Source organism: Amphiprion ocellaris, chromosome 18 (genome assembly GCF_022539595.1).
Source record: "Amphiprion ocellaris isolate individual 3 ecotype Okinawa chromosome 18, ASM2253959v1, whole genome shotgun sequence".
NCBI lineage: Eukaryota > Metazoa > Chordata > Actinopteri > Pomacentridae > Amphiprion > Amphiprion ocellaris.
The window spans coordinates 33,281,925-33,354,013 of NC_072783.1; the positions used below are offsets into that span (position 1 = coordinate 33,281,925).

At 38.7% G+C, this 72,089-nt stretch overlaps 3 protein-coding genes across 8 annotated transcripts in view; 1 reads left to right on the forward strand and 2 right to left on the reverse strand.

Moving 5' to 3' along the window:
• The window catches only part of LOC111582347 (suppressor of cytokine signaling 3-like), a 6,745-nt gene extending 1,064 nt beyond the window's left edge, over positions 1-5,681 (reverse strand). Inside the window, exons 1-3 of one of the 2 annotated variants that reach the window (XM_055004842.1) lie at positions 5,540-5,681; positions 1,745-2,090; positions 1-1,648 (exon numbers count right to left, since the gene is read on the reverse strand). The exon at positions 1-1,648 is cut by the window's left edge and continues 1,064 nt beyond it. In XM_055004842.1, coding sequence (XP_054860817.1) covers positions 1,091-1,648; positions 1,745-1,873 — 687 coding nt within the window. In that variant the 5' untranslated portion in view covers positions 1,874-2,090; positions 5,540-5,681 and the 3' untranslated portion in view covers positions 1-1,090. Of the gene's footprint in view, positions 1,649-1,744; positions 2,091-2,774; positions 3,038-5,539 lie in introns of those variants that run through there. The other variant, XM_023290978.3, reaches the window with a different exon arrangement.
• A 1,762-nt stretch (positions 5,682-7,443) lies between these two features.
• On the forward strand, positions 7,444-45,065 carry LOC111583265 (CDP-diacylglycerol--glycerol-3-phosphate 3-phosphatidyltransferase, mitochondrial). 3 transcript variants are annotated; one of them, XM_023292259.3, is made up of 11 exons: positions 7,444-7,590; positions 15,768-15,978; positions 19,147-19,224; positions 22,285-22,384; positions 22,477-22,666; positions 25,175-25,353; positions 28,150-28,349; positions 30,046-30,337; positions 35,119-35,267; positions 35,365-35,495; positions 44,603-44,741. In XM_023292259.3, the coding sequence occupies exons 1-10, from the start codon at positions 7,484-7,486 to the stop codon at positions 35,482-35,484; spliced, it is 1,626 nt and encodes a 541-aa protein (XP_023148027.1). In that variant the 5' UTR covers positions 7,444-7,483; the 3' UTR covers positions 35,485-35,495; positions 44,603-44,741. The 3 variants fall into 3 exon arrangements, with proteins under 3 accessions (XP_023148027.1, XP_023148028.1, XP_035814049.1); XM_023292260.3 differs by having other exon boundaries at positions 35,365-35,485; XM_035958156.2 differs by lacking the exons at positions 35,119-35,267; positions 35,365-35,495 and having other exon boundaries at positions 44,603-45,065.
• Positions 45,066-58,245: 13,180 nt separating this feature from the next.
• Positions 58,246-72,089, reverse strand: part of cyth1b (cytohesin 1b) — a 36,958-nt gene continuing 23,114 nt past the window's right edge. For 2 of the 3 annotated variants that reach the window (XM_023292263.3, XM_023292262.3), the window contains exons 3-12: positions 69,716-69,780; positions 67,901-67,967; positions 67,426-67,544; positions 65,166-65,359; positions 64,418-64,566; positions 63,161-63,272; positions 62,548-62,624; positions 62,374-62,445; positions 60,166-60,320; positions 58,246-60,081 (exon numbers count right to left, since the gene is read on the reverse strand). In XM_023292263.3, the coding sequence (XP_023148031.1) occupies positions 60,003-60,081; positions 60,166-60,320; positions 62,374-62,445; positions 62,548-62,624; positions 63,161-63,272; positions 64,418-64,566; positions 65,166-65,359; positions 67,426-67,544; positions 67,901-67,967; positions 69,716-69,780 (1,089 nt within the window). In that variant the 3' untranslated portion in view covers positions 58,246-60,002. Of the gene's footprint in view, positions 60,082-60,165; positions 60,321-62,373; positions 62,446-62,547; positions 62,627-63,159; positions 63,273-64,417; positions 64,567-65,165; positions 65,360-67,425; positions 67,545-67,900; positions 67,968-69,715; positions 69,781-72,089 lie in introns of all 3 variants that reach the window. The other variant, XM_035958158.2, reaches the window with a different exon arrangement.

Sequence of the window (72,089 nt, forward strand, 5' to 3'; positions counted from 1 at the left end):
ATAAAAATAAGTTCTGCTGTTTTGTTTGGTCCCATGCCAAGGCTTTTGTCTCCGTAACAAGCTTTTGTCTCAGCAACAGCAGCCTGCTTTCCGTCACTGTCAAAGCACACATGTATCTTCGAAACAAAAAAAGAGGCAGGGAATGGGTAATGAAGGCGGAACAAGAAACAAACAGGAGCAGGAGAAAATGCTTTGTAATGGTTTTTTTTGTCCCACGCTAACAAAGCCTTCATGTGGGTCTGTACCTGCCTGTGTGTGTGTGTGTGTGTGTGTGTGTGTGCGTGTGTGTGCAGCTAGCGTGCATGACCACCCCACTCCCCTCTATGAGGCAACACTTGCGGGAAGCAGCAATGGAAATGTGTGCACGACCACAACACACACACACACACACACACACACACACACACACACACACACACACACACACACACACACACACACACACACACACACAGTGAGACAAACAAACAGTGTGTGTTCTCGGCGTTGGGCCCCTCGTCTGGACTTTTCTCTGCAGCTCCTCCTTCAGTCGCTCCATCTGAGCCTTTCTGCTCTTTGCTGTCTTTCTCCCTGTCCAGTGATCCAAAGTGTTGTAAATGTCATGCTGACAGAGGAGCTTTCTTCTTAAGCACATTAAACCCACCGAGCTCACCGGTGGGGGCTATCGATCACGCCTTCGCTATCGTCGTTAATATTGACCAATTGGGTTAATTTTCTATGAGGCACTGCTCTGCGTCTGAGTCCGTCATAGGAAACGTTGACCTTCCACCTCTGGTTCGTCTGCCACTCACATTAGTGGTCAGTTTCTGCAAGGCAGGATGGACGAGGTAATCGTTGGTTACCCAAATCACACTTCTCATCCCAGACCTCGGGTCAGTGGGAGACTCTAGGTAGACAGGTCCATCAGTGATTTAACAGATCTGGGATCGGTTGATTCTAGCCACTGTGGAAAGCTGACCTCATGTTAGCATCTAAGGCTCAGTCTGGTCAGTCTCGGATGGTGAGAATATTCTCATATGCTCTGAGAACTGGTCTGTGTGGTCCTCTTGGAACCTGGTCCACGTAGCGGAACCTGTGCAGTTCCTGTCAGTCATATGGGAGCATCGTACTCCTCCAGGAAGTCTCTCAGTGTGTGCGGGAGCTGATCGGTTCGCTCCGATGCCCCCAGGCCTCGGCTGTTCAGCGTCCTCCTGCACATGTGCTGCAGGGACGACAGAGAAGTTGAGAGGGGCCTCTGCAGCTCCAGGGGGATTTTCTCTCCACCAGTATGGATCAGATACACACTGCGCCCCTTCATTTTGGCCCCTCCAGGATTGCCCCCACTTGCGCTGTCTCTGGTCCTTCCAGTATCTGGCCCCTTCCCCATGTAGTGCGCGATGAGTTTCAGCACACAGTCAAACTGCGGCAGCTCTTGGGTGTTTTGGGGGTCTGGCTGCAGGTAGAAGCCGCCTCCCTCGCTGTGGATGCGTAGATTCTTGGTTCCCCGAGCCGTCTGGACTGACAGGGTGAAGAAGTGGTGGTGGTCTGAGGAGTCGCGAATCAGGAAAGTGCCGGGGGGCTCAGAGCGCAGCAGGGAGCTGGCCTCCCGGCCCCCAACAGCCCCCCAGTAGAACCCACTCTCCTTCAGCTTACGCAACGCACGCATCACCTGCAACAGGTAGAAAAGCCGCCATTATTAGTATGAGCTATGATCCAGGACACATTTCTAGACAGCTGCTTCTCTACAAACTCAGGTGTGACTCACCTGCTGGTAGTGTTCATGCGAGCTGAAGGGCTTGTAGTGATGTGGGGTAAAGTTGGACCCCTGAACCCTGCCCTCCGGAGGGGGCAGGCTGCTCATGGCGAGGGGGCTGCGTCCGCCGAAGACTACCATGGCGCCATGGCCCCCTGCCTCTGCCCGCTGGTCGAGAGGCAGGGGGCCCAGGACAGGAGCTCCGAGGTGGACAGGTAGAAGGGGGTTGGGGGAGGAGGGAGAAGGGAGAGAGGGGGAGTGGGGTGAGGGCAGTGGGGTCACACACCGGGTCCAGGGCCCCGGGGCAGAGGAGTCTGATGCATCCAGAGAGGGGCTGGTAGAGAGCACCTAAACACAGCTGGAGGGACGGAGCACAGATTTAGAGGCAGCAGCATCTGGACAAACACTCACATAAATACACCACCACTTTGCCACACTGGAGCTCTCAGTTTACCCCCATAAAATGCAGTTATGGCGACAAATGCATAAGGCAAGAGCGGGCAGCGAGCAGGCAGGTTATATTTAGTTTAAATGAATCCTCTGCTGCTGCACCGAGGAGACAGACAGCAACTGGATCCTGATTGCTTTCAATTGTCTTCGATCGGACGCACCACAACAAGGGATTTCTGAATCGGGGTCACTGTGAAAGAGTCCGGCGCGCTTTTTTTTCTCCCTCTTTCACTAAATGACTCCCTGTCCCCGCTCGGAGGCCCCGCTCTCCGGTTTCACGGTGACTAAAAAGATGTCCCGTCTGCTCCGGTTTCCCGTGATCCCCTGCAGGCTGCGGGGAATTAAAGCCGGACACAGCAGGACGGCGGTCGGTGGAAGCCGGAGGCGCCATAACGGTTCTGGTTTGGAAGTCGGTCCACTGGTTCAGAATACAGCGAAACAAAGCCCAGAACTGCCCCTCCGGAACCGTCCACCAACAACCCGCAGCTACCCGACAGCTAGTCCGCTTTAAGCCGCTCTGTGACCAAACACCTCCTCTTTATTCTACTTAAATAATATTAAACGAACCGCTCCGGGTTGAGCTTCAACTTACCTCGCGGATATGTGGAGCTCCGCACCGCAGCCGCTCGACGCCGACGGAGAAGATACGCAAACTACCCGAAAGTAGTGCTAGATGACTTATTAATTCAGGCATTAAAATCCAAAAGAAAAAGTATCCAAAAAGTCTGCGGGTCGGTGGCGGCGGTAATATCTACCGGAGAGAACCCGTCCGTGTGTGGGGAAGGTTACCGGAGAGATCCCGTCCGTGTGTGGGGAAGGTTATCGGAGGTTGTTCCAGTGAGTAAAGCCGATGTTCGTAAGGCTCCGCCTCCTCCGCGAGACAGCTCCTTCCAGTAAACACGCGCACGCACCGCGCGCGCACGCAAAAAGAGAACACGCGCACGTGCTTTCTCTCTGTGTCTTGCGCCCTCCCTGGTTGGCGGGTTGCCAGTAAATAATCAGTGACCTCTGCGGCCTGTTTCCTGGTATGGAGGTTCTTTCTCCACAAGGTGAACAGTTAAAGCTGCTCAACAGAAAATCACGTTCAGTTTATAATAATAAAGACTGTTTCACAACCTGCAGAAATACAAGCACTTTAGTACAATTTATATTAATACCATGCTGCCACTGGAGTCATTATTTTGTATCCTTTAGGAAACTGAGCTGACCCTGAATTACATAATTAAAATTATGATAATTCACTATTCTGTCCACGATCCTGCTCTTCACCTTGTATGTATATATATATATATATATATATATATATATATATATATATATATATAGATATAGATATAGATATAGATATAGATATAGATATATACATATATATATATACATATATATATGAAACATATTTATTTGTTTATTTCTATCTATCTATCTATCTATCTATCTATCTATCTATCTATCTATCTATCTATCTATCTGTCTATTGTGTATTTTTATTATTCTTTATTCTCCTTAGTTTTGGTCTGGAACAGGTGCTCAACACATTTCACAGCACCTTATACTGTGTATAATTGTGTTTGTGACATAAACATCTTGAACTATGTTGATGATTCTGCATTTAAAATACCAACTGTGCAACTAATAATACAATGCACCATACCCCTCCTCTATACTCAGTATTATTGGTTTCTATTTTCACATTACACCGTTTTTGCTTCATAATACGCTATTTATTACATTCTGTACTCTTATAATACTCTATTTTTATTGTAAATAAGACCAATTTGCACTTCATTGTAAATATCAACTTCTTTTTTGCACAGCTCAGTGCATACCAGCATTTTTAGGCACCTTATGCTGTTTGTTGACTTTCAAAATTCTTATTCTGCTTTTTATAGTGAGCATCAGATGAATGGATCTGTTCCCTTTTAGTCTGTGGCACAATAGATAATAATACTTTTTATAATAAAAACATGCTGCCAAGTGCACCAATGGATTGAATATTTTTTTCATGTGTTCATTTGCATCTGAATAATATGATCCTTCATTTAAAGCATCATATTCATGAGACAGAATGTTAGGAGTTATTTTGTTAATTGCACATATTTAACAACTTGAATATGAACATTTTACAACTATAGAAAAAAAACGCAGATTGTATTTGGTTAAAGTGTCATGTTATTGCCTCAGAATCTGAAGACATACAAGCAGCTTTTTGTGATGATAGCTCAGTCGTAATTGATTACTGGATGCATTATTTTTGCATGTATTCCTTTGCATAGTAATTTGAATCTGAATATGATCCAGCCTATAAAATATCACATTTATTACACAAATTGTAAGTGGTTTAATACAGATATTCTACCTAAATAGATAGAATATGTATACAAAACCTGTATTTTTGCACATATTCAGAGGTCAAAGTTCAGATACTACTTTATAAAAAAATGCAGAAATTTGTAGGGATGCATCAAATGACTATAGTGGCAAAAAAAAAAACAAAGTTCATTGTTATCTAATTGAGTTTTAATGATATTTACTCTATTTTCTTTATGTTTCCTTGTAGACTCAGTCGCAGGTTAAAAACTGCAAACGTGGCAAATATATATGCTGCCAAATGCACCGCTGCATAGTCATCTGAATCTCAATATTGTGATCCTGCATTTTAAGCATCATATATTTGAGGCAGAATTTAAATGAAGAAATAGATGAACATTTTTTAAAAAAGTGTTTATGCACATATTCACTCACATAATAATTTGGATCTGGAACATTTTACAACTATTTTCAATATTTTTGCACAATTCGAAACCTTTTTCTAGCAAAAACCACTTTGATTCAGAAGTGAAAATTCAAATTCTGCTTTATATTGTGAGTACAAATTTGTAGCAAAGCATGAAATAAATGTAGTAGTGTAAAAAAGTTCTGAGTTTGACTACAGCTGTCAAATAATCATCATTATTAGTAAAAATGTCTAAAAAATGAGAGTTTACGAAGTGCACTTGATGGACAACTCAAAAGAAGAAAACCCAAACGTTAAGTCCATAGTCAATAATTAAGTCAAGTCAGGTCAAACCAGTGTTATTTTAAACAACAGCTGTTGAGCCAAAGTGCTTTCCAAAAGAGGCATAAGATTCACCTAACAAGTTTAAATAATAAGGTCAGGGTCCTACAGTGTTACATAACTTACAGATTAACATACAAGTGTAAATATTCAAGTGCTTGCTCAGTTGTAGAATCTGTGTTTAAAATGTGTTTTTAAATGTCTTTTCTTCATATATTTCCTGCATTTCTGTTAGTCTAATCATGTCTCTTACGCTGCTGAAATGTGATTTCTCTGCTGAGGTTCAATAAGCAAAGTCTTACCTTAAAAGACTCAAGATATCTTCATTTATCGTGGCATCAAAAGACTCTGGTTTCACTTCCAGTCTGCACTGCTTGAGAGATGATTAACACCTGGCCTACTACAAGCCTGCTAATGTTTAAAGATAAGATCCCTCTTGCCGCTGGGCTGTCAGGAAACATCCGACTTACTGTAAGTGCTCTTGAGCAACAAATAGCTATGTTGCTCTACCTCCGAGCCTGACATGAAATACTCTCTCACAGGGACAATTCCTGCATTTGAAGACTTGCTGTGTATGTATTACTGGAAACAGCCACTGAAGATTGTGAAAAATAGCAACTGCCAGTGTTTTACTGGATTATTAATACATTTATGTGCACGCAGCATGTTCATGTTTGATCTGTTGCTATAAGGAGTAGCTATTAGAGACATTATATTGAGATGATTAGTGGGCTGAGCCTGTTATTTATATTACAATTTAAAAAGCAACACATTGCATTTCATAGCTTTTTAAAGTCTTAATCTTTAAAGTAACTGTTGCAGTGAAAACTAACTGCAGCAGATTTAAAAGTGGAATATTTCACTCAGAGTATAAGAGCACAGAGTAGAAAGGGAAATAATCCAGTAAAGCTCATAACAAATATACTTTCCACTATAGCTGTAATAAGCAACGCAAAAACAAACAAAGAGTCAGTCATGATAAATGGAAGCAAAGATAACAGCTCATATTTTTGGTAAATGGGCATCAATAAAACTATAATAACAGGACTAATTTATGCTGTTGTCATGCTGCTTACATTATTGTCATTATAGATAATGGGTAGAATCACATGGGTGTAACAAGTTTAAGGTCTAAGGTGCCCTTAAAATCTCATTCCAGTCTGCCAAAATCACTTAACGGCTGGAACAAACACCCTAGTACAATACATGCTCTGTGCTGCATGACTGGAAACCTGCAGGGACACCTGAGGTCACACCTGGGGTAGACTAATGGAGGTCAGAGATCAAACACGTTTTCTCAGAAATGCATCGGGAAGCCAACATGCAGGGATGATCCATCTACACGTGTTTTTATTTAACATTTAATAAGGTGACATCAATGTAAAACTTTAGTCATAAAGTAGTTTGCAGGGTGACAGGATGACCAGATGTCCTGTTTTCCCTGTTCATGTCCTGTCCTGGCTGTCCTTGTTGTTTTTTATAAAGTAAAAAAATGTCCTGGTTTCATTGTTTTCCATTGGGCCACTAAACTGACCTAAAACTAAAGATATAGATATTTTTTGTTAGTTTTTGTAAGTTTGTGAGAGCTATTTTTGTTAAAGTGGTATTGCTAATATAGCAAAGGTATTTTTTAGCTTGTTTTTTTTCTAATACAGAAGAGACATTATTTCTATCATTATTTCATTCATTATTTTTTAAATTTGTCATAATAAAACATGTTGAGTAACCTCTGAGGAGCCTATCTGAATGTGTGTCTTTGGTCATGGATAGTATTTGGTAATATAACAATTTTCTATCCATATAGAGGAGGCATACTTTAAATATATTGAAATTATCAGGCATCTTTGAAAATACTTAAAGTATAATTTGAGTATCTCATGGTCACCTTGCAGCAGACTGGGTCATTGTATGGTCCACGGGCCACATCCGGGCCAATGACCGACCCTGACTGGCCCACATGAGGTCACCTTAACAACTCTCAAAGTTTCTCATGTGGCCCCATAGGAAACTTAATTGCCCACTCCTGCCCTACAGGGTTGCCACTAGAGGTATTTAAAGGCATTTTAAAAACACCAATAATAAAGGAAAAAGCAATATTTAATTTGTTGCTGTTGGTTAGAAACAGTTCTGTGTGGTTCAGGGTAGTTCAGGGTATTTCTGTGTGGTTCAGGGTAGTTCAGGGTACCACTGTGTCTGTCAGCTCAGAGCGCTGTCAATAAAGTTCATTCAAACACTGCGCTGCAGCTATGGCGGCTCCCATGTCGTGGAGGAGGCTGGTGTCCTCTCCGGCCATCGCCGGGGTTTTTACCCGAATATCAGACCGGCTGTTTCGTGCAAGGGATAGAAGAGGAGGGTAAGAAACACGAGGATTAAAAGACGAGTTTTCTCGCCGCTACTCTGTGCCGTCCAGCTGCTAATGCTGCCTCTGGTAGTGCTTCCATTATCGGACACTGGAACTTTTATTCTGTCAGTTTTCAGTCTGAAATCAGCTCCACGCTCAGCAGACAACATCTAGCTCCTTCTGGGTTAAACTGACGTTTGTACATTTTAAATTGAGTCAGATTCAGGTCACATTTAGTGCATTTTAACCCGGTAGGTAGATCACCTCACCAGAGTTAGCAAACAGCAGCTAACCTTCAGAGAAATTCAGATTCAGAAAACTTTATTTGTCCCCAGGGGGAAATTATGACATCCCAGAGTTTTCAGAACTGAAGGTCTGGACCTTCAAAGGTCTGTATATAAATGATATACAGTCTATTGTACAGACCACAGACTGTATATCATGTACCTACAGTAAAAGGTAAAGGTACATGGTGTTCTCGTTGTTGTGTAACGCTGACTGTCCTTTTACCCATCCTGAAACCAGACACCTCTCAGACACCCACTTCTACCGCTGTCCGTTCATGTGAACTTCATGGTCCGTGCAGTTTATGATGTTAATCAGGTGATAAAACACCTGCAGACGACCTGGAACACCTGTTGTTTGAGCCACACGCTGTAACACACCTGTGGTCTCTGAGGCATTTTAAACAGCCAACAATAGGCCTTTCACTGCAGACGTTTGAGCTGTGTCATAGCAGGAAAAAAGCACCGGAGGAATTGGTAAAATTCAGATGAACTGCATTCCACTTCCCTGGTTTAATGGTTCTGCCAGCATTAATGCTGTCATGAGTTACTGGTAGAGGTAATGGAACTAAATCATTCTTTACAGTTAGTTTCACCTGTGGTTTTCCTCCTATGATAAGTCAAAATTTCTGTCATGATAAATGACTCTGATTTGTTGTTGAATGGAAAGCACAGGTGTTACTTGAAGATATATAAGTAAAGTTGCAATATGCAAGATTTTGAGCATAAATACGGCATTAATATATCAGAAAATGACTGTGACATGTAGATATAGTAGATGATGGCGTCCATTCCAGAGGAGTCACACTCCCTCTGTGTGAGTTCTAATTTGGACTTCTCTGTGCTATGTTTTGGCAGCTGGTCCATCTGTCTGTACATGTTGGTGCATGACAGTCCCTCCTGTTGAAACTGTCCTTATAAACAAACTGAGATTGATCTCCCATGCTGCCTAAAGGCCTCTACACACTGTGCGATTTTGTCGTCCCAGACAAAAGACAACAATTGTGAGAGAATCATGGTGATATCTTTGGTCTTGGCTCTAAATCGGTGGTCCTACGTGACACTGTGACACAGGTTCAAGGATTTGGAATAATTTGAGATTCAGCTGCGTTTTCATTGTCAATCTGCACGCAGCAAACTTCATGTCATGCCCAAAGATTATTAGATTCATGTCATACAGCGGAGCAAGCTGTGAACCTATAGGATTGTTAAACTCGCACAGTGTGTAGAGGCCTTAAAACAAACATAAGCGCAGTCCAGCATTTAGCCGGTTTGCTTTTGTAAAGTCAGACCTACCTCCGCTGCACTAGTGCCTGGTCTGGCTAAAAAAAAACATACGTCACGGTGTCTTACTTGAGTATAAACAAGCTTCGTTTCTTACTACAGACTGTGAGGGATATCACTGTAAGATGATCAAAGTCTAAGGCGCAATATTATGATTAGGTAATAAAAGCCCCAATATAATGTGTACTGCATGTAACAGGGTGAATTGTCCTCCAGTGTTTACTCTTGCTTTATACTTGTCCATAACAATACAAGATCAACACCTATTCATGACACAGATATCATGATTTCACACAGAATATGGCCAGATTGTATGAACACCTGTATCTGTATGCTTGTATGAACTTTTGGTCTCTTCGTAAAGCGAAATCTTGATGCTACAGCGTTGTCTGACAGTGTGCTCCGAACGTTTTTAACCACGGTTTGGCGGTTTAGAGTTGCAGTAGCACTTCTTGGATATGGTGTTTTGACTGAGTTTTGGGGATGAAGTGGAACACCAACTGTGAGTCATATCTTATCATCTAGCGTCATTTTTGGGCACTAAACTATTTAATCAGGTTCTTAAGTGTTGGTGACAGCCTGCTTAGAGGAGCAGAGCCTGTGATACAACATAGTATATTGAACAGTGGCCTGGATTTACACCGTAAGTGCAACAAAAGATAAAAAGTTAGCTCCATCTCTGTTGCAGTCATTAAATAACTAAATTACTTTATTTAGGTGACATATACAGAGACAATATTACAGTTTGTTGATACTGAGTGCACAGCTTCTTGGGGATTAAAAAAAATCCACTTTACCTTTGTTTTGTGGAGACTTATGTCACTGTGGCCTGAGGGAAATACTGATGTTGGATTGCTCGAGGTCGGTCGCTGTTATTGTTCCTTTTCTGCTGTTACATCGTCTTATCTTTTAAAACTTACTGAAAGTTGTTCAGGCTTTCAGGTCAGCTGAGTCACATTACTTATAAAACCCTATTACCGAGCTGGGTGGACTCGGTCTGATAACATTTGTGCTGCTATAAAAGACAAGATAATTCAGCACAAGCTGCGTAGACACGAGGAAGTTGTCCTTCATACGGTGTTTTTATGGCCTGTTGAGTAAAATACATGTTTATGATCAAATACCAGGGAAATCCCCCCCTCCATGTTTGCTGAAGAGCTTCCAGCTGAGCACGAAGAAGCCCTGGACTGTGTTTTCTCTTGTAATGTGACTCCCGAACAACAACTGCTCTGTGTATGTGTGTGAGTTCTGAATGATTTTTGATTGTAATTGATATAAAGAAATGCAGGAGACCCACTTGTGAAGGTCACAGTCACATCTGAGGTAACACTCCTCCCCGTCCTTACTGGATGTAGCTGCATTGTCAGACTACATTGTGCGACTGTGTAGGAGGGACAAAAGGCCTCTGGTGTGTCTGGTGAATATAGGACAAAGACAAAGTACAGGCGCTGATAAATCTTCCCATGTATGGGCGTCCCTAAAGATTAAAGGCAAACATTAGGAGATGAGCAGTAAATTATTTTCAGTGAAACTAGAGACTGTTGAGTTTTGGTTTGAGTGCAAAATTATTCCAGGCGTTCATCCCCATTTTCTGACAAAATTATTAACCATGAAAATAATTGGAAGATTAATCACTGGTGGAAATAACTGATAAGTGCTGCCTTAGTTTGAATGCACCTAAAAATATCAACCAGCCTTTGTCACATTAGACTGCAGAGCTTCAGCGATGCCTCATGGCTTTAAAGACGGTTCACTTGTTAATCCATGTATATATATGAAAGAGCTGAAGATGGCCTGCTCGTGTGAATGAAAGTCATTCCCCCTGGTGCAGGAGCCAGAAAGGTTTTGTAGCTTCTAGTAGGGCTGAACAATATGCCAAAAACATCATATTGCAATAATTTTGACAAATCTTGTGATTATATGTTGCAATTTGAAGAGTTTTCAAATTTCATTTCCATCAAAAACAAATAAAAATAGAAATGAGAGTGTAATTTTTGCTGGTCATGTACCAAACAAGCATAATATTTCTCTAGTGTGGACAGACGCAGTTAAAAACACAAGTGACAAACGGTGAGATGAGCCTTTAAACTACGAGTAACCAAACCAACACTACCCATGTTTGAGGCCAGATTATAGTAAACTCTCACCAGTAGTTGAAATGACTACAAACTAAACTTAAAGAGCTGATTTTATGTATTTTTTACAGGTTTAGGATTTTGTTTTTATATTCTAGTAAAATACATTTATATGCTTTAAAGTTCAAAAAGCACATGATTTTTTTCATATCTTCTTAGTCTGTCCCAAGTGCTCAGTTCTAGCTCCTGTCTCTTTGAAGCTGCCTTCCAAATAATTCAATCTGCTCTGATTGGGGGCTGCACAGTAGATCAGTGGTTTGCACTGTCGCCTTGCAGCTAGAAGATCGTCAGTTCGCGGCCTGGCCTTCCATATTCTGCTTGGAGTCTCCATGTTCTCCTGTGCATGTGTGGGTTTCCTCCAGGTTCTCCAGCTTCCTCCCACAGTCCAGAAACATGCTGAGGTTTATTGGTGATTCTAAATTGTCCGTAGGTGTGAATGTGAGTGTGATTGTTTGTCTCTATATGTGGCCCTGTGATAGACTGATACCTGTCCAGAGGTAGGCTCCAGCCCCCTGCGACCCTAATGAGGGTGTGTAGATAATGGATGGAATATGATTTACAAGCCGGCGCTTGTCTGTAGAACCTCAGTGCTTTATTTCAATCGGTTTGTTGTGACAATTATACTTTTTAGGAAAAAATGGCAGCTGTTGTCCCCCTATCCACACTTTGATGATAATCTGATTATTTTTCAGCCTTGTATCATTATTGAACGGCCCACTGCACATGTGCTGTTTGAACCGCTCAGCCCATTGATTTACCATTGCAATAATGCTTAAAAAAATGAAACTAGCTTAGATGGAAAAATAAGAGAAAGACTATATAAATATTGGCCTTTCTTCTGATTTTGGTTGTTTCAGATTTTCATCCTTTATAATTGGGGTCTATGGGGAAAGTTTTAGCCCTATGTTTATTCATTGCAGTACCACAAGTGGCCACTGGGGTGACGTTTGCACCAAAATTGATGTGTAGTGCCGTTTCCAGCTAACTTTAACATTAGCAGTGTTCTGAATCACAAAAATTGTCACCATGCACACAGTTGGGACAAACAGCTTTATCATAATGTTACACGTTAAAGTTTGACTCGTATATCCGTCACAATCTGTAGCTTGAGCTGCCGTCTGTCTGTGCTTTCCTGATCTTTACTCGTGCCAGACTTTGTGGCGATGCGTCTTTTCTGTACTGAGGATTATAGGTCAGAATGTCAAGAGAGGTATGGTGGTTTGCAAACAGCAAAATACAACTGGATGTACTTGGATACGCTGCTGTTGTTGGCAGACTTCATTCAACATACCATGTACTGGGTCATATTTAATGTGTTACCAGCATGTTATGTACTGCGGCTTTACAGGTGTTGGAACGCACACACAATAAGTTTAATAGATGCAGCTAAAACTAATATGGGTCATCAGACCAACAGGTTCTATTTAAACTCAGGATACACTGACGTACAAAGGCTGGATTTACAAAAGGTTTACAAAAGAGCAACAAACCCAATCTTTGCAGTATTACAACTCAACAACAGCACAGACTCCTCCAACACGATGTATAGTTCAACACTTCTATTAAACAGTTATGTTATTATACAACATTATAATCTCAGTGTATGTGTGTAAGTATTTCCTTTATTCGACTGTTGTTTGAGCCGGTTGTACCCAATAAACCGGCGCCTCGGTTTACCGTCCAAGCGTTTCCCAGTTGTCAGTTCGTGTGAAGTTATTATTGCTGTGTTGATGTAATGGGAAGAATCTCTGGCATCTGACACTCGAGCCGCTGCTGGTGGCTGCGAGGCATAAAAACACAAAACCTGTGCAACTATTGTTTTCCTGTGATAAAACACGCACCTGACCGGTTCTGAGGTCTCCTTGAGCGAGCTGAAAGTAAAATACATCGATCGTGATAATGCAGCTCTGCAGTTTCACTACGTCATTCTGGCAAAACACACGTATGCAGCTGGGTTTCCATAGGAGAAATTATAAGCAGAAAAACAACTATTTTTGATTTTTCATTTCTAACTTTTAACCTTCAATCCTTTTTGTTTAATTTTTAAACTGCCTGTGTTTGATATAAAAGTGCTGATCTAGCTAATTATTCATTGAATTTATTGTCATTTTTACTATTTATTTTAATTGACTGCTCTGCCTTCCATCATCTTGTCCCAGCTGCTTTAGCTTCAAACAAAAAACCAAGAAGAATTTTTCAAAGTTGAATGTTATTGAATGTGCCTTCCTGTGTTTTTGTGTTATTGCATAAGTTAACCCATAAGCTCTAAACTGTCCAGGTTTAGAACAAAGGTTAGGTATCTGGTCCAGACTTGGAATGAAGACGGGGGTTATAAACGCTCACAGGGTCTAAGGATCAGACTAATTCCTGGGTGGGTTTTCTGATGGTCAGACGAGGAGGAATCTGGGGTGTCCATGAAATCACAATGTGAGGGAGAACCTCCTTAAACAGTGTTCATTTTGGACAGTTTGGTCCATATTTGTGCAATGCTTCTGTCACTGAAATAGGGAATGCTCTTTTAAGACGCATTCTACATTGAATTTTTTGCACAAAGTTACTTTTTTGACTTTCCTGATATCTTTGCTTGGTTGTCCGTGTTTGCATGTTTTAACTGCCAAAGCACCTTGTGGAAGAAGACAATCAAAATAATGATTTTACCAGTTTGCTTTCTTTCCTGGAAACAAGCGTTTACACAACAGTGTCACTACAAGGTCCATCTTTTGAGATTGTGTGAGTGAAGCCTCACAGATACTACATGGACCTTGTGTTGAGATAGTTGTCAGCCAATCACAGTGAACTATATGCCCCTAACAGAAGACGAAACTGTTCAAACAATAGCTAACTGAAACGTGTAAACACGATATTATCATAATGACACGACTTCAGTGTTCTGTCATGTTATTGTTGAACTGTTGCTCAGTCTGCCAACACGGGGTTTGTTGTGGCACGTCGTAAACTAAAGATGTATATGTAAGAGTAAAAGTTGCTGCTATGTTGTTATCTGTGAATGGGTTCAATTTTAATAAAGATTTAATTGAAAATTCTTTTAATGAATTTCAATACATATTTGTAGCTGCAAGGAAAAATTATATTTAAAGCAGCCTATCTGCAGAGATTTACAAAGTGATATTCTTTTATATAAAAGTCGGGCTTCAATGGTTCTTAAAAATCTCTATTATGTCCCTAAAATCAACTCTCAAAAGCCTTAAAAGTAAAAAGAAATAGAAGTTTTCGTGAGACTTCAGTGGGATCCACAGTCCCTTAGTTTGACTGCAGCTTGTCATTAGTAGAAATTTAGATAAATCTGAGAAGTCTTGGAAGTGCTAGAGGTTTAAACAATGAAAACTGGGGAAATCTTTGGTTCAGAGTTTATGACAGAACAAGACAATTAGCTGTGGTAATTAATATTGTCACAAACACTGCCAGCTAACTATAACCTCATGCCTACAACGGTGCTGGATCATTTAACATTAAGGTACAATTAGTCTTTAGTAAATCAAAATGATGCAAAACTCCTCCACCTAAGAAATGTTCCATAATCATTTGAGTCCCAAAATCTGTTTCACAGGAGTGTTTCACATTTTGAAACTACAGGAGGTCCTCGGTTTACGACGGCTTCGACTTACGTCGTTTCACCGTTACGTTGGACGGTGAAACGACGGGCCGGTCCTCGGTTTAACGTACGATGTTTCGTTGTTACGTCGAACTGGTTCAGTGGAACTAGTTGGCGAGTGGAGCGGATGAATACATCGTCAGGCGGCGCTATAAGATGGCTTTGTTTCCATTTTCACCGGTATTTTCCTGCTGAGTTGTGTTTCAGTGTGAGCTAATGACTGTTTTCGTTGCTGTTAGTTGTATAAATATGTAAACTGATCGATACTGTGATGCACATAACGACTTTGTTTTCATTTTCACCGGAGTTCTGACTTAAGATGAAAATCTGCTTAGGTCACACCGTAGGAACGGAACACCGATGTGAGTTGAGGACCTGCTGTATATGGTCTTCAGTTTCATTCAATTTTAATATATCATTCCTAAAAATGTTGATGTTTAGACCGTGCACATGTCAGAAAATAGTGAAAAATTCTCATCATCAAAGCACTAATTTTTCTGTGCGACAGTCCAAACACATGTTGCTGTTCAATTTGTCATCATTTGTGACGAACAGAAGCATCGAACTCTTGAAACAAGCAAACCTTTGTCTTTTAATTTTAAAATTGTCTACAGTTATTGTATTGTCAGATGTAGGTGACTTTTCCCAATTGAACAATAAATTAGTAGACATATCACAAGACGATGCTGTTCAGTTTGTACACTAAGGCTTGTGGTGACTGAACTTTTGCTGTTTTAACACCTCAATCATGGAACACTCAAACTCTCAACCCAAATCTCAAAGCAAACTACAAGAACGGAACTAATTTCCTGATAGAAGATTGCTCTTTCTGCAACATAAATCAACTTCTTGTTCTGCCTGTGTGTCCTGCAGCTCCTCCGTTCTCCTGCTGGCTCCTCTTCTGGCTGAAACCGACCTGCCTCCCCGTCATGTCTCCAGGCCCACCGGGTCCGCCGGAGCTCAGGGCACCGACGGTCTCTGCAGCCACTTCAGATGGATGGCAGAACACGTTCCGGCCTTCAGGGTACCGGGAGCCCACGTCCACATCCTGACCTCACCTGACCAGTTCTACCAGACCATGAAGGTCCGTCAGTTTTCTGGCTTTTTTTACCCATTGTGGGCTCATTTTCTACTGGAATATAAAGTCCTGCACATCTGTGAAAACAACAAAACCATAAGTAGAAGTAAACAGAACTGATAATCTGGCATAATTTATAAAAACAGACAAAAACTAAGTGGAATTTCTTTTATTTATTTGGATCTTTTTTTGAAAGAAACTGATTTTAAAAAATGGAATTAGATGTTCGAAATTCCAGAAAAACAACAGTGACGATACATACTGTAGACATTTCACTACTTACATATTTATTTGGTTTCATAATTGTCTTCTGTCTGTTCTTTGTAAACACAGTTCAGCTCAGCTCAACCAAAAACTCCCTGAATTTTTGTCACATGACTGTTGGCCACAGCTCTTTCAATCACGGCTTCATGGTTAAACAGAGGAGCTCACATTTTTTTGTTTTTGATGGAACCTGGTTACTGCTAGCGGTTTATTTTGGGCTAATTTTTAAAACGACACATGTAGAATAAAGCAATTCATAAATCACATATGTAGGCTTAGATTTGAGGGTGTGTCACAGATGAGTAGTTCAAGGACTGTTGGAAAGTTGACAATCCTATAGGTTTTTCTTGGATAAATGAAAAAATGAAAATGTGCCTTTCAAACTAGGATGACTTTTCATAGATGTATCAGTATGTATGATGTCAAATATGGCTTAAAAAACTCAGAAGGAGTATTATTTTCTCAGCAAACTCTTCTCTGTGTACTCTGTAACACCTGAGTTTTCACTGCAGCTGGCCGGGTTTATTGGTTTCAACCTATAATTGTTGCTCCTGCTGGACAAAATTGGCTTCCAGAAATTATTCTTACCAGCTAAAGCAATCTTAAAAGACAAGAAGTGTGCACATCGGATTTCCTGTCTGTAAACTCGGCCACTTAGTGAATCTGTTATTAAAAACACAATAAAATTTGCAGTTTGAGTTCAAACACCGGCACACTAGGCCTCTTTTTTTGCGTTATTATCTTGTTTCTTTTTTAGCACACCTGCTGGGTGTCAACACATTGGGACCCTTTTAGGTTTCCTCTAACTTTCAGCCGTTCAGCCGCTCCAGGAGCAAAGAAAGAGGAATTTGCTGCGGTTTAAATGCTGCTGGTGTGGCAGTTAGACACGAGCTTCCCTCAGACAAAACCACTGTTTGGCTGAGATATAAAGAGAAGCTTAAACATGAAAAAAAGCTTTTTAATAGTATCTTGGAAGAATTTCACTCCATGTTTGACCTTGTCGAACCCTGCAGCATTATTACGTTATATTTTTAGGTTTAAAACTACGACATGCCGTATCACACCTTTCAATGGATAAACAGGTCATTGTGAAAGTTGTGTTTCTATTGTGGGTAGCAGAAGGTCACAAGGATGTGTGAACGGGTGTGATTTACTGTTTTATTAACACTTCCCCATAAGTTTGAGAGTTTGAAAGATTTCATCAGGATGGCAGTGTATTATAATTATCAGTATTTATCTATTTTTATGATTGTTTCCGATCCTGCCAGAACATTTCTGATGCTTTAAGCAGCATAAAGAGGCATATACATGGTTATTTCCTTCTCAAAACAGGTAATAAAACTGCACAAATAACTGAATTAAACCAAAATGTTAAGTAGCAGCAACAAAACCTCAGATTTTTGTTGCTCAAAAATGAAAAATTTGACTCCAAACTTTGAGGATTTTCATGTTTTCCAATTCTGTGTATACTCTGTCATATTGCAAAAGATCATACGTTTTCATTTACCCTTTGTCCTATTACCAGATAATTATTACATTTTAAGATTTCTGTCTTCAGACAGGGTGAAAGGAATTTTATTTTGACTGTCTTTTAGTCAGTTAATCATGTAAGTCTGCAGAAATTTCAATAGCTGTTTGGAAATTCTTTTATTTCTCTATTGAAAAGGTCATTTTTTTGGAAACACAACTGCTAAACATTTGATTATTCTCGTTTCTCATGTGAGAATTTGCAGCTTTTCGTTGTCTTATCAACAGTAAAAGCAATATTTCTGGATTTTGGATAGTGCTGAGTGATTTTGGAAAAAATATCTAATTTTTGTTACAGAAATTGCGATTTGATTTTTGTTATAATTCATATTGTCAAATTTTTGTTCAGTATCTGCTTTGTCATAAAGTAAAAAAACACGTGATGGAGCATTGCTGCATAAGATACCATTAAAAGCGAGTGTCACACAAACAGCATGACGTGAATTTATAAAAACATTGACATGATAGTTCAAACGCTGCAGCAGATTTGTGATTTTATTTGGAAATCCATTAATTGTTCAGTCCTAGTTTCATCTTAGGGCTGTTTTAAAGGCACAGGGAGAACCGAGACAATATTAGGGAGGTGGTTTTAATGTTACTGCTCATGGGTTTTTAAATAAACTTAACTGCATTACTACATACAAGCCAGAAACTTTCTTTTTTCATAGTTTGAATGAAGTCACCCTTTAAGCTCAGTACTCTTGAAAGCAACAACAAACAACATTTCCCACTTCAGGAAAGCAGAAACAATTGTGACATATCCTTATTTACACATTCAGCAGTTACGTAGCACCATAATCATACATTTTGAATTGTTATTCTGGTCATCTGGCAAATGTAAACCCAACATTCAGTCTCTTTTAGCTCCATGTTTGGTTTCCACCAGCCCCTCAGCTAAATATCTTCAACGTTCCGCTCTTTGTACCAGCTAATTTTAACTGCTTCCATCTGCCATTGAGTGCTGAGCAGGTAGTTTACAGTCAGGTTTTAGAGTTTAATCACAGAAAACAGCTGCCTGATGGGGCTGGACAGCTAATCAGTGAGCTGAAACTCATTATAAGCCTTCATTAAGTTAAGAAAAACCTGCAGATTCAGCTGGTAGACTCCTTCAGCGTCTCCCTTTACACTGTTTTCACATAAAACTGAAAAAAAAAAACTCACAGTTTTTCACATTTTTTGAAAATTTGGAACATTTTGTTAACCTGAAAACACTGATTTATTATCTGCTAGTTTATGTGGCCTTGTAGATATTTCCTCATGCCTCAGGTCAGCTGTGTTCGTGTAACTTCAGAAAATAGGTTATCATTTCATAATATCACCCATTCGCGTCACTGCACTCTTGATTTGTTGTGATTGTTTGTTTCTCTGTTTCCTCCCCGTCAGGCTCGAATCAGGACGGCTCAGAGGCGAGTGGTGATGGCCTCGCTGTATCTGGGGACGGGTCAGCTGGAGCAGGAGCTGGTGAGAAAAGTGGCGTTTGCATGTGTGTCAGGAGCAGTTTTACTTCTTTAGTTCTGGACAGGTGAGAACAGTAACATCCAAACATGAGTGAGAGCCAAATAACTGGTCAGAGATGCCAGAAAATATGAGTCAGAGTTCTCTTCCAGGACGACCGCGCTGTGGTTTGCTCAGAATGAAAATGTACTCGAGACCAACTACAAGGAATGACCCCAGAATGCAAGGGTTTATGGGTATAAGAAGACCAGCGCTGGCATGTGATAGCCTGCTGTTCTTCATGCTTGGAAAGCCTAGCATAACAACATTAACCGAAAGCAAACCACAGTCTGGACCGATGCTCATATTCAGCTGTTTTTCATGTATTTTTTCTAAGCTGGTATGAAAGAAATACATACAAAAGGCACGGATGAGCCGGCATGCTTAATTACAGCTAAAAGCATCAGAATCAGCTGCCAGACTCTGTAGCCTCACAGGATGATGGATTACTAGAAATGTGAGTTAATAAGGTGCAGCGAGTCCATGTGACTTTTGTTTTCGAGCCTGGGTTTTGCTTGAAACTGAATGAACTAAACCCAGTCCGGTACAAAAATGCGAGGTGGTTTGTGGTTTCAACTCGAAGAATGTCAAACTGCAGGTGTGATTTTTAATGGAAGACCTGGATCCGTTAACACAAAGAGATGGGATTGATACACAGTCACACCTGCACTGTATTTACCTAAGTGGTGGAGCAGGCAGTGGGAATAATCTGTTAATTGAAAGCAAAGGATGTTTATCTTTAGTGCACTTTATGCAAAGGTTATTCAAAGGGCTTTACATCAAACTTTATGTGGAGTTTTTAAAAATTTTTTTTTGTTGTTGCTAAGAATCGGCTGCATGCACGTGCACAACAATGCACATGTAGGTGCAGGAGCATGTCGACATTCCTTCTACAGGTTTCCCGCTACTCCACTCGTCTATAGGTGCTGGTAATTTATTTTACAGGTGCCAAGAAGTGGAGTAACCTGCCAGGAAAATGCAGGAAAAAAGACAGAAAGTTAATAGACATGCAGAGTTCAAACGTATGATCACAGATTGTTTTATAGTCTGAACAAAAGTGGGTGCAATATTGAATTAATTTAGCCATACAAGTCAAAGCAGAGTTGCAAGTTGACGGGATTTGTTGTTTAGTTATGTTGCATGTGAAACCTTAAAGTCTGAATTTGTGTTGTTCAGACTGCCATTAGTGCACTTTCATGGTGGAAATCTTAATTTTTGCTTTTGGTTTTGTTAGAAACTTGACTCTAAAATCAAAGACTAGGAGTTCATTTTAACAACAATAAATAATCTGAGTATGTGCCGAAGGTTTGCTTGATGGCAGTTCAATTTAAAAAAACTTTATTTCTCAACTGAGGGCAATTCAAAGGCAGTTGGACATAGAACAACTGGACAAAAATAGGATAAAATAACAAAAACAATAGAATATGTTGAGATAAGGAATGAACATAGAATATCTGGTTGACAATAGACACATTTTCTTGTATTTATTGCAGGTAGGATTTAGTCAGATCTCACATGGCAGCTGTAAGAGATAAATAGTGTTTCCTCAGAGCTCCCACTTGCTGTCAGATTTACTCCACAGGAAACTTCCAGAGCTGGAAGTGTTGGTAATACTGGCGTCCCTGAAGAGCTCTCTACTGGAAATTAGAGCCGCTTTACTGGCATATAAACAGGCACTCTGGGGTGACGTATGATGAATGCATTCGGGCACCAGATGCACAGTTTTGCAGAAGTTAAGCGGCTCTGGTTTGATATCAGGAGGGAACCAAATGCCCAACCGGCCGCCAGCGGTGCTCCGTGTCGAGCAGCCGTTTCCTCTTTGTGCACGGCGGTGAGTCAGGCTTTTCCCACGCTCGGTAAACAGATGATAAAAAGGTGCTGCCGTCGGATAAATTAATGAATCATTAATCAATTCATTAATCATTAATCTGTGCGTTTGTTTTACACAAGGTGAAAAATACTGAAGCAGTGCTCATTCACTGTTTGGGGTCAAAGCTGGAGCCAGAACTAATAATTTCACACTTATTCTAGTGCAGTGCAAGTTGGAAAGATAAAGAAAAATAAATAATTACATATAATAAAAGTCAAACTAGTTATAGGAGATGATGGAACCTGCCAATTGGTGTCACCTGCTCTGACAAAGAAGGGTTTCTAATCTTAGCTTGTGGTTTTTACTCAGCAGTGTTTTTTGAGTGAGATGTGAAAACATAATTACAGACTGCAGGAAACCTTTTTGTCGCTGAATGTTCAAGGAAAAATGGTTCTGCTTGAGTAAGAGCTGATAAACCTGAAGTATAAGAGTTGTAATTTACCCCAGAATAAATGTAAATTAGTTTTTTGGTTCATAAAATGACAGAAAATGTTGAAAATCGACTCTCTCTTTGGCCGGTATGTGCAAAACACAATGACAGTCAATTTACAATTATATAGTGCAGAGAAAAGCAGTAACTGTTAATATTTAAGAAGCTGAAACTGGTAAAAAATGTTGCAGATTATGTTCTCAATTAGATATTTTGCTAATAAAACCTAAAAAAAAAATGTGCAAAATGCCCAAGCTTCCTTAAATGTACATATTTTTCTGAGATTTATTTTCCAATCGTTATATGACGAACAAAATCATCAAATCCTCACATTTAAGCGGCCAAAAACAGTAAATCTATGGCATATTTGCTAATAAATTAATAAAATTGTGAAGATTGGCTAATAGTTTCGTCGTTTCAGCTCCACAAATCAGACCTGCTTCAGACACTGTTGTGCAACTGAAGCCTGTTTGTCAGATGGAAGCTGCGTTTTTAAGCCACAAGGCAGCAATTTGTTTTGTGTTAAAGAAGAACACAATAAAGTCTGCTTGCTGGAATTGACTTGACCAGACTGGTGTCGCCTTCTTTTCAACTCTGTATGAGTTCAGCAGCTCCACAAGTCTGACTGAGCTGTCTGCAGTGGATTTGTATTATGATACATTTATTAAACTGAGTGTTGGAGGAATGACCTACTTCTTTAATCATGTTTTGATGTGTTTTTGTGAAGGTGGACTGCATGGAGGAAGCGCTGCAGCGTTCACAGGAAAGCAGCCGATCCCCCGACCTGAAAGTCTCCGTTTTGCTGGACTACACTCGCGGATCACGAGGTTGTCGGCTTTTTGTGTGAAGTTTTCTTGCACGTATTTGCAGTAGAGTTCCTCCACGTCGTGCTGACTGCGTTTGTGTGACTGTGTTTCAGGGCAGGTTAACTCGAGGACCATGTTGCTGCCTCTGCTGCAGCGCTTCACGTCTCAGATGCGAGTTTCCTTGTACCACACTCCGGACCTCAGAGGGCTGCTGAGGCTTCTGGTGCCGCAGCGCTTCAACGAGACCATCGGAGTCCAGCACATCAAAGTCTACCTGTTCGACGACAGCATTATCATCAGCGGGTACGACGGCTCCGAGACAAAGTTTAGTCTGGCTGTTTACCTTTTGGCGCTTAGTTTGTTTGTTTGAACTCAAGGTAAAGTTCAGAACTAAGTCCTCCCGCCCTCCGTACAGCCTCGTTTCCCATCAGTTTGCACAAAAGTTTTCCCGAGCAGAGTGCAGGTGTTTGCTGGGAAATGTTCTGAATGCACATTTTGACATATGCAGGGAAAGTGGACATCAGTGTGGGTGTGCTTCCAGAGCCAGCGGGCCCAGAGCCGGTGTGGTTTCCACTCCATTTCAGTTCAGCACACAAAATGGCACGCCGACCTTGATCGATGGCTTGTGGGAAAAGTGAAAAAAATCCCACATGTAGCAAACAAATGAGACTAGTAAACACACATGCTGGCCTGTTGGAAGAAGTCTGACTAGGAGGGTTTTCTTTTCATCCAAGAAATGAATTACATCCCTGTAGACCCCTTATCTATGTTACTGGCTGCTTCACAAATGAATTAAGACTTTCCCTCTACCAGCTCCGGCCTGCTTTCCCTCTTATGTAACTATATTCTGGTTGGTGGTACGTTTGCATCAAAGTGCAGATGTTTGCCACCATTGCAAGGAAATGTTCTCATCGCATCTCTGACCTGCACAGGAAAAATTCTGAACACTGGGCGAACTCCAAAGCCAACGTTTCTTCAGTTAAAGACGGCACTTTGGTCTCGTTTTCACTCGCTGTGTTTTCATTTCCTCCCTGGCAGGAAAACATGTTACACAAGCCTCCAGAAAGTCCTGCAGGTTGAACTGGATGAACAAAAGAGAGATTATAAACTTTAGAAGACACTCAGGGACATGAAGACACATGCTGGAATGTCAACATGAAGCTTTTACCCGTAAATGACAAGGCGACAGCTGTCACGTTAGTGTCTCCGTTCAGGAAGAATGTCTCTTATTATGATCACTCAATTATCTGGTCTTTAAATATGACTCAAAAGCTTTTTCTCAGCTCCAGTGTTAAGCTTCTGTTGAACCCTCTGAACCGAAACAGGTTCAGGGACTGTTTGTTTGTTCCTGTCACATTATTCCGACGCGTCTATGGAAACAGAAAAAAACTAAAATACTTCTTTGAATATTTGGCTCACAAAAATTTTACAGCATCTGGAAAAAACTAGTCGAACCTTTTCCAGGTACCCACAGGTGTTTCAAATGCCAGAGGGAAAAATGGAGGCTCTACCTGCTTGTAGATGTTTTACTGTTTACATTTTTAATTTGTTTTCCTGCTTGTCTTTTATCTGCTTTGTGTGAACACTGCCTGCAGTTCAGCCGATAAGTCCCTGAATTTTTGTCACACAGTACAGTTTTATTTATTTATTTTTGACAGGATTAACTGTTAATTTTTAAATGATTTAAATGATGTGGACAAAACATCAAGATTTTAAGACAGATTGAGAATAACATGTCACAGATGAGTATTTCACGGACTGTCACAAAGTTGAAAATCTGATAATATTTTCTGTTTTTTACAGCTTGTAGCTGTGAAAACGTGTGTAATTTTGGTGATTTTCAAATGAATTTTTTGAACATAACTTGTCGTCCGAGCTGCTGTGGTTTTTGGGGTGTGGAGAGGTTTCAAAACATCTCAAATCATCAAAGTTTTTGAATCATTTCTGCCAGACCTCCACTGATTTGTCTGAACATTTCATAGCATAAAATATGGATATTTAGAAAGATACCTGTGAAATTTTAGGTTGATATATCAAATGTTTGCTGTAAGTGGATTGATGGGCAATTTAAAAACAAACAGCTCAGAAAGATACCAGATACGGCTTTAAATATCCGTAGTTTATGCTAAAATGGTCAAGGAGAAGATCCCATATCGGCCCACTGATATTATCGGCCTGATATTGGCATAGAAATGTAATAGCGTGTTTTTTTGCCTATCATGAAAACCAATAAAATAATGCCTGGATTTTGCTAGTATTTACCAGACTCATACGGGGAGGGAGTGAACTGTTGTTTGAGACAATTAAAAAATATATATGGTATAAATATGTCATTCTTTCCATAACTTGAGTTGAAGTAGTTTTCTTATTTTGCACAGACAGTGTTTACATTTGAAAAGCCTTGTTGCATTTCAATATGCATCCAATGGGGCATCACAGTTAAATGAGGCATGATGTGTTAATTCCACCACAGGAGATATGTGATGTTACCTAGAATGAGATAAATAGCCCACAGATATCGGTATCGGTTGATATTGGAATTGGAAATTGAGAGTTGGACAATATCTGCATATTGGTTATCGGCAAAAAAGCCAATATCGGACATCCCTAAAAATAATTAGATAGAAACCATTGAATGAGAAGGTGTGTCCAAACTTTTGGCTGGTAGTGTATGTGATTATGGGGTTATTAGGGGTTTAAGGCTGTTTGTACTAAAAAACATCTGTTTTCTCTTCTTTCCTCCCTCTCACCAGAATACACTGTCTGGTCCTCAGTTTCCTTACAAATCCGTTTCTTGTCGTCACTTTCCAGAGCCAACCTGAGCGACTCGTACTTCACCAACAGACAGGATCGCTACGTGCTGCTGGAGAACTGCCGGGAGGTCGCTGACTTCTTCTCCGAGCTGGTGGAGGCCGTGGGGGACGTCTCCCTGCAGCTTCAGCCCGACGACTCGGTCAGCATGCTGGAGGGGATGGTGCACCCGTACAAAGGTAGAAACCAGACACGCTTGTGTGTGCACACAGACGCATGTTTACCCTCCAACATGTTTTGACAGCGCGTGACACCCAGCGCTCGGTTACAGCGTGGTTTTCAGCACCGAGCCGGCCCACTCCGCTAATGGAGCTTGAAAGCTTAGACAGGCGAAGAGACGCTGGTCGGAGAGACGAGCTCAGTGAGAACGATGTGGAGAGCTCTTGGGGTTGGTCGACATGCAGCCGGATGTGGAACTGTCAGGATTTAGCCTTCACACACACACACACGCTCACGCTCACACAATGTGTCCGTAACCAGAGCGCAGGCTGCCAGGATGTTAGTTTGAGGGATGAATGACATCATGTCTGCACCGCTATGGAAACGAACATCCGGAATAGAGTTGTGATGTCACAGTGTTGCTGGAAGGAGATATGTAGTTGGAACTGATACACACAGTTAACAGCAGGAATGACTTAAGAGATTTATAACTGATAATAACAATGATGTGCAGCTATATATATCCCAAAAATAGCTGTCTTATCTGCAGGAAGTTGGTGATACCTGATAAGACATGAAGCTGTAAGTGTTGTTTCTTTTCCTTCAGGTTAAAGGGTCACTTCACCCAAATGAGGAACACATTTTCTCACTCACATGTGGACTTGCAGAACCAGATAATCAGGCTCTCCTGCTTATGTTGATTTTTCCCAAACAATCAAGTCTTGAGGCAGGTTCTTCCTGCTGACGTTATTTTTCTTGGCAGAAAATTTCTAAAGGAATGTTTCTTGTCGTTTTCAGTGTTCTAAGAAATAAGTTTCATGTCGTTCAAGTGGCCGAGTATAGAATTCCTAACGATTGTTGTTGTGTGCCACCGTGTTCTTTCTACTCATGTTTTCCAGTCAGTCTCTAGAAAAGACTTAAATGCCAAGAAAATGTACAGAAAAAGGATTATCTTATTTCTATTTAGCTGGTACTACTTTTAATGGATGTATCCAGTTAGTGAGCCAGGACTTCCCATACCTAATTCTAGTTATTCTAATTAAATATGCACGATGAATGGATGGTTATTAACTTTATTGAGAGGTTTTTACCTTCACTCTAGTGTGATAAGATGAAAAGAAACAAATTTTTTATGTTTCCTGCAGAAAAACAGCAAGAGAAGCTGCTGTTTCTAGGTGCTACTCTTGGATAATATTTCTCCAGTAAAACATGGTTAGACACAGTTAAAAACACGAGTTACCAAAATAAAATCAGCCTTTAAAACTACGAGTAACCAAAGCAACACTACTTATGTTTGATGCCAGATTACCGGTGACTGTTTTTTTTTTTTTTTTATAAACTAACCTCTAGTTGATTAACTGACTTTTTAACTGATAGTTGAACAAAAAGAGTCTTTGTGGTTTAAAGGCACTGATGGATATTTTCACTGTCTTCAGACATTCCAGACACAATAAAACAAGAAAATAATGGTTAGTTGTTGCCCTAAAGAGACCAAAAATAGAACTGTATTATTAGTTTCTCTGAAATTCATACTGAAATCACATTAAACCTCAAACAAACCACAATTTGTTGTCATTGTTTGGTCTGTCAGAAAATGGTGAAAAATGTGGATCAGAGTTTCCTCAAATGTCCTGTTTAGTCCAAAGATCTTCAGTTTACTCTCACAGAGGAAAGAAACCAGAAAATATCCACCTTTAAGGAGCCGAAATCACAGAATTTAGACTGTATGTCCTAAAAAAAATTGCTTAAACCAATTCAAAGTTATCAAAAACTGTTGACTATGAATTTGAAGTGATTAATTGTTGGTTCAAATCTGCCACCATCATTCATACTCAAACTTATCTGACATAATAATGAACTAATTGTGCATAAATTAGTCTCTTTCTAATGTTTTTTTGTTTTGTAGTTTTGTAGTTGTAGTTTTGTAGTTTATTGTCTGTTTCTGGTAGTTTTTCATCTTTCTGGTAGTTTTTGTCTCTAGTGTTTTTTTTTCCTCTGGTAGTTTTTTTTTTGTCTCTTTCTGATAGTTTTTGTCTTTTTCTGGTAGTTTTTTCTATTTTGAGAGAGAGTTTTCATCTTTTTTAGGTAGTTTTTCATCTATTTCTGGTAGTTTTTTCTCTCTTTCTGGTAGTTTTCGTCCGTTTTGAGTAGTTTTTTGTCTTTTTTGAGTAGTTTTTCATCTCTTTTGGGTAGTTTTTTGTCTCTTTCTGGTCATTTTTCGTCTCTTTCTGGTAATTTTTCATCTCTTTCTGGTAGTTTTCATGAAGTAGATAAGGAGCAGTGTTTTCTATGGGAGAGAATAAATATCTTTAGCATTGACAAAGCACAAAAAAACGCAGTTATACAACATACCAACGGAAAGAGAGAAACAAAACAAGTAAAATATGGACTCTTTAATTTTACTTTCTTGGATGATTTTAGTAATTGGGGGCAAACTGACCCTTTAATCCTAAAATGCTGCTTTAAAGGCCATTTGCCAACTAATCGGAAACAAGTTCTTTAACTGACGTAGTATTTTCACTCCCGTCTGTATCCTCCTCTCTGCCTGTAAAATGAGGTGTTTCCATCACTTCAGAAGACTTTACACTGACTTGGACTAATATTTTGTAGACTACCATTAACTTTAACCATAACTACCACTGCCCTGATGCAGCATTTTACCCTGAAATTGCATGAAAATGACATTAAATCCTCACAGCCAAAGTAATAATCACTAAGCCCAGATGACTGTGACCCAGAGATCACTGTGACCCGACTCCCACTCATCCTCGTCTGCGCTCTAAATCGCTCTCATGCTGTGTCTCCGTGGCAACCAGGCAACCGGCAGGACTTCTCGGCGTCGGCGAGGGAACGCATCATGGAGGTCGTGAACACGGCACACGTGAGGCAGCGGTTGCTGAGCCGGTCGGAGGACTCTGAGGACGAAGGCCTGAGCAACGGGGAGGAGGACACCTGGGTGTTTCCTCTGGTGCAGATGAAACCTCTGGGCATCCAGGTGGATGAGCAGGTCACACAGGTGAGCCTCTGGCCTCCTCTGATTGGTCGGTTTTAGAGCTCAAACTGACAAAAACAAATATACAACACATCAAGTTAAGTCTTTAACTTGCTGGTGTTTTTGCTCATTTTGCTTAAGCACACATCACATAAAGGAAAGTTTCAACGTGTTCCTAATAAGATGATGACTAATAAGCTCTTACTTGACTAATAAACCGCAGATAAATATTTGAACATTTATTCAGGGTTCATTAGTCACACAATAAATATAATTAAAGGATCTCTAGTTTAATATAAGGATATTCAACACTCGAGCAGCACAGATTGAAAAGTCGAGTTTTAGCAAACATTTAGCGATTTTAGTTTGTTGCAGGATTGGATTGTATTATTATTTATTGTGTCCTTGTTTGATAGAATTTAACTGATGGTGATGCAGGAGTTTAAAAACACTGTATAAATCATTTTTAACTGCAATATTTAAAGTCGAATTTTTACTCTACTTTTAATGATTAGAGAAAACACCAGTAATGTTCAGAAATAAGAAAATAAGGGTAAATTTAATCCAATTCCTGAAATCAAGAAACTCTTACTGACCAAAAGTTACTCAATTCGCAATCAATAATTTGCCTGAATTTCATGTAGTTAACCTGAAAAAAGCAAATTCCACCATTAAATCAGTGCCAACTCCAGTTAAAAGTTCTGTTTTAAACAAGCAGTCCAGTAATCAATTAACCAGGTACGAGCAAACGTGCAAGATGACAACAACAGTTATATTTATATATCACCCTCTAAAAACAGAGTTTACAAAGATTTACAGGCAGTCCTGAAAAGAAAAGACAGATACTCAAGAAGAACAGTGACAAACAAAAGGCTGGTCAGTCCAAACATGGTGAAATATTCTAAAAATAAATTAGTACAACACCAGAGAGAAAAATAATAAAATGCCACATCCAAGTGGAATGAAAGAAAAATAGAGGGTAAAACCATAAACACAAGCCTAAAAATGTAAATGAAGGCTAAAAGAGAATAAAATGATCAATGAAATAAATAAAAAGCAAACAATTAGACGATAAAGTAATAATAGTAATAAAAATAGAAAAACACTGTATGTATAAAAAAACAAAAACAAGACAAAATATTACAAAAACGAGACACAAAATGACAAAAATGAGACAAACGACATTAAAACAAACAAGAAAGAGACAAAAAAGTTACAAAGCAAGAAAAAACAAGAGTCAAAAAATGACAAAAAAGGAACAAAATGACAAAAAATAAGAGAAAAAACACAAGTGAGACAAAAAGGAAACACAAAACGACAAAAACATGAGACAAACGGCAAAAGACAAAAAAACACCAAAAAAAGACAAAATATTACAAAAATTAGACACAAAACGACAAAGGAACAGTGAACATCTAGTATTTTACTTTATGATCCAAACAACTTGTCATGGTCTAGAAATGATTTTAAATTTATAGTTTTACTAATTTACAATCTGCAGTTAATATCTTCTCTGGAATTTTTACACTTTGAGGACTGGATTGGACCCTCTGGAGGACCGCTTTTGGCCCACGGGCCTCATGTTGGACACCTGATGTAGATATTGCGGTCATGAAGTTCGTCTCCATGTTAAATAATCAGCAATGGTTTTGTTTTTACAGTGTGAATAATTAAATGTAAAACCCTTTTCCTTTACTTTCCTCTTTTGTCGACCCTCCAGCGGCTGCTAACAGACGCCGGCCCCGACTCCACTGTGTTTCTAACATCAGGTTACTTTAATCTGACCCGGGCATACATGAGTCTGATCCTCGGGGCCGGAGCCAGCTACCGAATCCTCACTGCCTCCCCGGAGGTCAACGGGTTCTTTGGGGCCAAAGGCGTCGCCGGCGCGATTCCTGCGGCGTACATCCACATCGCCAGGCAGTTCTACAACCAGGTGTGCCGGCTGGGCCAGCAGGAGAGAGTCCACCTGCACGAGTACCACAGACCACAGTGGACCTTCCATGCCAAAGGTGGGGGAAACCAAAGCACCACGTAGCAGCCTGAAGCAGCACTCTGCTCCACTATTACAACGGCAGCCAACACTTCTATAGGTTTAAGAATAGAATACAATAGAAAATATACTTTATTGATCCTTAAAAGGAAGTTAATTTGTAGCAGCAGCGTGTTAACATAGAGACAACAGAGAAGGAGGAGTGAAGTGAGGGGAGGTGGGACTGAGCTGATGGAGGTCAGAGCTGATGGGGGAGGGAAGAGGATGAAGGTAGAAGTTTGGCTTGGAGGAGATGGTGGACCTGGTCTCTCCAGTCTGAGCGTGTGCAGTAGGAGGAATGGAAACAACAATGGTGATGATCCCAGTGATAGTATGATCTCAGACTGACTGCTGACAGTTCAGTGTCCTGCTACAGATCTGTTCTCTGATGGTAACATTTGCAGGGTTCCACCATCTGTCCTCCACCTCTCCTCTTACCACTCGCCATGTCGTCCCGGTCCACTCATATAGTCCAGAAGCTGCTGACTCTGGTGTTCTTCTCAGTAATACTGTCTTTCAGCCATGATTCCATGTAAAACATGAGGCTGCTTTCCCAGTAGAGTCTTTGGCTCCTGACGAGTGTCTTCAACTCTTCCATCTTGTTTGTCTTGGAGCAAATATTTCCAATGATAACAGACAGAAGATGGAAATATATATATATTTATTGTTTCCAAAAAAACTAAATTCTTGACAGTTTCAATATGTCAGTTCTCATCATTGTCATTTCCAGTTCACAAATCTCCCCTCACCACTGTATTCTTTATGATTTGATTGGCTGGACATGACTAAGCATTCGTAAAACTGGTCTATGTTCATCTATGAAGATCTGCTCACTGAGGTGTAGCGCTAGCCTCCCTGGCTCATAATAGGGAATTCTAATAAAGAATGTCTGCTTAGCTTTCAGGGAGGGCTGGTGATGGTCACACACATGCACTAAATATTAAAATATTTGGCTGCAAGACTAAAATATGCATCAATCTCATATAATGTTGACACCTCTTTTGTGGAGTTAAACAATGAGAATAAATGCAGACTAAAAAATAAATAAATAAAAATAAAAAAAAATATGAAGATCTGCTGGGCAATCTCCCAGAATCCCTCAGTACCCTTCTCACTTTCAGTTCTAGTAGTTCCCATCTGCCCATCTCCAAGTGGTTGCTTTTGAATGTTCCCCAAGTTCTAATAGACTTTGGTTAAACAGTGCTTTCCCATCATGCACCATGGTCAGGAATAATCTTCAGAAACTCTTAAACTAGAAACTTTCACATCCGTTAATGAGTTTAAGAACATCATAAAGAATGCAGTGAAGGAGGAATTTCAGTGTTTTAAGATGTTTTTAAGAGTCTCTGTCCTTGAATTTTGTGTGTCATGGATGTGTTTTATAGAACTTTTGAATTTTGTAAGGCTGCTAACTTGGCCAGGTCTGTCTTGTAAAAGATCTCTTATCTCAGTGGGACTTCCTGGTTAAGTAAAGGTAAATAAGTAATAAAGAAAAATGGTCAAAATCAACAAATAACAGAGAATGTGTTGAAAACTGAACAAAAAATAAATAAACCATCCCATAATTAAATTGATATTTAGTAGTTCTGCTGTTAACAGCAGCAGAGATCTAATCCTGGCTGGATGTTCTCCACCAGCCTTTGAGGAGTAATCTGGTTCTTCTTGAATTACTGCTTTGAATCTAAATTAATTAACTGAACTAATAAGTTTTTCATAGCTTTTTTAGGATTTGTTTAGTATTTTGATTGTACCTAAATCCACCTGAAGAACAAAAAGTGATTCTTAATGCAATATTTCACAAATGCATGGGGTGTCTGAGAACTTTTCCACCACTGTGTACAGATTCCTCTCTTAGAAAACGTTACTGACGATGTACAAAACTCACTTTAAGTCCAGTTAGCAGAATAGTTGAATTCATATGAACTTAAATGCTACTAAATAAAGTTCACAAGTTGAGGTCAGGTTACACTTTCTTGTTGCTGGACAGTTGTGGACATATTGTTGCTCTTATTATCCTAATTTTTACTAATTTTAGGTTTCATTTACACTGCCCCAAAAATTTAAGGAACTCTTAAATCATGGCTATACACTGTGTGATGTATAGAGAACAAAATGACGTAAAAGTGGACATTGGAAACCAAAATTATTAACTTACTGAGGGGGGGATTCACTGTTATTTTTGATTTTTTGAAAGTTTATTTTGAACATTTCAAAATAAAAAGAAAACAACAATAAAAAACTTGCTCAAAAAGGAGTGGGAACAAGTTGAAGCCTATCTAATCCCACCCCTTCACCTTGTGTTACACTGTGGTGATTAAGTGTTACCGTAGTTTTCTTGAGCAGAGTATGTGCAGCTAATCAGCATCTATATATTTTAGTACTTAAATTTTGAGGCACTTGTAGTTTAGTGACATTAAAACTGGACCCTTTGATGACCAACTTTGCATTATTGGAACGTTTAGCCCTAGAGATGATTAAAGCTAAAGAAGATGAAGCAAAATCATATAAAAGTCACAGATTGTTATAAATAAACAGGCTGTAATGAGTCGCTAATCAGTAGATTTCATTAAATACACCAACAAATTGTTTAAAAACGTTTTCGTGGGGGATTTCAGAACCTTCAGTTAGTGGATGAATAAATTGGTTTTTCAGTTGAACTTTAAAAATATCACCAGACCACAAAATACAATAACGAAGCTTCACCTTCAGGAATGATTCTTGTAAATGGCTCCTCTCCAATTAACCACATAACGATGAGGCTGATTATCCTCCTCCTGGGGCAGTTATTTCTTATTGCACCCAACTAGTTTTCATTTTCCGAGTTGTTTCCAACGTCCTCCTTCTCAGTTGATAGTCAACAGAAACATGTGAATTGATGCGCTATTTACCTCCACCTGATGTTCAGTGAAGCTTTTTCCTCTACTTTTTGTTTTGTTTTGGTGGAAAAAAGTACCACAAAAATCATTTAAAGGAAAGCTTGTCATGGCCTACGGTTAATTTAGGGTGTGTGGTTCATGTAAATGCGACGAATAGACACGAGTACAGTCTTGCAGAGTGTTTGGGATTTATGTCTGTTGACGCCACATACACACACATTGTAAATACCAGTTTTCTTGAGCTGATTCTTAGATGCATGTTTAGAGCTCTTTCTTTGCACCGTTTCATAAGTGAAGATTTTTAAGAATCTCAAAACCCAATATGTAGCAGTTTGAGAGATGAGGAAGTGGTTAAATTACATCAATATGCTGTAAATCTCCTGAAAGTGGGTCTGCACAGTGGAACGGTGGTTAGCACTGTCGCCTTGTAGCTAGAAGGTCCTGGCCTTCCTGGGATCTTCCTGCATGGAGTCTCCATGTTCTCCTGTGCATGTGTGGGTTTCCTCCAGGTTCTCCAGCTTCCTCCTACAGTTCAGAAACATGCTGAGGTTAACTGGTGATTCTAAACTGTCTGTAGGTGTGAATGTTTGTCTCTATGTGTAGCCCTGTGATAGACTGTTACCTGTCCAGGTGAACCTGTGATAGACTGTTACCTGTCCAGGTGAACCTGTGATAGACTGTTACCTGTCCAGGTGAACCTGTGATAGACTGTTACCTGTCCAGGTGAACCTGTGATAGACTGTTACCTGTCCAGGTGAACCTGTGATAGACTGTTACCTGTCCAGGTGAACCTTCACCCTCAGTCAGCTGATAGACTCCAGCCCCCTGTGATCATAACCAGGACTAAATGGTGTACAGATGGTGGATGGATGGATCTCCTTCGTGTTTGTTTTTGACTTTGGTGTCATTGTAGAAATTGTAATCACTAAAGATAAGAATATTTTTGCAGTATTGATGTCACTGATATTGTGCAAGAAGCCTGATTTTTGTTTTTGGTCCCGACTGCACACTGATTTTTCGTTGTTGAGGGGCAAATGGCTGAAATTTCAACTGATTGATGGCTAACATTAATCAATTCAATTTTATTTTATTTATATAGCACCAATTACAAGTTTATCAAGTATAGTGAGGGTGATGCCGAGTAGATTGATGGAAATGGGCAGCTGGAAGCAGTGGGCTGGAGGAAGGTCAGCAGCAGCAGCATCCCACAGATGGAGATTAGGCCAGTTGGTGGGAGAACCACCACAGATCTGAAGCATCCAGCTCTGGGATCAGGGACACTCGGAGAAAGGACACAGGGAGAAACAGAGTGAGTGTAATGCAATAATGGTATATATACTGTATATTAAATATAATGGTAGATAGAGAAGGGCTCAGTGCATCCAGAGAGGTCCTCCAGCAGCCTAGGCCTGTAGCAGCAGAACTAGGGGACGTTGAAGAAGAACTTGGCAGAGGTTCAGTCAGTTTCCATTATTATTTCCAACTTTATCCTCTCTTGAAAAATAGAAGAATATTCTCAGTATTTCATTGTCAGTTTTATCTTTGCACAGCAAACCCTTCCAGAATCTAATGAGATATTACCACGTTGGCCAGGATTTGCTGAAAATCCTAAAACTCGTTACTGTCACTGCTGCTCTGCTGCTGTTCTTGTGGTCTCAGCAGTATGTAGCATGAGAGACAAAGGCTTGTACAGTCACTCTGTTGTAGCCTCAGGACAAGGATGCACACTCACTCTCTCTCATATTTTGGGGTTTTGGATCGACGCTGGGGATTTCTGCATGTGCTTCCTTTTAGTTGTGGTTTAGGCCGACAGAAGTCTCTGCTGGAAACGGTTCTCTGAAGCATTACCTCCTCACTGGCTCACTCCACTTCTGCTCTGCTGCAGGTCTGTGGTATTACCTCCAGGGGCAGGACCGGCCTTGCCTCACTCTAATTGGCTCTCCTAATTTCGGTTACCGCTCGGTTCACCGTGACCTGGAGGCCCAGATCGCCATAGTAACGGAGAATGAGGAGCTGCAGAGCCAGCTGCAGGAGGTTCGGCTCTTTGTTTCCTCACAGCACATTCAGAAGCGATAATGAATGAATGAGTGTGAGTCGTTACTGAACGCACACCTGTGTTTGAAACTCCCAGGAGCAGGAGACGTTGTACCAGCGATCTACACAAGTGTCCAGTTCCACGTTTGAGCGGCCTGACCGCCACGTCAAGCTGTGGGTGAAACTGGTCACTCCGCTCATCAAGAACTTCTTCTGAGGTGCCTTCAGGTGCAAACACACACGTGCAAAAACTCACCTCACATGAAAGTCATTTAGTGAAAAGATATCTCCACATTATTATAGCTCAGTCTCAGTTTAGTGGAATAAAACAGTTGAGCAGTGAGACAATCAAACAGACTTTAAATCTGTTCTAATCAATTAGGGAGTTCCTGATCGGATGTCAAAGATCAGGATGGAGGCATCTTTTAACTGATGAATATTGGCACAAACTTAACCCTGTAAAACTCACTGATATATATATATATATATATATATATATATATATATATATATATATATATATATATATATATATATATATATATATATATATATATATATATATGTGTGTGTGTGTGTGTGTGTATATGTGTGTGTGTGTATATATGTGTGTGTGTGTGTGTGTGTGTGTGTGTATACACATACTGGATGCAGAAATACACTTTTTTCTTTCTTAATGCATTACAGAGCTATTTAGTTGCCAGTACATACACTGGACTGATTTCTAATAACTTCAGTGTACTTGAAGTGGGTGTTATCTAGAAAAAAAAATGGTATTGGGTTGGTATTCCGTATTGGCAGACACTATTTATTAAATGACTTATAAAATGACTTGGATCAGATTAGGTGGCCAAAACAAAGACAAACAACAACAAACTCAGACATCCCTATTTAGAATAGATTTGAATGGTTTCCCACCACTCTCCGGTTTACAGCATTTTATTGTCTCGCAGCTTAGTGTTTGATTTGACAGAAGGACATTTAACTGTTGTTGATTTGTTCTCACTGTTCTCATCAGTTTTGTATCGAATAGCCGCAAAAAGCTTTCAAAAAAAACACGTGCTCTACCTGCTCAGCACCAAACAGCAGAAAAATAGTTTGAAACTAGCTGGTGGAGACCAAAGATGGAGCCAAAAGTGAGCAGATATTGGATTCTAAAGGGATAATGAATCTGCTGGAAGTTCAGATTGTCATATGAAATCATTGATAAGGTGATAATATGTTATGCTTGCATCTAAAAGTCAGTAAAGCTTTAAACACATCTCAGCGTTGGTCAGACATTAAAACTTGAAGTGGATAATCTCAACTGAAGATAAATCTCAGACGTCTCCAACTTCATATCCTTATCTGATCTCACTTAATAGCATATTCACATGTACAAGAAAAGATTTGTGTCAAATATAATCATCAGTTAGCTTAATTCAGTTGTAATTTCAATAATTTCTCATTAGATTTCTCTATTAAATGGTTTAACTGTTTTCTTTGTGCTAAAATATCCCAGAGATGAAGGTAATATATTTAAATCTGGAGTGTGGAACTTTTGTCACCCCCTTCTGACAGTAAAAGTTCTTTCATATACCACAAAAAACTGTGTATTCCTTCCTCTGAAAGTTTGTTTTTATCTGGAGCTACAAAAACTTTCCTTTGGACGCTGCTGAGTTTTTACCAACACACTCGTAGTTGCTAACTTTGCCTCCGTCACTGCAGTTGGTAAACCAGTTGTTGATGGTGACATAAAAGGCATCACCAGTGTGGTAATGTGGCTAAAGATGGCAAATTTAAAACTCAAATTTATTGCGACATACAGAGAGATTTACCAGCTGCCGGTAGGTTTAATCAGCACTGACTAAACAGTTTAGGTAAGGAGTTGAATGTAACGTTTGGACGTTTTATTTTTATATGTAAAAGTCACGCATTTTTATCTTTAAATGGCTTTTTTTAACAGACAAACTGACTCAAACCAAACTAATTCAGTTGAGACCGTATGAAACAAAGTGAGGAAGCAGGTTGATGACTTTTCTGCAGCTGGATCTGAAACAAACATACTTTTATATTACAAATATGTCTCTTAGAGGCATCAAAACCACAAAAATGAACATAAGACTATTAGAAAAAGACCCAAATTGAATAGTTTTCACAGCCTGCTACATGTATGCATCATTTCCAGTGTTTTTATTCAGATTTTTTCTGTGATTTTCTGCCTAGTAGACAGAATACAGGCCTGAACACACAGTAAAACAGCCTGTGGCTTCTTCCAAATGTCTGCAGTCATTGTGGTGATTCCCAAATCGCAGGTCCCGTCCTCGTCTTCCCAGCAGCAGAGTGAGAGCAGGGACAGTGTGTCGGCTGATTCACTCTCGTCCAGGAGTGAGTCAGTGCGGTGCTGTGGCGATGATTTGACACTGTGGTCTGAGTTGCCGTGAATCCTGTCAGGACTCGCCGAGGTGAAGTCAGAAGCTTCGGCGGCCCTTAAACGGGCTGAATCTGCTATCTGGAGCTGAAAAAGTGCATATCAGAGGCAAGCGCAGCTAAAACACTGAAAGCTCGAGGCCACGGCTGAAGATTTAGGGGATACCACTCAGCACTTCTTTTGTGTTTTGTTGGTTTCTGAGAACAGGAAGTGTCACAGGCTGGATAATGACGGTAAATGGGTGGCATCTTATCGCTACCTGAACAGAGTCACGGGGGAAAAAAAAACAAGAAAACCTCAAGTGATCTCCTGCCAGAAGGAAACAGCCACAAATAGGTTCATCTTTCAGCCCTCTGGCGTTATTCACAAATATGTGTGTGGTAAATCTCAAACAATGACACGAGTAAGAGCATATTTAGGCCTATTGTTGGAGAACAGTGGAAGTCCTCGTGTTACCGGCTCGATGATGAGTCGGAGGGGCCGAACCTGGAGATCAGAGGCCTCAGGCCGAAAGTCCAACTATTAGCACTGATTTAGAAAAGAGAAAAGACTCATGAGCTGGAAATACAAACAGCTGTGAGGTGTGATCACAATCTTTGACTCTCAGAAGGAATCTGAACAGCTTCAAGCTCAAAAATTGTTTTTATTTTTGTACAAATGTCATAAATAATTCAATCCTTCTGTGCTTCAAAACGCACCGCCTGCAGTTTGGGCTCATTCAAAGTTGCAGTTTTGACCTTTTGCCAGCTGATTTACAGACGATTAGCTGATTTTTATCTTCCAATATCAACTAAAATCTGCCTCTGTATCTAATCTGTAACTTTCCAAACATCAGGATCCAGCTTTGCAGTGATAACCTTTTACAACTTCCTTCCTTCATTCTTTAACCCTTTAAGACCTACCATTGTGTAAGTCTTCCAGGACATATTCTTACATGTTTACAGAATGTAGTGCCATTTTTTGGAGTCTTTTTATTTGCTTTACATCAATATAACCCTTATATCCCAAGTTTAATAATATCTATTGACTTTTAACTACTACAAAAAAGTACTTAAAAGTGCAATACACCTAAAAAAATTGAAAATAGTTTTGTTTTTTTCGCATATACAAGGGGTCCTCCACTTACGTCCGTTGAAAATGTAACCAAATCCGTTCCGTGTATCACGATATCGATCAGTTCTTCATAAAGTCATGAATACCAACAACTTTCATGCATGTATGAATCATTTTACTAGAAGATAACAGAATATTGTAACGGACTAATGTTGTTGTTGATGTTGAGGTTTCAGTGTTTATTGTTCAGTTCCAGATTTACCTAATGTCAGTGAACGTGCCATGTTTAGTTAGCTCACCTCTGATTGGCTGAGAGTCAGCAGTAGAGAGAGCTGGGAACGGTGGCTAATTCTGGAGCTAAGTTATGGGGTTTTTCTAGTTATTCTGGCGTTGGCTACTGTCCACAGTAGCCTGTGTGAAGGTTCAATAAACCAGCAGAGAACCAGATAAAGTCTCACTCATTCATCACAGAGGGTCACTACAATATGTTGACCTGTTTTTACAACTTGACCCATGTTGGTCGGTGTTTCTTCCTGTTCCCAGCGTTTTATTCTATCTAATTTCACTTCCATGGAGACGGCTTCCCTTTCCTTCGATGCACTGCCATCAGAAGAGTCTGACTTATGCTAGGAACCATAATGAAGGACAAGAAGTGAGTGAATGTAGCACAATCCAAGGTGGCGTATGACCGGAGAATGGAAACAAAGCCGTCTGATAGCGCCGTGACAACGTATTCATCCGCTTCACTCGTCAGCTAGTTCCACGTAACCAGTTCTGATGTAATGACGAAATGCTGTAGGTCGATGACGTCGTAAACCGAGGACCCGCTGTATTTCAAAATACATAAAATTGCATATCTCTATCCCTGAAATATGTAAAAAAGTTGCACAATAATAATAATAAACATAAAAGCACTCTGAGACCTGGTGAATGTGTGAAATATTAGTCTAACTCCCCAGATTTTATATGCAAAAAGAAGGATTGCTCTATCTAATCTGGTTCCAAATCTACCACTGATGAAAAATAAATATGCTATCTAGTTGGGCTCTGTAGGGTCAAACAGCTGTTTGTGTCTCCTCATTGTGGAAAATGTGGCCTGAATTACTCCGAGAAAACATCTAATTCCTATTTTTATGGCAGATATTGCAATTTAATTTGCAATCTTCATTTTGTAAAGTCAAGTTTTAGTTCAGTGTAGTAGATTTAAATCATGTGATGGAGTGTTACTGCATTAAATAGCATCAAAAGCATGATGGTCACTTAAGGACAGCATGAATCTGTAAAACCAAGGAGAGGACAGTTTAAACTAAGAGGTCAGGAAAAAAGTGGCCATAACCAAGCCACTGATTTCACTTCTGGCCCTGGAGCCACCTGAGGAATACAACCAGTAATATTCTGTATAGTTTTAATGTCAGCAAATCCTATAAAAGACCAAAACCAACAGTAAATCGATGTGACTATCAAGTGTTGCCTGTGTAACCAATGCCCACATGGATCAGATTCCTCCAATGTTGCTCCATAAACTCATTTAAAAACACATACATGAGACGCATTGTTGCACGGAGGCTTGTTGCACTGCAAAATATATGCAAAAGTAATAATAACAGGAGATATAAAGTCCTTAAAAAATACGTTAGCAAAGTGAAATTTGATGTTTTTACTCCATGGGACATATCAGAGTAAAATTTCAGTCGACTGTTAACATATTTTATTATATATATCTACATAAAATAGCATTTGCATATAAATAAAATGAAATAAAAGCTAAAAAAAAAACCCAAAAACATACATTTGGAGGACACTGTGCTGTATATTGACATATTTCCTATTTTTTTCTTAATAAACTTTAGAAAGTGTCACTGTAGCTGTGAATGTGAATTTAAATGCTGCTGAAAGTCACAAAATCTGCACTAATATATGCGATCTGCTTTTAAATCACTTTATCAATGCAGTGAAGGTAAATTTGCACAACATCAAAAGCCTCAAACTGTGTCTGTTATTAGGATTTATTGATTTAATGTGAAAAAAGAAAAAAACTGGTGTTATTGTTTAAGGCAGTTGTTGAAATGAGTTTGTATATTAGCATGATTTATATGAGAAGATGTTTTGATTGTTTTATCTTCACTTTTTTCAACTCCGGCAGTCAAAGGAGCCAATTTTCTGTTATATTACACCCTCAGTGCTTTTTTGTTTTGTTTTTAAATCTGTGTTTGGAGCAAATTCAGAGCAAAACGGATGAAATATGTTTAACTCCTGCCCCTAAGTCTTTTATTTTAAACATATTATTACAACATTTTTCCACCTGTTGGCTTTAAATCAGGAAAAGCCCATCTGGAAAATGAAATCCAATAAATATAACATTTACAGGATGTCCAGTTACACTTTGAAAGTCAGGTTAATAAAACCAAATTTACGATGAAATGACTCAAAGTGATGCAGAATCAGAAAACCTGATCCCTGATAAATAAGATGGATGTTTTACTTCCTGTTTAAAACACACATATGAAGCTTTATTTTCTCTGTTTCTGTGAGTTCAGCAGCAGTTTGAACAGTTCTCCAGTGTTTCCGTCTGACTGTGATCCGTGTACTTTACCGCTTATCTGCTCTTGTTTTTCCTGCCGGAGGAAAAAACAAAACGGGGCCCTCCAACAATAGGCGAGTGTTAAAAGGATGAACGGTTCCTATCAGCAGGATGTCTATTGTTAGAAGCCAGTGACAACAGGTTGGAGCGTCTCCAAACCCAGCCGATGTTCTCACACATTTCAGGACGGTTTATCAGGACGTTGAAGGTTTATTCTGGAGCTGGACGCTCTCTAGTGGCCAGACTGGGAACTGGAGTGATTCATCTGCGGTGAAGCAATTAGTCGGTTCACTGTTTAGAATTAGTTAAATGTGTTATTACAGAACGAACAGTTTGTAATGTCAGCTTGAACAACAGGTAGTGGATTTAAAGCCTGCTGCTGCTGCTGTTGTTCTATTGTAATAAACTCTGAAAGGAATCCATCACAATTACAAGCGTCACAATATTTTGATCATCAGTTGATTGGGATATTTTTCCAACTAAAATTTGACAGATGTGCTCTTTAATGTGAGGATTTTTTGCTTTTTTGTTTTGTATTCTTGTAAATTTAACTTACATGAACATTCAAAAGTTTGGGGTCACTCAGAAATGTCCTTATTTTTGAAAGAAAAGCAGCTTTTTCACTGAAGATACCATTAAATGAATGATAAATCCAGTGTAGACATTGTTAATGAGGTAAATGACTATTTTAGCTGGAAACAGCAGATTTTTAATGGAATATCTCCATAGAGGTACAGAGGAACATTTCCAGCAACCATCACTCCTGTGTTCTAATGCTACATTGTGTTAGCTAATGGTGTTGAAAGGCTCATTGATGATTAAAAAAACCCTTGTGCAGTTATGTTAGCACATGGATAAAAGTGGGAGTTTTCATGGGAAACATGGAATTGTCTGGGTGACCCCAAACTTTTCAACAGTAGTATATACAGACAAAAGAAGACAAAATCATGAGTATCAGATGAATTCTTAATGAAATTGTTTCTTCCAGCTTTAGTCAATAAACCAAATTAAAGGTGCTTAAAAATATTATATTACAAGTTGAAGTTCTGAATGAAAAAATAAGTAAAACTAAATATTTGCATCAAAATTAAGTGTTAAAGCTGCAACTAATGATAATTTTCATTGTCGTTTAATCTGTTGATAATTTTCTAGATTCATTAGTTCGGTGTTTGGTTTCTAAAATGCCAGAAAATGGTTAAAAATTTTTTTTTTTCATGTTCAGATATAATATTATATAAATTATGTACAAATATTTAGTTTACTGTCAAAGAGGAGGAAAGAAACCAGGAAATATTCACATTTAAGAGGCTGGAAGTAGAGATTTTGACTTTTTCCTTTCAAAACAAACAAACAAAAAAAAAATCAAAAAACAAACTAACAGAAAAATACTCAAGCCAATTAATTGATTATTATAATAGCTGATGATTAATTTAACATGTTATGTTTGCTTTATTTTATTTGGATAACTTTAAGAATTTAAGCAAATATATATTTCCTTTTCCTGGTTTATTCTCTTTTCCCAGTTTTTCCATTTAAAAATGACACAATTTGTTTAGAAAGCACTTTGAAAGTAGAAGTAAAATGCTTTAAAAGACAACAAACTAAAACAGACATAGTCACAGTCATAAAACAGATTAAAAACTGATGAAAACCCAATTTGATGCATAAAAAAGCAATACAGTGCAGAAATGAGTTTAAAGGATTTCAGAAGAAATAAAAGTCAGTGTAAAGAGAGTTTTTTAAATCTTAATATTAGATCCGATATCTAAGCACCTGTTTTTGGTCCCCTTTTTAAAAAATGGGTCATAATTGAACATGACAACTGCTGCTGTCCTTGAAGGTTCTACCACAACAGAAGAACATTCAGTTCATCTCACAGATCTGTGATCAGAACTCTGGTAATTAGTTTGCCTGTTGATGGGGCTTGTTCTTGAGGACTCAAGGATCATGAGAGATTGTGATAATGGGATATGTGCAGTAGTGTAGAAGGAACATGTATAGGGTAATTATATGTCATGTAGACAGGGAATAATGATTAAGAGAAATGTGCAATAGTGACAATGGGAAATGTGCAATATAATTATATGTAATAGAGTCAGAGGGCTGTATGTAGTGGAATCTTATAGTGACAGAGGGATAAATGTAGTATAGCAGTGTGCAATAATGATAGATGGATGTGTGCAATAATAAAGAGATATCTGCATAATAATCACCTTGAATTTCCCTTGGGATTAATAATCCAACCATCCATCCTTCCATCATCATCCATCCATCTGCCTTCATCCATCCATCTGCCATCCATCCATCCATCCATCCATCCATCCATCCATCCATCCATCCATCCATCCATCCATCCATCCTCCATCCATCCTCCATCCATCCATCATCCATCCATCCATCCTTCATCCATCCATCCATCCATCTTCCATTCATCTGTCATCCATCCATAATCCATCCTCCATCCACCATCCATCATCCATCCATCCTTCATCCATCCATCGTCCATCCATCCATCCATCGTCCATCCATCATCCATCCTTCAATCATCCATCCATCCATCCTTCCACCATCCATCCATCATCCATCCATCCATCATCCATCCATCATCCTTCCACCATCCATCATCTATCCATCCATCCATCCATCTGCCTCCATCCATCTATCCATCCATCATCCATCCATCCATCATCCATCCTCCATCCATCCTCCATCCATCCATCCATCATCCATCCATCCATCCATCATCATTCCATCCATCCATCTGCCTCCATCCATCCATCCATCTGCCTCCATCCATCCATCCATCCATCCATCCATCATCCATCCATCCATCCATCCATCCATCCATCCATAGCTTGGTACATTAATACGAACTGTCCCATTTTAAAGATAAAATAAACGTAAACAGTTAAAAAAGATGTTTAATTTCTTTTCTGAGATCTTTATGAATTCAGCTTAAGAAGCATAATTGCTCACATCGGCAAGTTTTATTTGGGAAGTTCTATTATCAGGCAGATTTGTCTGCATTAATGTTGGTGTCAAACTGAATAAAGTGTCAAACATGCAAACTGGGATCTTATTTTGGATTAAAAATAGTTAAGAAGCAGGTTCAACATCTTTATTGAGCAGCAGACTCAATGTTTTTTAATCAGGATTGACAAAAAAAATCCTTTAGGAATCTGGAAGTTTCCGGAAAGCAGATAATAACGAGGCATAATGTTCGTCCTTCACTGTAATAACTCCAGGCTCAACACAGAAAACTGAACTTTCCTCTCTTTCTGTGCTGAACAGGAGGCTGGAGGTTTTCTTCCTGGAGGGCAATCAGTCAGACATGTTGGAGTTTCATCATCATCTCGCTGAGAGTCGACGTCTTCACCGTCGCCTCGGATTTAAAAAAACATCCTCAAGAGACTTTCTTTACACACTGGTTCACTCCTCGTTCCTACGTCGTCACGCAGTGGATTTCTGGTTCTGTGGCGTCACTAACTACAAGCATTTCAAAGGGACTCTTCCTGTCAGCGTTCGTACACCTTCAGAGGTGCTGCATGCAGTAAAAATAAACGGAGATTGAACGTCTCTGATGTAATGAAAGCTGTGATGGTAAACAGATGGGTGTGGTGACGAGCCACAATCCCTGAAGAGCCTTAATGACCATTTTTAGGAGCTCTTACCATGTTTACAGCTAAGTTAAGTGTACAGTCTATGTGTTATTATCTTTGTAAATTAAAGGACCATGTGGTGAGTTTTTAACTGACTTCAAACGTTTGGCCTGTTTGTTTGATGCATCGGTGCAGCGTTTTATATTTTTAAGAAAGAAAGGTTTCATCATGTTGCAAAGATTAAACTAAATAACATGTTTTATTTAACAGTGGATAAAATGATGACGCAAAATTGTTTTGGTTTTCAGTGCAGATTTTTGATTTAAATTAAACCCAAAAACCAAATTAGAACTCTCAATATTTCCTAGTATGAACTCTCAGTGAAATATAAAATGATATTTTTGCTTTTTTTGCCCCCAAGTGGTCAAAAAATTATTGCGATCGATGTTGGTTTTTCTGTCTGTTCACAACATTACTTAAAAACGGACCAACGGGTTTGTATTAAATTTCCAGGGAAGATCAGAAATGACACAAGGACCAAGTGATTAGATTTTGGCAGTGATGCAGCTTATAGTCTGGATCCACGCATTGGTTAAAAATTTCTTCATTGCCAGATAGCGGCATGGCGTCACTGTAACCATGACAATAAGTGAACACTACGTCAGCTGCCTGCTGATGATCACATGATTGTGATCCTACTACAAATCCACCGCTGAGGACTTATCAGGACTTATCCATCAGAAATGATCCAAGGAACAACTGATTAAATTGTGGGGGTGTTTCTGAGTCCCATCAATTCCTCGCCGCCTGCTACATATTTAGGTCACGTGATCCGGTATCTGTACAAAACGTACATGTATTTAAAAATGTGACTAAAACGTCATAGTTTAGTATGTCGTCCAAAATGTGGAAAAAACGTCATAGTTTAGTATGCCGTCCAAAATGTATAAAAAAGTCATAGTTTAGTATGTCATCCAAAATGTGGAAAAAACGTCATAGTTTAGTATGTCGTCCAACAAGTGGTAACATGGTTCCCATGTAGCTCAACTGGTTGAGAGGGTGACTCGTAAACAGGGCAGCATTAGAGACACAGGTTTGATTCCAGTTTATAGCCCTCTACTGCAGGTCTTCCCTGCCTTCCTGTCTACTTACCTACTGAATAAAACCCACAAAAGGGCCCAAAAAATAACTTTGAAAAAAATGTCAGAGTTTAGTATGTCGTCCAAAATATCACTAAAACGAAATACTTTAGTATGTCTAAACTATGACGTTTTAGTGAACTGAGCAGCCTTGGCGGAGCCCTGCACTCTGAGTGCTTTTCTAGTTTATACCTGTCAGGGTGTAAGCTGTGAGCAGTGGCTTTTTAGAGCATTTTTTCTATAAAAACAGCACCTGAGACTAAACCAAAAGCCACAACAACGAGCTGAAACTTACCATTCAGCCAAGCTTCATCACTACAAGCAGCTACTTCTTCGTTGTCTTAAAATTACTGATTGTAGCCGCTTTGAAACTCCTGAAAACCTCCTAAAATGTTGAAAAAAGTATTTATTCAGACTGTTAATGCTCAATAGTCAAAATGCTGACTCATCATTAGTCTACGTGTTTCATCAGATTTGACTAACAGGCAACAAACAAACCACCAACAGATTGTGATAAAGTTTTGCAGAGTCCTGTTTGGGTTGCAGTTTTACAGGGCGTCGGCCTCTAACCAGCTCAAGTCAGCCATAAGAGAGCTCCAATCAAATGTTTGTTTGAGTCCTCTGGAAGTCGTTCATCTCCTTATGGGTTTAAAATCTGACTGCTGCAGAACTACTTCAGAGGTGTTATAAAAGATGAAAGAAACAGGAAGTAACTGTGGGAAAAAGATCGTTTTCACTGCCAGCTGGCAGGTCGTGATGACTGATTGGTTTTGGAACGGCTCTTGATAAACACTACTGAAAGTCCTAAAATACTTCAGTGTTATTTATTAATGACCTCAGCAGGCAGCCGCTTCGTTTCGAAGGGTAAGTTTCGGCTTTTAATCATCATTCAACAATCCAGCTGACAAAATGTCATCACTAGATCAAATGAGTTTTTGAAGCTGGAAACTTATTCAGTTGAACTACTTCTTTGATAAACAGTGAGGCTTCAAACGGCAAAAACTAGTCCGACAGTTTTTCAGATGACGATATTAGTTATGGGGGAAGTGCCTCCAACCTGACCAATCAGAATCAGCTGATTGTGACGAACAATAACTTAAGTATATTTAATGCAGCAACATTTTACTGGGTCCGTGTATATTTTGGCAATTGGATTTTCCGTTCTGAAACGGGTATTGAAAAACAAAAAACGAGTGGTTATTTGATTTTCCTTTTAAAATACAAAAATTAAAATTGAAATACAAGGCGTTTTTCCTTTTCATGATCAAAAAGGGATATACGAAATTTTTAAAATGCTTTGATTTTCATCTTATATTTAGAATAACAAAAAAGTAAAATCAGTAAGAGACAGAAACGAAAAAAGCTCCGTTTTTTCATTTTCTGAGACCGGAAGTGGTCATCAGCAAGTGTGGAGCCAAACAGAGTACGGTGCATAGACTGGATTTTTTTTTTTTTTTCGTTAGTTTTCATGGTCAAAATTAGAGATCAGGTGGCCGATCTTAAAATAAATCAATATTGATTTTTTTATAGAGCGTTAAAGTTTTGCGAAGCCAGGGGGCGGGGCTACTTTATTGACAGTCTGGTCTGGAATGATTGACAGGTCCTATGGAGGAGGCAGCAGAGACTCTGCTCTTCTCGTTTGGATTAATTCTGATATAATAACTTGGTTTATTTATCGGTGGAGCAGCAGAACATTTTCCACAGACAGTTTTCCTGCCCGTTGGCTTGTTTTAACCAGTTTTCTACCTTCGGCTGATTCTACCAGCAGACACTGAAAGGACTCTGATAGTTCGGTAAGTTAATGTTTACTTTCGTATCGGTGCCGCTTTTAATGCACTTTATATGCAGCTTTAGTGTCAGATATAATGTGTGCCATGCACTCCAGATGTTGGTGGAGTTTATTTCTGTGTGTGTTGACCAGAGAAGAAAGTTAGCATAGTAAATATTAGTTTTAATGTTAGCGATGCTAACCGAGCTAGCTGCTCAGTCGTAGTCTGATTAAAGCTAACGTAGCATTAAGCTAGCGTAGCATTAAGCTAACGATGTTTGTGTTGAGTTTCATGTAAAAAGCTGAAGTGGGTTGTGTTACTGTAATGTAGTGCATTTAGTTAATAAAACTGTCAATGGAGACGCTGGTTCACATTAATGTAACGTTTAGAAAAGCTAAATGTGATTAAAACAGTAAGGTTAAGGTTCTGTGTTGTCAGTAGTTCTGAATATCTGCTGAGTCTCTGAAGTTAAACTGGAGAAAACAGTAAATCTGCTCTCTAGTCGTTAACGTTGTTTAATGACTGATTCACATGTTGTAGTACATCTTAGTGCAGATTAGAAAAAAACCTCCCAGAATATGTCCAAAATAATGATGAACACTACAGTTATTACATTTAAATTACAGCACAGATAAACTGGATAATAAAATCCTCTCCTCTAAAGCTAAAGTTACTACAGGCCTTTCTGTCTTTCAGTGCTTGGAAAACTACATGAAATAGGAAACCTGTCCAGGGTCACTTTAAAATGAACCTCTGCTGTTGATGCTGATACTGTGATGTCTGTCTTCATCTCAGGTGTCTTTTGTTCACTGTGGTCTTTGGTCCAACAAACATCATAGTATAGCATGTCGCTCTAAAAACGTCATAGTTTAGCCTTTAGTCCACAAAGTGTTGTTATGTCCTGGCTGTCTGAAGTAGGTGAGGAGCAACACAAAATCAATCCAAACACTGGTTTCCAGAGGGTTAGACAAGTATTTATTTGAAAGACTAAGTTTACAACAACACAACATGTGAGAGGGTTAAAAGCAAATGGGTGTTAGTAAAATAAAAATAAATAAACAGAACTAAAAGTGAACTTCATGTTGACATTGATGGGCATTCCAACCAGGAACAAAGTAAAAGATAATCAATAGGAAAAAAACCTCTTCCTGTTCACCTCTTAAAACCCCAAAAACACACCGCAGTAGCACCCTAAACTAAAACTACCAATGGGTTCCCTGTTTTCCTTTGTGAATAATTCAAAGGTCCCTCTCTATCTCCCCACACATCCACCAACCACTGGAACACATCTCCAAAGTTTTGCTGGACCAGCTCAGCTTCCCCTCAGAAGAAGTGGCGCCACCTGCCAGATGAAGGAGCCTTTTGAGAGGCAGCTGGCATCGTGATTGGACTGTACTTTGGTCTGTTCCAATCCAGCTTCAGTTCCAGAGACAGCAGGCGGGACGAGTCAGCGGAGGCCGGGTGGACGAAGGCATGCAGCTGAGTACAATCCAGAAAACAACAGAGGAGGAGTGCAGCGGCCCAGAGCCAGAACAACCAGAGTAGCATCGTATGTCTCTTAGAAAACATCATAGTATAGCCTTTGGGATGAAAAAACGCCATCATATACATCGTATATTGTACAGATAAGTCAAAGGAAAGAGACATACATTGTAGAATTGTAGTAATTGTGGGCTGACTGATTTACTGATTATCAGTATTTTATTTTTTACCGATTTACGATAATAAATCAATTTAAAAATGGCGCTACTTTGGCTCTGAACCTTAATCTACCTGTGGTCGCTCTGTCTTCTGGAGTGATTTGATTGGTTATACGTCACGAATAAAACTCCTTTAACTTAACATCTGTAAACAAAACAAAAACGTATCAACAAAGTTTTCTGTCAGAGTTTGTGTTCTTCTAAGTTTAACTCCAAGATTTTAAATACTTTCATTTACTGCAAATGAATATCTACTCCAAATGTCTCACTAATAATCATTATCAGCCTTAAAAACCCACAAAACACCCCTTTATACTCGACCACACTTAGTACAGTCCGGTTCCCCCTTCTATAAATCTGCTTGGAATCTTCCACTTCCTGTTTGTCAAAGTGGCCTTCTACCTGGACAGGTTTTGTTGGAGCTCATGCAACAAACATTTTGGGTAACTGCACTTTAATATGGATGGATGACACTGAATTAGAGTCTGTTTTAATGAGACTGAGTTAAGATGTGTAGCTCTGTCATTAAATAGTAAATTATTTCCCAGAATTCACAGAGAAAATCTGAAATGTTTGCGAGGTTAGCGTTCCACATGTTCTTTGGCTCAGCTAAAGCTAACTCTCTCCAACTTCTGGATCTCTTGAGTTGCTTGTTGTTAAAATATCTTGCTAGAGGTGCTGAAGCTCAGAAAGTCTGAGATGTTTGTTCAGAATAAGCTCATTCTCAAGTCTTATCTGAACTGTCCTCTTTTGTTTGAACTTTCCCGAAACGTAGGAGTTAATGATAGAGCAGCACATCCAGACTCAGTCTCATTTATGTAGAGATTAAACTTCAGTGTCATTCATTGATGTTAAAGTGCAGTTTTTCAAATGTTTGTTGCACATGCTCCCGACCAAACCAGTCCAGGTGGAAGACGATGTGAAGAGAAAGCTCCAGAGGATGAATATCATACATTTACGTTGGAAATAAATCTCCTTTAATTAGACATTGTCATGCAAAAGTTGGATTTCCCTTTAATGATGTTCAAATCTTTGTTGAGTGTTTTGTTGATGTTGGTTTCTAAATGTTTTTTGACACTCGGCCCCAAAGATTAAAACCTTTTACGGCTCACAAGCTGCAACAATTCACACATTATCAACTATCTTTCTGACTAAACTAAGATAAAAAGTGAAAAACTGCCTGATTCCTGCATCATGAATGTAAATCTTTTTGGGGTTTATGACAGTAAACTGAATATATTTGGGTTTGACATTTTATAAAGCAACACAAGAAATGAATTAGTGGACAAAGAAAATGTGTTTTCCAACATATATGGCTGAATTGCTCCAACATTACAGGATACATACATTTTTAATTCGAATTTTATTTATATAACGCCAATTACAGGTCAAATTGTCTTAAGACGCTTTATTTTTATATTTTTTTTGTCATATTTAAAATATGACAAAGCAAGAAATTTAAACCTCTTGACTAATCCAATTTATTATTTGGTTTTTAAGAGACTAATGGACAATTAAAATAACTTTCTCCACTAAAACTATTAAACATGAGGTCAAATAGAAGGAAGAGTTTTAAATACTGCAGTCCCACGACGACAAGAATAAAGTTTGTCAACAAAAACTAAATCTGCTGGTGGATTCCATTAAAGTCCTAATAAATGATAATAAAGTGTGATACTAAAGGTTTGTGGTGCTAAAAATCTCCAAGTAAAGATATGAAGTTGAACATCTGGATGGAGGTTGATAAATGTTTACCTCCCTTCATTTCTGTGGAGCCGACTCCATGGATTTTATGGATGGTGGTTAAAGACCTGCTCTTCTAGTGGTCTTCCTTCTAGTCGCTGTAAAAAGTCAGTCCATCTTGGCCTCTCCATGACAACTTGTTCTGCCTCCGACCTGGTGGAAACTCCAGAAACTCGGGAAAACCTGTGGAGACTCGAGGAACTCGTGGAGACTCGAAGAACTCGTCGGGCGGGGGAAGGTGTGGTGGGCGGTGGGGGGGTAGAGGGGGGAGGCCGCCACCCACCTCCCCGCCTACTCTCCGCCCTGACTCCACCCAGACTCCGCCTTGGCTCCACCCATGTGGTCACTTGAGGAACTACGATGTCAAAGGGGCGACGAATTTATTTCTTTGTATCTGATCTGTAGCTCAGTGAGTTAAGGATTTGCCTATGGAGCTGCAGGTCGCTGGTTCAAGACCAGACACTTCTTAAATTTTCTCAAAATCCTGACAAAGACAAAGAAACAAAACTGCCACTGGCCGGTCTTGAACCTGCGACCTTCCACTCCGTAGTCTCTCCTCTTATCCCCCTGAGCTATTCGCTCAGATACTAATTTTTCTTTTTTTTGCGCATTTATCATCTATTTTTTGTCGTTTTCAAGTTTTTTTTTAACTCGAGTCTCGACTTGACCGTTTTTCTCAGGAGGTGGGACTTCAGCCTTTGTGCTGGAGGGTGGAACCCTCAGTTCCAAGACTTTCCAAAGCCTCCACACCTCCCGAGTCCTCAGAACCTGAGCTTTCACACAGTCTGAGGGCTGAAATTTTCTAAGTCCCACAGTAGTTCTCTGTTAGTTTGAACTTTCACACAGTCTGAGGGCTGAAATTTTCTAAGGCCCACAGTAGTTCTCTGTTAGTTTGAACCTTCAGACAGTCTGAGGGCTGAAATTTTCTAAGTCCCACAGTAGTTCTCTGTTAGTTTGAACCTTTCGACAGTCTGAGGACTGAAATCCTAAAAGTTCTTGAGTACTTCTCTGTTAGTTTGAACCTTCAGACAGTCTGAGGACTGAAGTTTTAAAGGTTTCTCAGTACTTCTCTGTTAGTTTGAACCTTCAGACAGTCTGAGGACTGAAATCTTAAAAGTTTCTCAGTACTTCTCTGTTAGTTTGAACTTTCTGGTTAACAGAAGCCTTAAAACTTGTGACCATGAGTCTTGATTTCACATTTAGATCATCCATCTGAGTTCTTCTCCGACCTTCACCTGTGGGTTGTTTAGAAATCCTGAACAAACTTTGATTCTCTTTACTGAACAGTAAAGTTTGTGGAGATCAGAAGGTAACATTAGATTGATCAATGCCTTCAACCTCTAGTAGACTTTATCTGGAAAGCAGTTTTCTGAAATGAGTTCTTAGTAAATCTGTCCACAATCAAACCAAGAACATAGAAAGAGGAAATGTTTGAAGAAACAACTTGATGTTTTCATTTCAGACTAGAAAACACTTTAAGACTTTCATCTGTTTTTGCTCTTTTTGATCGTTTTATTGTCTCTTCTGTTTAATTTGATCTTCGAAAGTTTAACTGGTGTCTTTTCAAATGTTTTGTCTTTAGTTTGATTCTTCTTAAATGTTTAGTTTTGTTCTTTTCTCACCTTTTATTCTTTTCTAATGTCTGATTTGATTTTTGAAATGTTTTGTCTTTTTAATGTTTAATTGTTTTTTCAAATGTTTTATTGGCTTGTTTGAAAAATTTCCTTTTCTTTCCCATTGTTTAATTTTTCAATTAAATCTTTGTTACGTTTTTTCTTTTTAAATGTTTTACCACCTTTTAATGTTTAATTTTCTTTAAAAATGCTTTATTGTATTTTCTGTTAATTCCTATTTAAAGTTTTATTGTCTTTAAGATTTAATTTTCTAATTAAACATTTAATTTTTTTAATTAAATGTTTTGTTTTTTTCATGTTTAATATTCTTCTTGTTTAATTGTATTTTTTGAATGTTTAATTATCTAAAATATTTCATCTTTAATGTGTAATATTTTTGTTTAAAATTTTTCTTTGATTTCATAATTACGTTTTGTATCTTCTGTTTAATTATCTAATTAAATATTTTGTCTGTTTAATATAATTTAATTGTATTTAATGTTTAATTTTCTTTTCAAAAGTTTTATTGTATTAAATGCTTTTTTCCTTTAATTGCTTTTTTTTTTTAATGTAGTTTATTTCTTTAATCTTTTTTTTCTGTCAAGATTTTAACCCCAACCTTAAAAATGAAACAAACCCTTAAATCACAATGAAAATACTTCTGTTGTCACAATCATGAGTTAGTCAATTATTCAGTTTATCAATTCAACTTTATTTGTTTAGCACCTTTTACACAGATGACAAAACTAAACAAGCAAAGAGAAAAAAACTATGCTAAAACTATTAAAACTCAAAAACATATTAAAAAAACATTTAACAGCAATAAAATGTGTTGTGTTCAGGGGAGGGAGGGAGTTTATTGAAGTCTTCTTGGGCTCACATGGGAAATCATTTAAAATATAAACTTGATATTCAGTCTAAGGAAACTGCAAAGCGACAGAAGAACCAACAATATCTCCTATTTTCTCCTTTAATGAGTCGACTTTTCTTGTGCTTTCAGACCAAAGAACTACAGACTCTTCACAACCTGCTCAAACTCTTGGTACAGGACCTCACCACACGGGTCAAGAAGGTTTCCATCTCATTTCTACTCTGAAGCTCACCTTCTCCTGCTCAAACTGCTGACAAATGTTTCTGCTGCTCTAAAGTCTGGTCTCAAGAACTTCCTAAAAACTCTCAAAGTCTCTTCTGCTGCAGGTTGCTTTGTAGAACTGTTGCAGAAAACCTCACTAAACCACATGGAGGGGCCTCAAGATAGTCGTCCAGATGAAACCATACAAAAACCAAACTAGCACAACCCAAACACTAAAGTCTCCTGCAGCCTACCAGAGAACCTCTGAGAACAGAGAATCAGGACAGGATCTCTTACCTTCTGGACAACGAACGTCGGTTCTCAAACAAGAATACAGAATGTGTCTGACCAGAAACCTCTGAAGACTCATTACAGCCAAGATAAAGACACAACTCAGCTGCAGCAAATCCACTAATCACTGCACACATTAGCACCATGTGATAACTGTGGCTAAAGAACCACATTTACCAAGACAACTATCCAGTACAAAGCCCTAAAACACACCAAGAAACACATTAAAGATGATTTTACTGCTGGAAGCTGCAAGCCAACGCCTAAAAAACAAACTAAAGCAACAGAACCAAACCCAGTTCAGTGGTGAAGAGAAACAGAGGAAATGTTTGTCTGCAGCTAAACAAAGCAGGAAGACACTGAGCTGCTCAGGTGTTCCTGATAACACCAAGCAGCCACCTGGACAGCCAATAGGAACACAGCTTCCTGGAAGTCCAGAGGGCTGGCTTAGTCAAGGAAATTTAGTTTAAAGTTGAAGCAGAAACTTAACAAAGAAAGTTGAAAACCACCTTCTGATCCCTGAAATCTCTGAGTTTTCACACAAAGAACACCTGAACATGTCAAACTGGTTCCATAGTAGAACCATCATTGTAAAAACGTCATAGTATGGTGTGTTGCTCAAAAACATTAGGACCTGGCTGTCTGGGGTCGCAGAGGAGCAACACAAAAACAGGACAAACGCTGGTTTCCAGGGGGTTAGGAGGCTATTTATTTGAAAGAGGAAGTTTACAACAACACAACATGTGAGCAGAAAAATCACTGTCTTTAGTTCAGCCAATAATAACAGTTTTTGTCTTTTTTTCAATTCAATTCAATTCAATTTTATTTATATAGCGCCAATTACAGTCAAATTGTCTCAAGACGCTTTACAGAACCCATATGTCTGAACCCCAGAGCAGCCCTAAGGAGACAGTGGCAAGGAAAACACCCTTTTAACAGGGAAAAAAAACAAACTTTTCAGGAAGTAGAAAGAAAAACGTCTTAGTTCAGTATGTCGTCCAAAATGTCACAAAAACGTCATAGTTTAGTATGTCGTCCAAAATATCCAAAAAATGTCATAGTTTTTTTTTTTTCAAAGAAAACCTTTCTAGAGTGTTTTTCACGGCCTCCTTTACATTATTTCATCATATGGCACGTTTTTACAACATGTTGAAAAATCACATTTTTTTTCCGAATTAGCATACTATGGCGTTTTTTTGTGCCAAGATTCATGATGATTTTTTTTTTTCAAAGAACACCTTTCTGGAGTGTTTTTCACGGCCTCCTTTACATTATTTCATCATATGGCACATTTTGACATGTTTGAAAAATCCCATTTTTTTTCGACATAGTATAGTAAGGCGTTTTTTTGCGCCAAAATTCATGATGATTTTTTTTTCAGAGAAAACCTTTCTGGAGTGTTTTTCACGGCCTCTATTACATTATTTCATCATATGGCACGTTTTTACAACATGTTGAAAAATCAAATTTGTTTTTGGACATAGTATAGTAAGGCGTTTTTTTGCGCCAAAATTCATGACGATTTTTTTTTCAAAGAAAACCTTTCTGGAGTGTTTTTCACGGCCTCCTTTACATTATTTCATCATATGACACGTTTTGACAACATGTTGAAAAATCGCATTTTTTTTTGGACATAGTATAGTAAGGCGTTTTTTTGCGCCAAAATTCATGATGATTTTTTTTCAAAGAACACCTTTCTGGAGTGTTTTTCACGGCCTACTTTACATTATTTCATCATATGACACGTTCTGACAACATGTTTGAAAAATCGCATTTTTTTTGACATAGTATAGGAAGGTGTCCAAAATGTCACAAAAACGTCATGCTTTAGGATGTTGTCCAAGAACTGAAAAAAAGCTGTCCAGATAGCTCAACTGGTTAAGAGGGTGCCTCATAAACAAAACTACATTGGAGACGCAGGTTTGATTCCAGCTTAGGGAACAAAAAGAGCAAAGAAATATTCTTTGTCATTGAAAATATTATTAAAACGTCATAGTTTAGTATGTCATCCAAAATGTGACAAGAGCGCCAAAATTCATGATGATTTTTTTTTCAAAGAAAACCTTTCTGGAGTGTTTTTCACGGCCTCCTTTACATTATTTCATCATATGGCACGTTTTTACAACATGTTTGAAGAATCGCATTTTTTTTTTTACATAGTATAGTAAGGCGTTTTTTTTGCGCCAAAATTCAAGATGATGTTTTTTTCAAAGAAAACCTTTCTGGAGTGTTTTTCACGGCCTCCTTTACATTATTTCATCCTATGGCACGTTTTTACAACATGTTTGAAAAATTGCATTTTTTTTCGACATAGTATAGTAAGGCGCTTTTTTTGCGCCAAAATTCATGATGATTTTTTTTTCAAAGAAAATCTTTCTGGAGTGTTTTTCACGGCCTCCTTTACATTATTTAATCATATGACACGTTTTTACACCATGTTGAAAAATCGCATTTTTTTTCGACATAGTATAGTAAGGCGTTTTTTTTGCGCCAAAATTGAAGATGATTTTTTTTTCAAAGAAAACCTTTCTGGAGTGTTTTTCACGGCCTCCTTTACATTATTTCATCATATGGCACGTTTTTACAACATGTTTGAAAAATTGCATTTTTTTTCGACATAGTATAGTAAGGCGCTTTTTTTGCGCCAAAATTCATGATGATTTTTTTTTCAAAGAAAATCTTTCTGGAGTGTTTTTCACGGCCTCCTTTACATTATTTAATCATATGACACGTTTTTACACCATGTTGAAAAATCGCATTTTTTTTCGACATAGTATAGTAAGGCGTTTTTTTTGCGCCAAAATTGAAGATGATTTTTTTTTCAAAGAAAACCTTTCTGGAGTGTTTTTCACGGCCTCCTTTACATTATTTCATCATATGGCACGTTTTTACAACATGTTGAAAAATCGCATTTTTTTTTTCGACTCAGAGAGCAGTCCTCCTCCAAGGCTGCTCTTTGCCATAAATGCATTTTTTTTTATAAACACACCATTTGTTTATTAATTATTGATGATCAGAAATCATGGCAACATAGACTGTGTCAATTTAATATAGATGTACCCACAAATAAAATGACCTTGCTCTGAGCACAGGCATGTGTTCTGCATGTGTACTTTATGTATGGATACCGAATCACGTGACCTAAATATGTAGCAGGCGGCAGAAATTGATGGGATTCAGAAACACCCCCACAATTTAATCAGTTGTTCCTTGGATCATTTCTGACGGATAAGTCCTGATAAGTCCTCAGTGGTGGATTTGTAGTAGAATCACAATCATGTGATCATGTAGTGTTCACTGGTAGTCATGGCTACAGTGACGCCGTGCTGCTATCCGGCAATGACACAGAAATCTTTAACCAATCCGTGGATCCAGACTATAAGCTGCATCACTGTCAAAATCTAATCACTTGGTCCTTGTGTCATTTCTGAGCTTCCCTGAAAATTTCATCCAAATCTGTTAGTCTGTTTTTGAGTAATGTTGGGAACAGACAGACCAACACTGATCATCACATAACTCTGCTCTCTCCTTGGCGGAGTAAAAATCAGACCTTTCATTTGCTATAACTTGTTTTGATCAATCACCTATAAAATTTTACCCAAAATGCTTTAATTTTTTAGTTTTTTTTTCCCTGCAAATGATCAGAAAATAGACAACTCCATGGTACCAGTGTTTCTTTTGTCATTCTGATGCAGTTTTACTATGGGGCCTATTATATATCCTTGATATTGATTCTCAAAGTTAAAGAAAAAAATTGTGACTTTTTAAAAAAGATTTCGACACCTGGAGTGGACATAAAATTGATCTTGTTAATTTTTTAACAAGCTTAAATGTGTCTTTCAGCCCTGAAAATGTCATGTGGAAACAAAAATGCTGGAACACATAAGGTTCATTTAAAAATGTGACTCTTGGACCAACCCCCATATGTATTCAAGGAGCTATAGGTCTAAAAATATTCATAGTATGAGGGTAAAACTTTGCACTGCTTCATTAAATACACTAAAATGATTCTGAGGGGATTATTTTAGTTTGATTTCACATTAAATCAACCAAACCTGTAAAATCTATCATACAGAACAATAAAAATGATCACAATAGTCTTATAAATGTACAGTCGAAGTGGAGCAGAAGATTTGTTTGCAAACTTTTAATGAGACAAAAAGAAAACAATAAATTACAAGAAATCTGGATAAATAAATATTAAGCTATTTATGCGTTACCTTCATTTTCAGAAACAGTGCACTGACCAAACAGCAGAAAGAAAACAGGCGGAGAAAAGAAAAAGGGTTCGTATGGCAACAAAGTGATCGCTGGGATTCAGAGTTTCACATGAATGAGTCCTAAAGTTGATCTGTCGATGCATCAAAGTCTCTGAATCACTCGTGCAGTTTGATGTGATTCATTCTGTAACTCCTTCATCCTAGAAATTCTTTCACAAGCTGCAGAAGCTTTTTTGTATCTGGTGTGCAGCTGGTAATTTAATATTCAAGGTGCGATCAAAAAGTTCAGAGTCTTTTCCTGTTGAAATTATTAACTGTCACAACTCAGGATGTTTTACGATCATCATTGCGTTTTTGTGCATGTTTTCGATTTCACTGTGGAAAACATTTAAACACAATCTGTGTCCGTCAGCAGAATCCAGAAGTTTAGAAGTCTCTGTCACAGTGCTCTTTCACTAAACTCTGATAACCACACCGACCACCTCCTCTGTAATTTAATAACAGTGTGAATTTCCCCGCTGCGGGATCAATAAAGGGTTAATCTATCTATCTATCTATCCATCCATCTCTGGTCTCTACAGCATTAAAAAGCAAGAGGATCCACCTGGTGGCACAACCAGGTACTACAGTCAATCTACAGTACTTCTATTGTGCATTATTTAGGCAAATATTATCAGCAGAGGCTAAATAAATGGATTGGAAGCCTAAAATACTTCATCAGGACATCCTTAGTTTTGACTGTAAAGAAGGCACGTCAGTAAGGAGCTCGACCAAAACCATGCTAGATGTTTTTTCCAATATCACGTGGTTGAGCATCATAAATTCATCCCCCATTCTTCAGAGGCGTCTGTAGAAGGACGCTCAGCACAAACAACCTAAACTGTGAGATAGTATGTGGGTGCTCCAGTTGCGCTTTTTGGCCACAATAAGACAAGCATCAACCTAACCCTAACCTTCCTACCCGCTAGATTTGGCTCACTGTGAAGTCAAAGGATCACTGTTTCGACACTTCGAAGGAGCTTTCCAAGCGCTGTGTCACTGCACAAGATGACTTTAAATCAGGTATTATTACTGCTTTTTATTCAGGCACAATCTCTGAACTTTTTGATCACACCTCATATTACATCGTCACACATTTCTCTCCTCCCTTTATGGAAACATTTGCAGTAGCTGTTAGGTGCTCGGTGTGCTAAACCAGAACAAACATCGACTGTGAAAAGGCTCTGAGGCCAATCAGACAGATTTCCAGGTGAGTGGGAGTAATGACCAGAGCATCATTACAGAACTGCAGGAGCTTTCAAAAGGTGACATTTTAGGAAAAGAAAAAAAAAAGATGAATCATTTCATCTGCAGATTGGAAATCAACATGAAGTCAGACCTGTAAAGCAGAAGGTGTCACTACTGAAGGTAATAGAGGATCCTCTTATAAAGCAGAGTCCTCTTATAAAGCGGATCCTCTGTGCAGGTCCAGGCATCTCAGCAGCAGCTTCAGGTCCACCTCCAGCAGGACTCTGCTTGTTGCTTCCAGGATTGATCTCTGCAGCTCTACAGACCTTTCAGGGAGGAAACCTTCTTCTTCCGAGCGGCCAACATCTCGTAGAATGGGTCTTTGCTGATGGCAGCTCTGCAGGTTGAACAGAGAAAACTGTTAGACTTCATCATCGTCAGCCCCATCATCTGCAGGAGAGAACCTTCAGCTGTGACTCACTTGATGCTGTTGATCCATTCATCCTTCTCCTCTGCGGTTGGGGCTGAGATTCTGTAAAAAGTGTGGTTGCCCTCGACGACGCGGCCGTCCGCCTCCGTCTTGCAGGCCTTGATCACCTGATCTTTGTGATTGGGGATGAAGAGCTCGAAGCAGTTCTGGGAGAAACAGAAGAGACGAGGTGAGTCAGGAGGTTTATGGACAATGTTGGACTTTCTGTAAGTACATGAGGGTCTGAGAGCGTTAATGACAGTCAGCATGGACCCTCTACAGCTGGAGAACATATTCTCTAAGGGAACTACAGAGTAGGATAATAGAAATGCATCTCTGGTGTCCTTATGTCTGCAGAAAGTTCATACAGTTGGACGGTGGTGTATCAGAAGTATTAGGTAGTACTACGAGGGCAGTAAAGGTACTTTAGTCAGTAGTAACGTGTCTCCGTAAACAGATTAGTTCTGAAAGTCTGTGTCATCGTCACAGATAAGTCATGTCACTAAGGTGTCGTCCTGCACTTCTCACAGCAGAGATGTGGATAAATGTGACCTTCAAGATACTGAGGTTTACTTCAGCTGCTTCACCAGAACTAGTGAAGCCCAATCTTCTTCTTAAGCATTTTGTAGCAGAATTTGCTAATTTAAGGTGATTATTAGAAGACAATCACACAATTTGTGCTTTTCACCTGTTAATCAAGCAGTTTAACTGTATTAAGTGTTCGGCAGCAGTGGAGGAAGTATTCAGATCCTTTGCTTTAGTAAAAGTACTGAAAACACATTGTTAAAAGTCTGCATTGAATATATTTATACCATTAGATCGTTGTTATTATGCATTCATGTGAAAGCAGGATTTTGCTTTTGTAGTAACCCAACAGTTTTACTTTAACTTTAACTTTATGACCATTTTGGAGGCATCAGTCCACATCTGAGTGCAGCTCGATATCACCAGATATTTATGGATCATTCCAGAACTGGAGGACATCTGGGCTCCAAAATGTTTGAAAAATCAGCCTTCTCTTCTCCAGTTTTCTGCTCCATATTGATCAATAATAGGTATTGATTGGCTCAGCTTCCACATCAATGGTAGCATTTTTATTCCATGTTTTCTGTGTTGTTTTGAACCCTTTTTCTCAGTAGAAGCTAGATATTTAGCTGCTGCTACTGCTGACCAAGAGGACAAACTGACTGATGGAAAACAGTCCAAAGAATTAGTCTCATCCTGATAATATGAGTTGTAGTGGTGTTGTGTGTTTTTGTGATGTTTTTGCGTCTTTTAGTGGTAATTTCACCAGTTTTTATAGTGATTTTGTGTATTTTTGCTGTGATTTTTCATCTTTTTATGGGGATTTTGTGTGTTTTTGTGATAGTTTCCTCCTTTCGTAGCATTTTTGTGTGTTTTTATGATGATTTTGCATGTTTTTCTGGTGATTTATGTCTTTCTGTCATGTTTTTTCATCTTTTTATATTAATTTTGTGATTTCTTAAAAATAACTTTGCCTTCTGTTGTAGTGATTTTATGTGTTTTTGTGGTGATTTGCATCTTTTAGGTAGAGTGAGACATTGAATCAAGGCTGATGTTATAAAAGTATGGAAAATAGAAGAGACGACATAGCTTTGCTCTAGTCATTCTTTAGGAACACTGATGATAATGTTAATTCCAGCGTTTCATGTGATTCACTGTTTTCTTCTTCTACCAGCTAAAAAGGTCATGCTAACACATTGTGGGAGACGTTCATACATCATAATTATTATTTAAAATATTATATTGATTAAAAAACTGTTCTTACAGTTACAAGAGACATCAATGAAAAAAAATAAAACCAAACAAAGGAGATTTAAATTTCAGTTTAGCAGTTTTATTTGAGATTCAGTTTGGTCATCAGAGGAAAACAACATTTTAGGGGGTAATTCAGACTTATTTGGCGTTTTTAAAAATATTTTCAAACATTCTTTTCTCCTAGTTTCTTTTAGATTTGGTCTCAGGACAAAAACATTTACACAACAACTGCATGTTTTAGTATTTTGTACATGGATTTTTGGAAATTTAATGGGTGGGACGTAAAATGTCCTCCAATTCTGGAATAGAAATCTCTCCCATGTGAACATTTCCTCCATTTTGGATGTTTTCTCTACCTTTTACCTGACATAAATCAAACCTACAGAGATCTAGAAGTGGCCACCGAGTGTCAGAAAGAGAAAAGAAAGAGGATCACTGTACTGGTTTCTTGGAGTCGTCGACTTCTCTGATGCTCAGATTTTCCAGTGGAATGATCCCTCTGGGCTCCTTGTCCTTGTAAACAGAGAAAATAAATTACAGTGTGAGAGCTGTAAGTATAACATTCCCCAAACATGCATACAGTATTTAGGAGATTTCAGGACAGGAGTTACTCACAGTGGTGTATTCAAAGTAGTAGAGGCAGTTATCTGTGAGGATGAACCAGCGTCTCTTCCAGGTCTTCACTCGTCCACCTGAGGACGGATTGCAGGTGAGTTACGACTTCAGAAAAGACACAAAACTGGACTCATATTGAAAGCGAAGCACACCGACGACACAAAGCAGCAGGTTAATCAGCTGGCTGCAAAAGCTGAGGTTAAACTCGGGTCAGTCGCCAGTTTAAAGAGCCCAGAAGTTAGAAAACTATACATTTTCCACATCAGGGCACAGCAGCAGAGGATGAAATTATTGGTAAAAATCAATGATCTGGCTTCATTTGCGATGCGAAGGTGAATGCATACAGCCAGTGGAGGTTAAAAAAAAAAAAAAAAAAAAGGTGGCGGTGGGGCAGCTCAGAAGCAAAGCAGTGCATTAAAGCTGTCTGAGGGGTACGTACCTCCTGGAGCCAAAACCATGAAACACAAACAGACAAGGAGAAGGTCAACAGCAGTACAACTCAAACTATTTCAGTGTTTAACATGAACTCAGGTGCTGATACACGTCCAGTCCAGCAGAGGGACGACCTGTTTGCACTGATCCACAATGAAATGAAATATTTTAGTTCACATACCGAGTTTCAGCAGCCATCCCTCTCTGTCGGGGTTGAAGAAGGTGTGTGTGAGGTCGTTCCCATCGTCCTCCGGGATCTTAAAGGGTTCGTTCTTGATACTGTCGTACAGATTCTGTGGAGGATGCAGCACAAAGATGAGTATCTTTTTTAATCTTATCTGACCTTTATTTAGCCCTGTAAAACCCAAACATAGAAAAAAAATGCAAAAAAAAAAAATTATATATAAATAATAAAAACTAATAATTAAAAAAATACTCTCCATAAAATCTGTACAACCCAAATATAGAAAAATTTTTTTATTTATATATAAATAATATAAAATAATAATTTAAAAATATTCATACATATAATCTGTAAAATCCAAATATAGAAAATAATGGAGCAAAAATAATATAAAATAATAATTTTTAAAACATTAAAAATATTCTATATATGTACATATAATCTGTAAAATCCAAATATAGAAAAAAATTGCAAAAACAATATACATTTATTTAGATATAATTAATACAAAATAACAATTAAAAACATAAAACTGATATATTTTTTGAACAGTGAGTTTTACAGGGTTAACCAGAAAGTACCTTGAAAATAAAATCATATTTTTCCAGGGATTATGATAAAGTTACAAATATTATGAACAAGAACATGACAAGTAAAAAACACCTGTGCTGTTTCAAGTATGGAAGATAAATACAGAAGCACTTTGTTAGAAAAATCCCCACATTGACAAAGAAAAGGAAGAGAAAAGTTTCATTTTGCTTCTCGAGCCTCTTTGGAGGTAGTTTTTCTTTGAAATGGGACTGTTGTTGATTTTATAATAAGCTCAAAAAGAGTCATGTAGGGAAGTTTGGTTTCCTTCTGAATACTCTCTGGGGTGATTTCACATTAAGTTGTGCATTTCCCTGATTCCTATGAACAGCTGGTTCTAATCCACTGCCAGTTAGACACTATAGAAAGGTGAGAGGATACAACATTAAACATGATGCATTTCTTCAACCCTCATCTGAAGACAAGCACCAGCTGAGAGCACAGATACAATACAACTACAGTGCTATAGTTACTGTGGCTGGACTGCTCCTATTGGACAGGTAAAGTAATGGACAGGGTGTTCAAATTTTTTTTTAAAAAAAGTCACGTGATGTTTTCTGTCTAAACTTCTTGGCACAGTGGGACTTCTTTCAACCATGAAATGAATTCCTTGTGGTTTCAGTGTTTAGAATACTGTCGGTAACAGCAGTGAAATAAACTCCTCACCCTGAGCAGGTCCTCTGGCAGGTCTCCTCCGTCATTGATTCCTCTGTTCATGGCGGTGAATCTCTGAACGGAGGGTTTGTCCTTCACGTTGGGGTTGTGCAGGCTGGTGTTCAACATGATCACAGCGAACGACAGAATGTAGCAGGTATCTAAGAACAGACACAATGAAGGATGTAAAAACCACAATGCACCCACCGATGACATCTATAAGGTCCGACTGACTGTGATAGTGTCGTTGTGTGTGTAGTGTTGTGTGTGTAATGTAGTTTGTAATGTTGTCGGAGTTGTTGGTCCTCTTTGTCTACTTTTACTGAAAAGCCCAACCAGGGACGGGAGATGAAACTTAGCTTCATGCTATACGCTCTATATGTAAGACATCAGATGTTGTCTGTTAACTGCATGGTCCCCGATCAAATAAATAAAGAATAATAATAATTACTCAAACACATCAAAAAAAAAACTTTCCTGTGTTTCTTACAGCTGGTTTCAACTATAACTATTTTTACTGTTTCTGTGTAAAATACTTGAAATAATAAGCTTCTACAATAAATATGAATTAAAACTGATGATTGCTTGTGTGTTTTTCCTACAAACAGAACTGCATGAGGCTGGAATAAAGTTATTTTAGGAGACATAATTGTTTTGCTGCTGCTTCTGTAGATTCACTTTGACAGTATTTAATAAGTTGGACTTTAAGTTGCTTTTCTCGTGACGCTGGCGCCTCTTCCTCCACTGAATGCTCACGTACCTGTGCTCTGAAACACTCCGGGGTTGCAGTGGCAGTATCGCTGGGCGAACGCCTCCATCATGCGGTCGATCTTCTGAGCCTCGCCAGGCAGCCTGAAGCTCCACAGGAACTGCCTGAGGGCCTGAACCAGGTTCAGATCTGTGAACTCGTGCAGCTCTAAGAAGGCGTGAAGAACCTCGATGTTGAAGTCGTCTCTGAAGATCCCACACAAGAAACGCACCCACGAGTGCACGAACGCAGGGGGAGGAAACGGAAAAAGACAGGATCAAGAAGTGAACACGGCTGAGTTTAACTCACTGAGAAGTGAGACACAAAGACTCGTGGATGATCTTTTAGAACTGAAAATGCAACACAATATTATATACACTGTTCTGTACAAACAAACTGTCCTGTTTGTTGCCTCCTGTCATATTTTTACTCACTGTGGGATCATTTTTACTCATTTAACAGCACAACCACAGCCAGGAGAGAAAATTCCCAAAACGTTTGAGCAGTCTGATACAAACATAAACTGAAAAAACCTGAGATCAACATGTAGAGCGTTTTCCAAAGGCCCAAAGGTGTTATTAATACTGGACAGAATGGTGGCTCTACATACTGCAGATATTTACTACTTACATTTTAAATTTGTTTTCATATTTGTCTCCTGTGTGCTCTGTCTAAACACAGTCACATCTGAGTCATTAATGCAGAAGAGTCAAACTCATCTCAGTTCAGGTTCCACATTCAGCCCAATTTAATCTCCAGTGACCAGTAAAAACATAACATAACAACCTATAAATAACCACAACTACAAACGTTTCCTTTGTTTTAGTGCAAAAAAGTACATTCTGAAAATGTTCACATTTAATGAACATCGCTTTTACAAAACATCATAAACGACCTGAATATAAATTCAGTTTCAGCAACATTCAGCCTCAGTTTATCATTTACACATTAAAACTTCCACATCGCAGTTTATCAACAAAATGACAAAACCTTTAGTTTCAGGTATCTGGAACTGAACAATATAGGATTTTATTTTATGATCAAAATAACAAAAGTCAGACAAAAACAGACAAAAATACAACATGAGACAAAATATTACAAAAATGAGACACAAAACGACACAAAACAAAACCAGAGACAAAAAATTAGACATAACAGTTACGAAGCGACAAAAGAATGGACAAGTGACAAAAATGAGACAAAAAAAATGACAAAAGCAAGAAACAAACAACAAAAAACGACACGAAACAAAACAAAAAGAGACAAAAAGTTAGACTAAGAAGTTAAAAAGTGGCAAAAAATGGACAAAAACGAGACAAAAAAATTACACAAAATGATAAAAAAGAAATAAAACGACAAAAGAATAGATGATACAAATGACATGAAACGAGAAAAAATATGACAAAAAGCTTAAAGTGACAAAAAATGGACAAAAACGAGACAAAAAATGACAAAAAAAGAAAGAAAACGACAATAAAAAATAGACAACACAAAAATGACAAAAACAACACACAAAACAAAGAATAAAGCAAAACGCAAAATGACAAAAATAAGATAAAAAACACAAGCAAGACAAAAAGGAAACACAAAACAACAAAAACATGACAAATGACATAAGTCAGACAAAAAAAGATAAAAAACAACAAAAACAAGACAAAATGTTACATATTTTTAAAATGTATGATCCAAACAACTTGTCATGGTCTAGAAATGATTTTAAATTTACAGTTTTACTAATTTACAATCTGCAGTTAATGTCTTCTCTGGAATTTTTACACTTTGAGGGCCGGATTGGACCCTCTGGAGGACCACTTTTGACCCACGGGCCTCATGTTGGACACCCCTGCATTGATGGTTTCCTAGTTGCAATGAGGAGATGATTTTTTTTACATTTCTACAGAATCTGGCAAATGTACACAGTTTAATTTTGCCAAATTTTAAAATAACGTAGAATAAAGTGACTTCTATCAAATATCATGATTTTAAGCCTTAATTATTTGGGCAATTCTCAGATGTAACTGAAAGCCACATAAGTTCAAGGACCATCAGAAAGCTGACAATAACATGTATTTATGATACGCCAGTAGGTAAATGTGTACATCTAATAAATCTTCATAAACAGAGGAAAGCCCATGTGTAAATGCTATATAAATACTAATAAAACATTAGTATTTTGTTTGCCAGTTGTCACATGTCATCGTTTTCTGGAACACGTGTGCCTCTGCAGTGAAATGAACTGATAATTAGAAGAAACGTGGCTGGTATTACCGACCTCTCCCCCAGGTAGTCTCCGATGGCCGTCTTATTCAGCCCTTCTCCCTTGTAGAGGAACTGGGCGATGTCATCACTGGTGTTTTTTAGCAGTGAGCTGTCGATCAAGAAGCAAATCCCCTGAGAGAAAACCAGAAAACACAGAACGTCACACACTGGAAATACAAACACACCAAATACGAAAGAAACTAAACTTTATCCAGAGAGCTGAAAACAATAAGATAATTTTGGAAGACAGTTTGTCAGTTTCATGGTTTTAACTCTTCTAATCAATTAATTGATCTGAGTCAGTTTAAATAAAAATGAAAATGATGCTGCCTCTCTCAGCTGATTATGTTCATGACCTCAGACTTCGGGAAATCAAGTTGGACATTTTTGTCTGAGGTTTTTCTCGACTAAAACCTTCACCAAACTGAAAATCGACTTTGCATTTATCTGTTCCATGAAACAAGGAAGTGCTCTGACAGCGTTTTTACCTTAGTGGGATCCATGTTGAACTTCTTACGGCCCGTGGCCATCTGTTTGTTCCTCTGCATACTTTTCCTAAAAACAGATGAACATCTTCTTCAAATACTCCATCTTTTCATGGTTGAATCAACACTAATTTACTGAAAAGAAATAGCAAACCATCTGGTTTCAGGGAGGATTTGTTGTTTTTCTCTATTTAAATCCTCATCACTGACCTGGACGACACATTTCCACCTTCTTCAGACAATGAAATGAAGCTTTCAGTACATTGAAAAGAGATGAGTGCATACTGTATTTGCAGTATTCTCCACTGAATATCTTTTGGTCTTGAACTCTTGGTGACACAAAATAAGCAGTTTTAAGGCTTCATTTTGGTTTTTGTGGAATAATTGGGGCAGATAACGGGAAAAAAAAAATCGCTCAAATTGCCAAACACGACTTATATTTTCATTCAAAATGTTGTCCGTTTTCAAGGTGGCAGTGTCATATTTCTGAACTTTTTGAAAATGAACAAATTTTAATGATATTATCATTGTCTCGGGAATTCTTTGACACTCGAAAAACATGTTTAAACACCATAAAACCTTGTTCATTCAAAGTCATAATGGAATATGGGATGTCCAGATGGAGGGACGGACAGACAGACGTATAGATAGATAGACAGACAGACAGACAGACGTATAGATAGATAGAAAGACAGACAGAGACAGACGTATAGACAGACAGACAGACAGACGTATAGATAGATAGAAAGACAGACAGACAGACGTATAGACAGATAGAAAGACAGACGTATAGACAGATAGACAGACAGACAGACGTATAGCTAGACAGACAGACAGACAGACGTATAGATAGATAGAAAGACAGACAGACAGACGTATAGACAGATAGACAGACAGACAGACAGACAGACGTATAGATAGACAGACAGACAGACAGACAGACAGACAGACGTATAGATAGACAGACAGACAGACAGACGTATAGATAGATAGAAAGACAGACAGACAGACGTATAGACAGACAGACAGACAGACAGACAGACAGACGTATAGATAGATAGACAGACAGACAGACAGACGTATAGATAGACAGACAGACAGACAGACGTATAGATAGATAGAAAGACAGAGAGAGACAGACGTATAGACAGATAGACAGACAGACAGACAGACGTATAGATAGACAGACAGACAGACAGACGTATAGATAGATAGAAAGACAGAGAGAGACAGACGTATAGACAGATAGACAGACAGACAGACAGACGTATAGATAGACAGACAGACAGATACTTTATTAATCCCGAGGGAAATTACAAGGGTCAGAATGAGAGCCACTTTAGATCTAGCTATTAAAAGCTATACATTATAGCGCTAGCTCTTGTAAATTTGGATTCAAAGTGCTAAATTCTCTATATTTTGACTCCCAAAAGATAACGCCATGTGATAATATATTGGATCACATACTGGAAATGGCTGACATCTTAAAAAAATGGTTGCTATTTTAATAAATTCAAGTGGCTAACATTCTGTTATTTCAACAAATGATGGATACACGAGCCAGTTTTGGTGCTCGTATGACAAAATTAACTATTCTCTTGATATTTGCTGTTATCTTCTCCACTAGAAATCGGATGTGACGTTAATAAACGCAACATTTAATTAAAAAAATAAACTATTTCAACAATCCCAAAAGGCAGTAGGCTCTGTTCTGAGTGTTTCTGACTTGTTCCATGAATTTATTTCCACTGAAACCAGGCTGAGTATATGAGTGCTGCCTTCGCACGAGGCACAGAGATGGTAGCTGAGACACTTTACCTCTCTTCAGACAGACCCAGGCTTTCAATCTCAGTGGTCACCTCTGCTATCTCATCCTTCAGCCTCTGAGAGCAGACAGAAAGAAGAAGAGGGATGAAACGGAAGGAAGAAGGGAAAAAAAAGGGACCGTGAGTTTTTGTTTGGCTTTGGAGCACATACATGTGATGTTTGTATGATATCTAACCCTTTACATAATCCTCTGCAGAGGCTTTGATCACACCGTCACAGTGAATTACACATGCTTGTCTGTTCCGCCTACATCTCAGTGAAAAACACATCCAGACGAGCACTTTGCTGCCGAGGAGGCGACCCACTAGAGCAGGAGGTCAAACTCATTTTAGTTCAGGGGCCACATTCAGCCCAATTTGAACAAATGAGACAAACGACTCCAAACTAAACAAAAAAGAGATTAAAAAAATTTGACAAAAAAGTTACAAAGCGACAAAAAAAAAAAAATGAGGCAAATTACACAATACAACGCATAAAGCAAACACAAAATGACAAAAATAAGACATAAAACACAGGCGAGACAAAAAGGAAACAAAACGACAAAAGTTGGACAAAAAAAAGGCAAAAAAACAAGACAAAATATCACAAAAATTAGACACAAAATGACAAAAATAAGACACGACAACAAAACTGGGAAACAAAGTGACAAAAACGTGAAACAAACAACAAAAGTTGGACAAAAAAAATTACAAAAAACTACAAAAACAAGACAAAATATTTCAAAAATTAGACACAAAATGAAAAAAACAAGACACAAAACGGCAAAAACGAGAAACAAAATGACAAAAAAATGAGACAAACGACAAAAAACAGATACAAAATGACAAAAAAAATAGACTAACACAAAACAAAAAACTCACAAAATCAATGCACAAAACAATGAATAAAGCAAAACACAAAATGACAAAACTAAGACACAAAACGCCAAAAACGAGAAACTAAATGACAAAAATGTGAAACAAATGACGAAAGTTGGACAAAAAAGATAAAAAACAACAACAACAAGACAAAATATTACAAAAATGAGACACAAAACGACAAAAGAACAATAGACAATCTAGTATTTTACTTTATGATCCAAACAACTTGTCATGGTCTAGAAATGATTTTAAATTTATAGTTTTACTAATTTACAATCTGCAGTTAATGTCTTCTCTGGGATTTTTACACTTTGAGGGCCGGATCTGACCCTCTGGAGGACCGCTTTTGGCCCACGGGCCGCATGTTGGACTCCCCTGATCTAGAGCCTCTACAGCTCCAGACATGATTCCCTCTCCCTCGGTCAGACTCATTCTGTCTCTGGGCAGGAGTTTCCTTGAACAGCTGCTCTGTGCAAAAAATCCTCTCTGGGAACTGGAGCACCTGTTCTGGGGTCAGAGCCCACCACCCTCCCCTCACCCAGAGCTGATCCAGATTCATCCAGCCCACCCTCCGACCCCAGGCCTGTTAGAGCGTTACACTGGTGTGGAGACGGGAACATGCAGGATCTAAGACTTCGACTGGCTTAGCTTATGGAGAAAAGAACAGAGGAGGGAAGCAGATGGAGAAACTCTGAGCCCAGAAAAGATAAAGGACCGGAGCTTTCCATAAGCCGACTGCTCGTTTAAGTCCAGCTGTCGACGTTAGCATTTACATTTTTGATTCTAATACAACTGTTTTGACTGACAAGTTGTTCGTCACTAGCCTCCTCTTAAATGCAATGATGATCGACAAAGGTGATGTGTATAAAAGTTCGTGTACACTAGTGCACAAATACTAGCCAAAAAACTGATCAATAAAAGCTGAACTGATTGCCCAAACCATGAAAACTTCACTAGAGAAGCTACTTCTATATATATGGCTGGCAGCTACTTGATAAAGCATTTTCCAGATGTACTATACAGATGTTTGTGGGTTTGAGGAATGGACAAAGGCATGAATTATTTATATTTCCACTGTGCTTTATACAGCAAAATATGAACCGAAGTTGAGCTGATTTAGTAGATTTGAGCAATTGGAGTCAAGGGATTCACACGTTTTGATATTTTGGTCGATTTTCTAATCGATTTCAAATTAACACATGGGACTAAAACATGTTCCTCCTAAAAATAATCTTTTTAATTTTCAATAAATAAGAGTGCCTATAGAAAGTATTCGCACCCACTGGACGTTTTCCCCTTTTATTGCTTTTCAACATTGAATCGTTTTACCAAAAAAAAAAAAAAAAAAAAGACTTTCCCTTTCATTTCTATGAAATAATGTGAATTAGTCAAAAATATAAGTGATTGCAGGTTTTCACTCACTTCCAGTCGGTATTTTAGTATATATTTAGTTTTTTTTTCTGTGAATTATTGTCAAAAAAGCCAAACTGCCCATGACTCAGTGT

What these genes read in the sequence shown, in the direction of transcription:
- LOC111583265 (XM_023292259.3), top strand. Translation starts at nt 7,484, where the DNA reads ATGGCGGCTCCCATGTCGTGGAGGAGGCTGGTGTCCTCTCCGGCCATC. An exon ending in GTGGACCTTCCATGCCAAAG is followed by an intron (nt 30,338 to 35,118) that starts GTGGGGGAAACC and finishes GCTCTGCTGCAG; the next exon opens with GTCTGTGGTATTACCTCCAG. An exon ending in TGCAGAGCCAGCTGCAGGAG is followed by an intron (nt 35,268 to 35,364) that starts GTTCGGCTCTTT and finishes TGAAACTCCCAG; the next exon opens with GAGCAGGAGACGTTGTACCA.